Below are 72,089 nucleotides of genomic sequence, written 5' to 3' on the forward strand. Positions count from 1 at the left end.
ACCTGTAAATAAATCTAAAGGGGTTTTGGTAAACTGGAAGGAAGGAGGTGGGGCAAGGTACACCTACACAGCCCCTCAGACACCTGCCAAAGAATATGAAGGTTTTTGGTAATCTGGAAGGAAGGTGGTGAGGCAAGGCACACCAACACAGCCCCTCAGCCACCTGTAAATAAATCTAAAGGGGTTTTGGCAAACTGGAAGGAAGGAGGTGGGGCAAGGTACACCTACACAGCCCCTCAGACACCTGCCAAAGAATATGAAGGTTTTTGGTAATCTGGAAGGAAGGTGGTGAGGCAAGGCACACCAACACAGCCCCTCAGCCACCTGCAAATAAATCTAAAGGGGTTTTGGTAAACTGGAAGGAAGGAGGTGGGGCAAGGTACACCTACACAGCCCCTCAGACACCTGCCAAAGAATATGAAGGGATTTGGTAATCTGGAAGGAAGGTGGTGGGGCAAGGCACACCAACACAGCCCCTCAGCCACCTGTAAATAAATCTAAAGGGGTTTTGGTAAACTGGAAGGAAGGTGGTGAGGCAAGGCACACCTACACAGCCCCTCAGCCACCTGTAAATAAATCTAAAGGGGTTTTGGCAAACTGGGAGGAAGGAGGTGGGGCAAGGTACACCTACACAGCCCCTAAGACACCTGCCAAAGAATATGAAGGGTTTTGGTAAACTGGAAGGAAGGAGGTGGGGCAAGGCACACGTACATAGCTCCTCAGACACCTACCAATAAATATGATGGGTTTTGGCAAACTGGAAGGAAGGAGGTGAGGCAAGGCACACCTACACAGCCCCTCAGACACCTGTCAATGAATTTGGAGGGGTGAGGTAAACTGCAAGAAAGGAGGTGAGGTGAGGCACACGAACAATGCTTTCAGTTACTTGCCATTTTTTTCTCTTAATGTTCTTAGCCAAGTTCACTGGTTGAAACCGTTCTTAATAAAATAATGACTGGATTTAGATTTAAAACCTTTTAAAAAATGGCAGGTTTTGGATTGACCTTTAATCAAATAATGAAAACATTAACCTTGTTGTTTGCAGCCGCTTCAGTCAAAGTATCTTCTGCAGAACTCATTGGAATATCACAGCCAGGGTAACTGCCCCAAGTACCTGCAGCCTTGTCTCCCGCCTCCGGTTCACCTTGGTAATTCCTGCAGCAGATAGGCTCTCTGCAGCCTGTGCTCTTCGCCTCTGCTGCATACTTTAAGTCGACATGGGTATCAGTCACATGAACTATCTCTATTGTATCCTGGGCTTGATTGGCGTCTCGATATCGTCTTGACGTCTGGAGTTGAAAACATCAAACAGATTAACATCCTATAGAGCTGTTGAGATACACTTTTTTGATGTAGGCACAAAATGTATAGGTTCGAACACTAGATAGGTACACTACCTATCTCAGGTACATTTGGATATCTAGAGGCTGAATCCTTGTCCAAGCAAAAAAAAGTTTGAACCATCAGGAGCAAGTATGTGAATAAATTAATAGATTTTAACAGTTTGTGCTTTTATTAGTGACCACCTGTTGCTTTAGTAGGACCTAATAGCCCAATCAAATTACGGATAGGGATGGGTCTAGTTTTAAATCTTCGACTTAACTCAGAGCGAGAGCACCTGCGCCTGCAGGAATTTTCTTCAGGAAAAGCAATCCATTTACATTTTTCCAGAGGTTGTGAAAAAATCCCTCTCTACAAATAAGTTAATTTAAAATGTTTAAAAAAAGGAATATTGCATGTCTTAAAGCAGAAAGTTAAATAAACATTGTCTTTTACCTGCTACGATTTGTTTAAAACCTTACGGAGCATAGAAATTGTTAATTAGTCTAGTTTTTCTCATTGGATAATGACCCCTACTAGCGCCCATGGCTCATAATCAAATCAAATCGTTGACCTTTAAAATGGAAAACTAGCATTGCAGCATAATTAAAGCTAAAGGGGATTTCATTTTTTTAAATGCCATCATCACATGAGTCAAGACCCTGATCCATTATTCTATAAGTAGTTGTTTGCTTCAAATAAAATTCTGAATACATTTAAACTTACTGAATTGTTCGGTTGGGTAGTCCGTTCATTCTTTCCAGGGATATTAAGCGACCACTCCACAACTGGGCTTTCCACACAGTATTGCTCAAAAATTGTTCCACAGATTTGATATGAGTTCAAATCAGGCTTCCTCTTTTGTATTTCAATAAATACTGGCTGTACATACATGGTACATCAAAAACTATATTTAACTAAACATAACAAAGTTGTAGGTACAGACCAGGCAAAATGAGGCGCACCCAGACAGCTTAGCCTTATTTTGCATTTAGCTTTTAAAACTACAAAGCGTGATTTTTTCAGCATATTATTAAATCTTTTTCAACTTGATGCCATTTGATAGGAAATGTTAAATGCTAAATAAAAGAATTTATGCATTTTTTTATCATCAAATTTTTAGTAATTTAAATTACGGAAAGTAAAATACCCCCGCCGCAGCAAACCTGCAGACTAAGCGAATTTCCATTAACCTGATTGGATTTACACTAAAATGCCTCTATAAAAATAGCACATTTATTTCCTAAATGTGAAAGACACCTAGGTTAACGTCTTTCTGTATTTATGGCGTTTTTAATAAATTAACTTCAAGAAAACTGTAAGCTTAACTAAATAATTAATACCCCGCCGCAGCAAATCTGCAGACTAAGCGAATTTCCATTTGCCTGATTAAACCTAAAATGCCTCCTTAAAAATATCACATTTATTCTCTATTTAAATAGAATAAGTTTAACGAGTACTTAGGTTTGCTGCAACAGGGAGGATAAAAAAGATTTTTTTATAAATTGATAATAGTTTAGTAAGAAATAAAAGTATTTTCCAAAATCGATCAAAATATGTTCATAAACAAGCAAACTACAACAGTTGACTTATTCTCCATAAGAATAACATGGGAATTTCAAAATTACAAATTTTTTGAATTTTCTCCGTAACAAATAGGCGCATAATAACGCTTCAATATACTAAATTATTTGTTTTTTTAAGCTCTACAAAATGGTTTAAAAAGAAATTGTGAAATTTTGTGTTTTTAGGGTCAAAAATGGGAAAAACCTATTTTTACCCCATAAAATCCCCCATAAACCCCCGTTCCCATAGTCGGATCATGCTGGTTCGCGAACTCATTCCAAGTTTATCCCGCCTTACACCTTCAAACCAAATTTTATCAAAATCGGACAAAAATTACTCAAGTTATCGTGCGGATGGACACATATATATATATATCTCTATATATAGATATATAAAAATTTGACCGAATGGTGTTTTTGGCCTCTGGGGACATCAAAATGAAAAAGTAAATCGGTCCCGGGCTTAGGTCTTACCATGAGACCTACGGTAATAGCTACTTCCCTATAGGGAAATTCGCTAAAATTAAGAAACCTCTTATAACACTACGCTTATACTGTTACTCACAAGACGGTAAATATACAAAAGATGGTAAGTGGTGATCGATTTCGATTGGACACTCCAATCCATCTTGTTATTTACTTTCCGTAAATTTAATAACACGTACAATGCTGATCAAGAAGTTATTTAATTTAGTTATCAAATTGAAATTACCCCTTATTTTATAGGATAAGAAATCTACAGATTTATTTACCTATTTTCTTGTAGGATCTATTGTTATACTGGTATGTATATGAAACTTAAATTGTTACAGTACTTTTATTTAATTTTGATCCATGACACATATTCTTGAATTTGTTGTAACTACTTACATGGCACCCTCTATAAAAACCGTTTTCAAATAGTTATTTGTTTCGCTCTGATAAAAACCGAGTATCCTCAAATTAAAAGTGGCTTCTGTGACCGTAGGTATTATTAGATACACTGCATATTGGTTGTAGTTGTAAGCCATGTTCCAAAATGCGCACTCAAGTAAAGAAAAGAAATTAGTAGAAACTAAGACTTTGTTACATCAAGTTGCATTTGGAACCCAATAAAGTTTAACTGCTAGTTAACTACTCTAGCCTACATGATTGTAACTCCACCTACCACATTAAGGTCCACAACTCCTTGACATACAGACTCAGTAAACAAAGATGTACACAGTTTGACAAGTAAAGCCCGTGATACTTGGTCGGGCACCTTGAGTTTGTAAGCTGAGAGGAAGAAGTCAAATACAGCTCGGCAAGTAGTACACAAAGACTCTTCTCCAAATGGAATACTGTGAATATCTACGTTTTCCAGATTTGCTTCCCTTGCAGTAGAAGACATATCTTTGAAAGCCTTCATGGCAGCACTAAACTGTGGCTGAACTGGGAAATTTAAAGTTGAAATGTATTTACTTGTGTACGGTAGTCAAAACGTATATACCTAATAGTAATATTAATTTATTTTCATACGAATTTAAAGTTTTTTAATATAAGTGAAAGTGTAATCATAAACATAGCAATCAGAAAAACAAAATTTAAAAGAATTATCATATGGTAAAAATATAAAACAGTATAACACATGACAAAAGTATGTTGTATTTTTTAACTGACTACGTTCTTTTAACTCTTTTTTTCCCTGAAAACCATTAAAATTTCACTCTTTGGACTCTTACACAGATTATTCAATTCACTAAATCATTTGTAAAATTTTTTAATGTTTCACCAATTATAAGAATTAATAATCTAAATTATTGCAAACAAGTTTTAAGTAAACTCCCAAGGTAATTACATGTAACCCCTTGTAAAATCTGTAAATATGTAAACCTAACCTAATATAAATGCACTGTAAAAAGTTACTATATTGTATCATAGACAAATAGAATAAATATAGACTGTCAAAGGAAGCTTTCGGCGCCCAATGCTAGGAGTGCCGTGTAGTTACGGCACACACCCCTGCAGGCAAAGAGTGCAGGAGCCATATGCTACCAGCAGACGCTGCAGCGGTGTGCGTCGTAACTACACGACACTCCTAGCGCTGAGCGCCAGAACATATGCTAACCGCAGCACTGCTACCAGTCTATATTCATTCTATTTGTCTATGATTGTATGTAGTAAAAGAATGGTGGTCCTTTCTTTGAAAATTCTACAACAGTAAATCACTACTTACTTACATTCAATGCTTTCGAATGAGACATTTTAATCGATATATATTGAACTTATATTTCAACCCATAATATATCGTACGTTCTCTACAGAACTAAAATCCGTTACAGTAGAACCCCTCATATCCGGCCACCACGGGACCAAGCCCCTGGCCGGATAGCGATTTGGCCGGATAAACCAACCTACTATGAAAATGAAAATGATTCATACCTATAATAATATTTAATCAATACATGCTGTCAAAAGTATCATTTAAGTCTATTCTAGGATTATTTTTTGAACAATTAACATGATTTACAAATTAAAAAAAAATATTTGTAGGCTAAAGTTGTTAAGGAATGAACGTACGAGTATTAAGATTTCAGGTAACAAAAACTATTAAATGATGGAGGTAAAAGTTACATTAAATCAGCCTTGAAGATTTTTAGGACCTTAAAAGTAAATACAATTCTACTCAACTTTCTTATCCATTTTGTGAAATAAAAATACAAAGATTAATTTCCTAACCCGGGGCCCCAACTGTTTAGAGGTTAGGCCTAGTTCAACTGAGTTTAGTGACACAGTAAAATGCATTAAAGAAACAGATAAATAGTTTAGCTCAAACAAGTCGCAAAGACTAGTGCTTGCATCTAAACGTCTGTAAGCTTTGAGAAAAACATTTTGATATTGGCTTCCTGGAAGTGGCCGGATAAACAGAGGACCGGAAAAACCAAGGCCGGATATCAGGGGTTCTACTGTAAAAGTCAACAATTTTTTTATCTAACGTCTAAAAAAGTTTCATAGTTTAGCATAGAATTTAAATAGAATAAAACATAAATAAAATAATAGTCGCAGAAATACTTACCCATAGAAGGTATATTAGGAATTAAATTCTGAGCCTCAGTAAAAGAGATGTAGCTAAATACAAGTATAGTTGAAAGTTGCATCTCAAGGTAAAGGAATACTGACACCCACTAAAATGAGTTAAATTAACACAGTTACATATAACACCTACTTAACCTAGCAACAAGTCTCATCAGTTATCAGGGTTATATGCATAAAGCATTATCACATAGGAAGTTGAAAGAACAAGTCAGGTGTCAACCAAAAGTTCCTCATGCAAATTTGGTCCATAAATTGTATTTCATCTGCATATTATGGTGTAACATTTAAACTACACTGTCTGTACTATCGCCAAAATTGCCAACAGAGATATTTTGCAAATGACAGAATGGGGAATAAATTTAGACAACGGTTGTCAGCCAGCTCCACTGTATTTATAAGACGTACACAATCTATGCAAAATGCAAAAGTTTAATTACACTCATTCATACATATCTTCAGCACAATAGACTTACTTACTGTATACAGATTCCTCGGGACAGAGGCCAGATTTCCAGTTAAACCAAAGTCCTCTAAAACTTGTTAAATTAGGAACATCTAATGCACGCCTATAGAAAACTCAATAGAAAACTACCAAAAATAGTTTACTTAAATTTGGGAGAGCATTGTATTTAGAAACATGCTCACTGGTGTCAAATCTTACAGTACCGCCCACTTCCTGGCGATCCAGTCCAGTTAAACCTATATGCTGATAAAACTTTACCGGTTAAAGAGATGTCCAGATAAGAGGGGTCTACTGTAGAAAGCATATTTAGGGGTCTGCAGGCAGACTTTTTTGACTTTGGGTAGGGTAAAAAATGTTGGCCCTCAGGTGTTGCCGGCATCAAGTTTTACGCAAACATCTTGGAAGTTGAGTTGAACTTAATGCCGGAATACTTGAAGCAGCAGTCAACATAAAACCTACCAACCATCTCCAATATCTCCACTACAACAGCTCACACCCAAAGAACACCAAATGGTCAACACCCTACAGGCTATCAGAGACAGGAGATAATAATAATAAAAGATAGGTGGAATAAATGGGCTAATAATATGAAATGAAATGCCTCTTTGTGAGACACTCTGTATAGTTTTGGAAATTGTATTTTATCATATCCCTATGACCCTATTTAAACTTAAAATATTTGTCTAATGATGAATGTCACACAAAATAGCATCTTTGTTGAAACAAGCAAAGAGTAGGCAAACTGCAAAATTAAACCCTAAAAAAAGTGTAAAATTTCAACTTTGTGAATCAAATTATTAAATGGCTTTTAGTGCTATAAGTTGTTCAATGCATAGGAAGACCTCCTCATCTGAAAGAGCTATTATTTTTAGTTTTCTAGTTAGGTGGTAAGTGAACTCACAGGGCAGGCTAGGCCCAAAAGTACCAAAATATGACATAACCAGTAACCACACAGCCATTGGTGGTTGGCGCAAGATAGAAGTCCTGAGCTATAACCACAGGGCTGACCACAATTTAGCAGATAATAACTAATAACTAACTGAAGTCAAGGTGGATAAATTAATAAAATACAACAGCTGTCAAACGTAATTGTATTTGTTACTCGTACACCTCTGTCATTTCTGCATCATCAATGGTCAGGTCATCCAGCATCTCTTCCAGGGTGATATCTGGGACAGATGGGTCCACAAGGTCGTCAGAGTCCACAGCCAGAGGCGGAGGCACCCTCAGCTTGGCTGGGTCCTTGTAGATGTTAACCTGCTGCCGGGTAGACGGGTCTTCTTCCAACTCTGCCAAAAACTCCTCGTACTCCCTGCAAACATTGTTGAATCAGTGTGCAATCAAGAGATGAACGACGTAAATGTAGGTCAGAACTGTAAATCACTTAATTACTATGATGGGGTGCAACTGACAACATATTTTGGTAAATATGTATTTTCGGGTCTGCACCCGATAAAAATCTTGAAATTCAACACTAATTTCGAAAATGTCATTCTTTTTTTGAGGAAAATGACAAAAACCCTAAAAAAATAAGAGAATGATAAAGAACTTTTTATTTTTTAAATAAAAAACACGTCATCTGGGTACTCAGGTTAACCAGTATAACGAGCAGATCACAAATATTTACAAAAATGAGCGGCGCAATTTCAGAATACCCCGAAAACGGGGCTAAAAGCCATAAGTGAATGGCAAGATTTGAACCTATATCTAGAGGACACTAGTCCCACGCTATAGCCAAACAAGGTAAAGGGTTTATTGTATTCATATGATTTACAATTAATTCATATAAAACAAGTTCATGTTTCAATCTCCAACTACTCACTTATCCTCAGTGTAGGGATGAGCCTCTTCCTCTATGGGAAGATGTTTGAGTTGCCACTTTCTTTTGCGCTTGCGAGCCGCTCTATCGGCATAAAGCTTCTTGACCAAGATCACATCGGGAATGTTATCGGTCTTCAACTTGTTAAAGTTGGTATCATTGATGTTTGCCTCTCCAATGGCATAACTGTAAACGCATAACCCAAACAATCATAAACTTTATTTTTACAAACTTCTAGTTATTTGTACCATAATGTTCGATTTGCATTTGGAAAAACAATAAGTCTCGTTGAAAACTGTGTGTTGTGTTTGTGTACCTGGCGAGTCCTGAATAACAGATAACAAAAGTGAGTGGAACCCTTATACTGGGGTGGAACTCATTAATTTATGAGATTCTCACTACATCTGTAGGGTAAAAGAGAGAATTTAATGTCAAATAGTTCCAAAGAATTTGTCTTGACTAACTTGTTGCACATATTGAATGGTAAAATGGAGTAACCTTCTTGCTTGTTGTTGTGCTGAGAACATTTTTTTAGTTTGCATTAATGATCGATTTGGTATATGAAATGTAGGTTCAGAACCAAAAGTACGATTTCAGTTTTAATTTATCAAAATAGAGTCTTTGAACTTTCCATTGTTACCAAAATTGGTAATTGATCAACTACTCTTACCCCATCACAGAGTCTCCAGGTTTGAGGATATGTCCGAGATGGGTGCGAGTAAATATCGTCTCATCGGATCCAATATCAGCTGCTTTGACAACCCAGGCGTCCGCCAATGTGTGCTGAAAGCCAGGTCATGAAAATAAGTTAAGCTCCACGTCTAACAAATTATGATACACTTTCGCTCCCGAGCTATTAAGGAATTAATTTACACACAGCCCAAGGCTGTTTCACAGTACTTGACACTCGCTACCATGTGTATATATTTTATCCCCACATAATAGCTTACGTAACAGTTCAATAGTGGAATTTTCTATTGTGAAACAGTACTTTAAAACAAAATCCCTACCGATCGGGCGATCATGTCATTCTGTGTCAAGTCATTATGCCGTTGACAATCAGTCGCCGACTGCTTTGAGTTGACCTTTTCTGTTGTGACAGCTATAAAAATAGATTAGGGCAACTACCTCTTGCTTATTTCTACACTGTAGAAATATTTGTATTACTGTAGAATCTACAGAAATTCAAATTATCCAACATTTTATGTAAACTTTAAACACAAGTTACATTTTAACAAATATTTATTTTTTACAATTTTAAACCAAACTCAACTGAAACTGCCGAGTTAAAAGATAAGCTCAATTTTCTAAGCCGTACTCGACTTGAACTCAAAATCTCGAGTACTCGCACATCTCTAATTATAGTTGTTATTTACAATCCCAACACTTAGTTTTATCCAGGCCCGTTTGTATCATATTAACACACCATTAAATATCCTGTACCCCCCATGAGGTAATTTTAGCGAATTTCCCATATAAGCTATTACCGTAGTACTCATAGTAAGACCTGGACCCGGGACCGATTTACTTTTTCATTTTGAGGTCCCTAGAGGCCAAAAAACCATCCGTTCAAATTCATATATTACTAGTGTACCTGTTGCTCGAATTCGAGCAATTGCATTACATGTGACTCAAAGATTATGGAAATACTCACAATCTATACAATAGTTAGATATAATCAAAATTTTTTGTAAATATCTTATCTTTTTTCAAAAAGCTGATCTTGTTTTTTTAGTGTTTTCTAAAAATTTTTCCCTCTCATAGTCTCATTAGGTTGTCTAAGATAACGATTATAAATGAAAAAAAAAACATTATTTCTATTTCTTCTACTTGGTTGTGTTCTATGACTTTTCTATGTTTCCATTGTTTGCAAATCGGTTATTTCAATGATTGCTCAAGAAATGTAGAACAGTGTTAATTCAGTTTTATTTTTAGCCTATATCAAATTGTCCAGGATTTCTCACTCTTTTCCATTCTATACACCAACCCAAGTTTCGTCTACAGATGCAATATGCCAACGAATATCACCTACGTACAATCTCTAAGAAGTGGTAAAAAAGGCAGAAACCAACCCATACAATAGTGATATAAGTTAACTCCAAAAGAAAAGAGTTACTGTGATAATAGGATTTTCCACTGATTTGGTAATAGAACATTATATTGCAAATCATGACACGATGCAGAAGAAAATCCATTTTAAAATCAGAAAAACCCATTGCAAATACTGTACTTCATTTTGACAAATTCAATAAATCACAATTTAAATATTAACAGCTGTTTCATTAAAAAGTAGTGTAGAATCATGCATATGGTCGTAATGTAAACAAATCTGGAGGCAACTTTAAAGGCTTCTGGGGCAGAGCTCCAAGGGAATTGACCTCGTTCCTCTTTTGATGGCTCATCTGCAGACCAAGACCTTTCTTTAGATACCCCTACAGAGTTTCTACGCCCAGCCGTTCTCTCAAATTAGCTGTGACAAAAACCCCGTTTTCCTCCATAAGAATAACATGGGATGGGAATTCAAAGGCCACTGGGGCAGAGCCCCAAGGGAATTCACCATGTTTATCTTTCGATGGCTCATCTACAGACCAAGACCTTTCTTTAGACACCTCTACCGAGTTTCTACGCCCAGCGGTTCTCTCAAAATAGCTGTGACAAAGAAAAACAGTTTCAAATTAATATATAGATATATTTATATATATGTGTCCGTTAGCGTGATAACTCAAGCAAAAATGATCCGAAATTGATGAAATTTAGTACGTGTAAACCTACATTTATTCAAACAAGTTTGCGAACCAGCATGATTGGACTATGGGAACGGGGGTTTTATGAGGTAAAAATAGGTTTTTCCCATTATTGACCCTAAAAACACAAAATGTCTTTCCAAACCATTTTGTAGAGATAAAAAAAAAATAGTATATTGAAGCGTTATTATGCACCTAATGGCTACGGATAAAATATAAAAAAAATGTAAATTTAAAATTCCCATGTTATTCTTATGGAGAATAAGTCAACTGTTGTAGGTGTAGAGTCAATGGCTGTAGTTTGCTTGTTTATGAACATATTTTGATCACATTTGGAAAATACATTAATTTAAACTATTAACATTTTACAACAAAAACACTTTTTTACCCTCCCTGTTGCAGCAAACCTAAACTCATTAAACAGATTCTATTTAAATATGGAATAATTGTGCTATTTTTAAGGAGACATTTTAGTATAAATCCAATCAGGCAAATGGAAATTCACTTACTCTGCAGGTTTGTATATCCCTTCTAAATATCACTTTATCACTTTTCTAAATATCCACTTCCAATGAGACATTTGTACACTTTTGGGATGTGTTAATTTAGCAGGCTATATTGAAATGATATGCCAGATTTCAGCTCATTCGTGTTTGATTCACAGACTTATTTTAGGTTGAAAATTAATCACGACTTTCAAAACAAATTGGTTATTGTATTTCAACCAAATTACTAATTCACCAATACCTTGTTAGAAGTAGCTCCCATTCCAGGGAAGACCCTTCTGTCTCTCTCCCTAATCACTTCAATGTCCATGACTATGTACTCTGTCAGATGACGGGTTTCACAAATGTTGTTGAACGGATTCCTCCAGTAACTTGTGTTGTCGATTTCCGCAACTGCCGAGGTAAAAATATAGATCAGTCTTCATAAAATCACTTTCACATTTAAATAACGACTATTAATAGTTACATCTAAGACATTTCCAGACAACAAAGGAGATTTCAAGGTACTCACTTTGGCCAGTGGATGGGTCGATGAGATGCACATGAGCCGTGTACTTGTATATAAGACACAGAGGGCTGATCCCTCCTAGCTGGTTACACAAGGATTTGCTCAGACAGACCAGACTGTTGCGGGTCACTGGCACGATCTCCACACTAACAACAACAACCAAACTTAGTGGTAAATAATCATTCAATCACATAACACGACCCTCTACGCATTGAGGTGGGTTTATGTAACTATTGGAGGCTTTGATGGGGTATGAGTTTGGGGTGCAGAGTTTCAGCTTATATTAGTACAACTTAGTCAATGATCCTTTGACAGCTCGTTTTGATGGATTGTTTAGTGTTTACAGTTTATATGAGGCTGGACTTGGAATGGCTTAGCATGTATTTAGTTTTGTTAAAGGAAGAGTTTCTTTATGCTAAGACAAATTCAGTATTTCAATTATCAATTATCAATTATTTGAGATGAGGACACCACTATGTGCGTATTTTAACCCAAATATGAGTTGAGGATGAGTGTAGGATGAGTGGTGCGATCTTGTAGTCTTGTTAGTAGGGATGGACGAGATTGGATTTTTAGTTCGAGATGAGACGAGACAAGATTTTTTATTTCTCATAAAATTTCGAGACGAGATCGAGACGGGATTTCCCTTCTCATACGCAACGGGAAATGCACGTTCAAAATTTTTACCTGATTTTGTAACATTGTTAGATGACTGTTTAAATACAAAAATAATGTAATAGGCAAGAATATTTACAATCTTTTATTAAAAAACATCAGCATAACATTTTTTTATTAATCACGCCTAACTTATTAAAAATGCCTACGATTAGGAAACATAGTGATATCAGTTAGGATAGAGTTCAACTTATCCTAAAATAAAATAAATCATAAAATAAAAGCAATATTAATTTTTATAAAATAGTTACTTGTTTTGACTTTTTATAGTAATAAAACACTCCTCACACTGCTTACACTTAACAAAACTTCTCAAATGTTATTAAAGTAATATTATTAAAATAATTAAAGTAATATTTACATTTAAAGAATTACTTAAATAAGAACGCCTTCGCAAAGGAAACGCAACTACAACACGCTCCTGTATTGCGGGTATTGCATTGACTTTCTGCAGGCGTTTTTAATTTTTTTTTTTTTTTTTTTTTTTTTTTTTTTTATTCTTGTCTCGATAAAAATCTCGGCCAAAAAGAAATCTCGTCTCGTGTAACGAGATTTAAAATTTCGAGACTTGACCATCCCTACTTGTTAGTGACTAAGGCCGACATGTTCCTTAGTCACAGCTGTTAATTAATAGCCCATACAGCTAATGGCAACTAAGGGACCTACAGTTTATAGTGGAATCCAAACCACATTTTTTCCTTTTAATTTACGAATTGGTCTAATTATCAGGATAGTACTGCGGATAGTCATAGTACTCACTAGTGCGGACGTTAATCCACACCAGGGAGCATCGCATCCACAGTGCATCCCTATAAATATCCACAATTATAAATGGCATTCACTGGAATACAGTACGACAAGATCATGAATCTTCTAAAAAACAAATTTATTCGTAAGTGAACTTCTTTTCCTAAGATTGTTAAATTGAGGAATATTTTGCAACAAACATGAAGGTAGCTGAGAGCTTATAGTGTTAACTTATGTTTTCGATTCTGAACAAGTTCAGTAGCTTTTTCATTATCAAAACTGGTCCCAGCCGACCGTAGTCATTGAGCTTTTGTTTTAATCTAAGTATTACCTGTAAGTAAACTTGTAGTTGTATATGTTGCTGTGCATATCATGGGATTGGAGCTTTTTGCTTGTTTCAGTTCGACAAGGTAGAACAGCAGTTAGGAAAGACACCATTTTACGAGCATGTTGTTCCGTGGCGAAAAAGAAGTCCAGTCCATCTGAGAAAGAAAATTACAATAAATTTTCATCCATAGATGAAATTAAGAACGTAAGTGAATTTGAGTTACCATTCATGTATTTGATACAATCAAAGTTCCTACAAAAACAAAAAGTTAACAGAAATAGCAAAACGCTTTAATCCTATCTGCCAGAGCATGAAGCAAATAGGGAATAGGGATTAACTGATAATTTTGTTGGAAAAAATTATAACGTTAAACAATTACAGTCTAGGAGCACAATATCCTTTTTTAAATGCTTTAAAAACATCAAAAGATAAAAAAATTTGTATGATGTTAAAAATATTTTACAGCAAGGTTGACAAAATCTGTCTAAAAAGACATAATATAACCTTCAAAATTAATTTCAATGAAAATAATTGAATTAAAATTAGTTTAGTTAAACATAAAACAACTCACCATGTTGGGGTTTGATTCCCAAGGTATGTTCGTGAGCCTTGTGTTTAAGAATCAACTGTTCCAAATAATAGAATGTTGTTTTGGAACTGGCTTTTTGGCGAACTTGTACCTGTGATGGAAAATCCATTTCATTATTGCCACCAAAAAAATACACTATAGTCCACAAGTCAAAAATACCCCCGCCGCAGCAAACCTGCAGACTAAGCGAATTTCAACTTGTCTGATTACATTTTTACTCAAATATTTCCATAAATAAGACATACTATTTATTCCCTATTTAAATAACATTAAATTTAACAAGTGCTTAGGTTTGCTGCTACGGGGAAGGTAAAAAGTGTTTTTTGACCATACGTGAATAGTATGGGATGAAATAAATAAATTTGCCAAATTTTATCAATATATATCCATAAACAAGTAAACTACAACAATTTTTATTTTCTCCATAAGAATAACATGGGAATTTTAAATTAAACTATTTTTGAATTTTCTCCGTGACCGTTAGGCATACAACAGCGCTTCAATATACTAAATTATTTCTTTTTTTAAGCTCTACAAAACGGTTTAGAAATAAATTGCAAAATTTTTTGTTTTTAGGGTAAAAAATGGGAAAAACACATTTTTACCCCATAAAACCCCCCATAAACCCCTGTTCCCATGGTCCGATTATGCTGGATCGCGAACTCGTTCGAATAAACGTAGGTTTACACGTTTGTACCAAATTTCATCAAAATCGTATCATTTTTGCTCGAGTTATCGCGCTAACGGACACATATATATATATGTATATAAATATATATATAAATATATATATATATATATGAATTTGAATGGATGGTGTTTTTGGCCTCTAGGGACCTCAAAATGAAAAAGTAAATCGGTCCCGCGTCCAGGTCTTACCATGAGTACTACGGTAATAGCTTATTCCCTATATGGGAAATTCGCTAAAAGACAATTTAAAACAAGTTTTGACATCTTTCTTTTTCATATCTACTATTTGTGCTGGGCCAATAGGCTTTTTCTCATTTTAGCGTACATTTTAAATTTGAGTTTTACTCTTTCGTTATAGGCCTAATAGTAGAGGAAAAAAGTTCATTGCAAATTGTTTTATTTGATTGAAATAGTTAAAATTTTAATGAAGTGGCAGTAAACAAATTGTAATGATTTAACAACCTTTAACACCAAACACAAAACATACAAAAACTGTGAGGGAGTTTATGTAATACATATTTATCTCCAAGCAATGAATGAACGTACCAAACATCGCCAGAAGTCCTGGGCTTCAGAGCGATGGCAGTCATTGCACATCTGATGGTTTACAGTGAACTCTACAATGAACACCTGCTGCAGGATTGTTGCTCCCATCACCTACAACACAAACACTACATAGACCAAGACCATCTCCAACAGCCTTAAAGATCTGCGTTACCGTAAGCCTCTGTAATTCTAATTCAGGACAAAAAATACACACCTGATCAACACCGTTATTGATGTTCTCATGATGGGTTTATTAGTCTCCGTTCTCTCAACCTCTCTACACTTAAAATTGGGACCTCAATAATCCAAATTTTATTTATTCTAACCTCTATGAATCAAACTCACTATATTTCAACTTTTCATAGTTCAAAATATACTGTCTTTCCTCTGAAATTCAAAATAGCGAGGTTCTACTGTAGACAATAGACAAGATTGGGTCATGGAAATATTACGTAGCACACTTATACAGCTGATCATAATGTAAATAAACAAATATGTTCTTCAAAAATAAGGATAACATGGGAACTTTAGTTTGCAAATCTACACACCCAGACAAACATTTTGGTAGGTAGGTATATAATATGTGGGGCTAAATCTTAAAACAAAAAAGCCTTATTGTTCACAAAGTTTCATGTAGCGTATTAATAATATAGAAGATAGATTTAATGCCTCAACATTATTAGTTTTCAAATTTTCATATTATTCTTTTAAACTTTAGCTTTTTTTATAATCTCATAGATTTTCTATGGCAAAATTTGTTACCAAACAGCTGTTTGGCATTTACTTACCATAGCTTTTACTTCAATTTTATGTTATGTGACCTATAATCTTAAATTAAATTAGTTGTATGTTTTAATTGGGATAAATTATTTTTGTTGGTTTATTATATTATTAGTAACAATCTCGCTTGTTTGTATCAACTTTGCTTAGATTATAAACAGGTTACATTAATAAGGTAAAATTATGCTTAACCTGTTACTAGTCTACTACGATCGAGTTACGTAACGCAAGCAAGGTGGGAAGTGGGGGGGAGGGGGGTTGCTCAAGTGGTACAGTGCGTTACATGTTGGAGGGGGGGTTTAAAATGACAAAAAAAGTGTGTTACGTAATGGTAAAATGTGGCCCTAAGTAGAAAAAAAAAAAAAATTGGTTTATCAACTGAAGAACCTACTGTATTTAATAGATGGATGGTAGTTACTTAATTCAACCATTTCTCCGTTGTTTGATAAGTAACAAATTGATGCTATTTTATGTAGCCTACATTTAATATTTAAATAATAAATACCGGTATTGCTTGATTTGACAAAAGTTTACATGTGAAATAACAATAATTGTTACTATTGTTGTGTCATGACACTACGGCTCACCTCGCCCTGTACTGTCAACTTGAGTTTGACTCTACGGGAGTGCGGCTCCGTCCACACAAATCCAGCGTCCACCAACTTGACTCTGTTGAGACCCTTGACCTTGCCAAGACACAAGGACAACATCTCCCGCGACTCCAGAGCACATTGCACCCACTCATTGGGTGGCTTCAAGTATCTGTACAGTCAAGTCACAAAACATGAGGGAATCAGCAAATATATACATTTTGTCAATAAAGACCCACTGATCCGATCCGCCTAATGAGAAAAACCATTTAAGGTGAGCAGGACTTAAAAAATAAATAGCGTGCGTAACTAACATAGTTATTGCACATTTAACCTTCGATCGTCACATAATTTAGTTTTAATTGAAATGTACAGTATAATTATAAACAATTTACTACCTTTAATTATTGATGGTCAGATGCTTAATACCTACTAAAAAACAATATATAACAAGACTCTGCCTAAAAACAGGGTTTGGACCTAGTCTGTTTTGATTAAGATATTAATGTAATTATAAAAACCCGACAACAAATTTAAAACCAACTTTGCTTCTGCAATGTTGTTTTCTTTAGTTTATTATGAAATGGAGAACTGAATGGTACAGTGCAATGTTTGTCTCAGTCCCCTGATTCCATGAAACTTATTCAGTCTAGTTTAACTGAAACTATATTTTAACTATATTAACTTGTATTAGCTAGGCCTACGCCAACATTACAGGTATTTAAACCACTTTAATTGTAACTTGTTTTGGCTAACAAAAATCCGGACTGGGAATTATTTTTAAGTGCCTGCGTCTCTAGAAAAAACCAAACTAGGCCTATTCTTACTATTTTACTCGAGGTTTACACTTTTTGAACGGAAAATTTTAGGTGGTGTCTGTGTGTGTGTTTGTATGAGCTAATCTCAAAAACTACTGGTCGGATCGGGCTGAAATTTGGCATGATGATAGCTCACATTCCCGATTAACATACAGGCATATTTTTATCCCAAAAATCCTTCGGGGCTCCGCCCCAGTGGCTCTGGAGTTTCCCATGTTAACCTTATGAGAAATTAATGGAATTAATGAATCTTAACAGCTGTTTCAATTAAACAAGTTGGTTCTGTTCTATGATGTTCAATAGCATTAAAAGTTACAAGGATTACCAACAGGGTGCAGCACTAGCACTATTATTTCTTTTACATTTATGACAACAGCAAAAGGTGAGTGAGCGTAGCGAACGAACTTCAACCTGGAGGCGAGTGAGCGTAGCGAACGAGCTAACCTGAAGGCAAGTGAGCGTAGCGAACGAGCTAACCTGAAGGAAAGTGAGCGCAGCGAACGAGCTCCAACCTAAAGGTGAGTGAGCGTAGCGAACGAACTTCAAAAAGAACCGAAATTTCTTAAACCATGTCCTCACTCATAACTGCTATAAGCATTTGATACTTATATGCCAACCCCGTACGAAGGACGGGTACTCTGCTAGTTTTATATAAATCAATTCATAATCTGTTATTAAATTTTATTTCCTATTAGAGAATTATTTAAAGATCCAAATATTGTCGCTGAGGTACGGAGTAGAAGAATGATAAGCAGTAGGCCTACATATTTTAAGAAAAGAAGACAACTATATTAATGATGGTTAATAATATTCATATGATTTGTCTATACAAAAGATAAAATTCAAGAGCTGGTTTGATGAACATGTCAAATGACTGATCAAATGTAAGCAAAGAAAAGTAAATAGACTTTGAACAATGAATACAACATATGATTTATGTACGAATGGCAGGCAGTAGATAGTATACAGAGAACCTTTAACATGATGTATGGAGGCAGTAGATAGTATACAGAGAACTTTTAACATGATTTATGAAGGCAGTAGATAGTATACAGAGAACTTTTAACATGATGTATGGAGGCAGTAGATAGTATACAGAGAACTTTTAACATGATTTATGAAGGCAGTAGATAGTATACAGAGAACTTTTAACATGATTTATGAAGGCAGTAGATAGTATACAGAGAACTTTTAACATGATGTATGGAGGCAGTAGATAGTATACAGAGAACTTTTAACATGATGTATGGAGGCAGTAGATAGTATACAGAGAACTTTTAACATGATGTATGGAGGCAGTAGATAGTATACAGAGAACTTTTAACATGATGTATGGAGGCAGTAGATAGTATACAGAGAACCTTTAACATGATGTATGGAGGCAGTAGATAGTATACAGAGAACTTTTAACATGATGTATGGAGGCAGTAGATAGTATACAGAGAACTTTTAACATGATGTATGGAGGCAGTATATAGTATACAGAGAACTTTTAACATGATGTATGGAGGCAGTAGATAGTATACAGAGAACTTTTAATATGATGTATGGAGGCAGTAGATAGTATACAGAGAACTTTTAACATGATGTATGGAGGCAGTAGATAGTATACAGAGAACTTTTAACATGATGTATGGAGGCAGTAGACAGTATACAGAGAACTTTTAACATGATGTATGGAGGCAGTAGATAGTATACAGAGAACTTTTAACATGATGTATGGAGGCAGTAGATAGTATACAGAGAACTTTTAACATGATGTATGGAGGCAGTAGATAGTATACAGAGAACTTTTAATATGATGTATGGAGGCAGTAGATAGTATACAGAGAACTTTTAATATGATGTATGGAGGCAGTAGATAGTATACAGAGAACTTTTAACATGATGTATGGAGGCAGTAGATAGTATACAGAGAACCTTTAACATGATGTATGGAGGCAGTAGATAGTATACGGAGAACCTTTAACATGATGTATGGAGGCAGTAGATAGTATACAGAGAACTTTTAACATGATGTATGGAGGCAGTAGATAGTATACAGAGAACCTTTAACATGATTTATGAAGGCAGTAGATAGTATACAGAGAACTTTTAACATGATGTATGGAGGCAGTAGATAGTATACAGAGAACCTTTAACATGATGTATGGAGGCAGTAGATAGTATACAGAGAACTTTTAACATGATGTATGGAGGCAGTAGATAGTATACAGAGAACCTTTAACATGATGTATGGAGGCAGTAGATAGTATACAGAGAACTTTTAACATGATGAATGGAGGCAGTAGATAGTATACAGAGAACCTTTAACATGATGTATGGAGGCAGTAGATAGTATAGGTACAGAGAACTTTTAACATGATTTATGAAGGCAGTGTGTTAGGGGAGGCATTGCTTAACCGATTTTAACCATTCACGTCTCATTGCAAAGAGCGTGTCGCTTAGATTTGCAATCAAGGCTTACATTTTTGAAAAAAGACCGTTGGGCTCTGCCTCAGTACACAGGGGCGGACTGGCCCGCCGGCCCACCGGCCGGTGGGCCGATACGCCTTCTCAACATTCCAATATTTGCGCCCTCGTTAAGGGAAAAATTCATAAAAAAATTAAAAAAAATGAGACGAGATGTGTTTTTAGAGAGCAAGAGGAAAAACTTAGAGTAAAAGTTTCAGCAGTGAATAGCAAAACATAAAGTCGGGTGTGAGACCTGAATAGGCACTGTCGTCAAGCGAGAGCAAAGCAGCTCTTCTCTCTCGTACGTGTAGGCCTACTCCGAGTGGAAGGCACTTTACTCTGTGGTCTGAGGTACTTAAAAACAGCTGTCCTCTTCCCGCGTCATTTTACGCCGAACCCCAAAAAAACTGCACTGCGACTGCATCCGACATCGGTCGGTGTCACGATGTCGTCTGTGGTAAACAACTAGTGAAGATAATTTAATATTATTCATATTTGTTATAATATTTAATTATTGCTCACACTATAACTATTTCACTTTAAGTCACATTTAATTTTTATCAATGTCAACTCAACTCTCTTGTAAAATGGCGTTTGCCGTGCATGTAATAAATAAATAAAGAGTGTGAGCTGCCAATTAAAATTCGTCTCTCTTTAGTGAGTGTCTGATTTGTGTATCTGTGTCGAAAGCTTCAATTTATTTTTATATTATTTACCTACACAGAAAACATGAACGAAAGCAGTATTGTAGAATCACTACTTTTACAAAATTTAAATTAGATTTAGTGACAGTGTATATTTTGTTAACTTAACCATTACACAGTAAAGATTAAACAGTAAACAGTATTTTAATACCGTATGTGGCTACCGCCTATTAATTAATTATTTCAATATGCACTATGGCACTAATTTTGTCAACTTTCCTTTTTAGTTACAGATAGCCAGCTCAAAATACCTTTGTAGTTCTCTCTAGGCTATTTCGTTTGTAGAAATAGGTTAGGTAGGCCTACTTTAGGGTTACAGTTTTGACTTAATGTAATGCTAAAAAAGTTTAAGTCAATAAATTGGTTTTGTTCAATGTTCACAGTGAAAGCATATTGTTTGTGTTAAAATAATTTCATAGAAATCTAAAATATATAACTTCTGTTATTTACAGTGCCAAAAAATACAACAGTTGCAAGTTCAGGTTGTAAACAGGAAGCAAATGATTTATATTGTATGCATGCAGCCAAGTCATGCAAGGGAAAATAAAGAAAATACACAAATATAATACGAAAGAACCTAAGAAAATCATTTGTATTTTTATTTTTGTTAGGATATTTACTGTCAGAATAGCACCAAGTCGTGTGGGTAAATAGTCTAAATTTTGTAAACCAAACATTGACCAATAGTGTCAGTTATCAGATTTCTGATTTCCCACTGTTAATGCCTCTAGATTGCCTAAAAATGCGAGTTTACAGGTATAATTTTTTTTAAATTTCCCGGGAGAGGACCCCCGGACCCCCCTCTGTACAGGGGGGTATTCCATACCCCCCAGACCCCCCGGTTGGCGCCTTCGGGCTGGTCAAGGTTTACGCCCTAATAGAGTACCCAGTCCGCCCCTGTCAGTACATTAGGATATTTGCTAGAATATTTTATGAAAAGTGTTGATTTTAGTATTTATTTTGACATCAAACATTTTACAAAAGTTCACACGAATGCATGTTTGGCAAAATTCTTACAAAGAGAAATTGGCAAAACTCTTGTAACAAGGATTTGAATTTTTAGACAGAATATTGAACCAAACTAAAAAAAAAACCTAATAACTTCAATCATGTGCATCATGTGCGTTGAAACAAATGCTCACTAATAAATCAACCAAACAAAAAGCTGATAATAAATTACATACAATATGAAGATAAGTTATCTCCATAGGCCTACAGTGTTAAATTTATACTTCTGTCTCTACTCATTAGGCCTACAGTAGCCTGGTACTCGTGTAGCTTGAATTAACATAAAGATAAGCCAACTCAACTATGCACTGGATCATAAGAAATTGTGTTTCAGCAGTGTTACAATTCATTGCAGCACTTGTTGTCGCTCTGGGTGTATCTAAGTTCTTGGACTACATTCCTCATGACTTTGACTAGTGATGCTTAAAAACATTCATACACAAATAATAGGCTAAGTTAAATGTTAAGATTATTCTCAAATTGATAAATTATGATTAAGATTGAGGACGGAACGTTTTTGTAGGTTATTTAAAAAAATAGCATGCTCCGTATATTCTTTACTGACATAAGAATATTAGAAAGTAAATACTTTTTAAGAATAGGCCTAATTAATTATTTCATAACTTATGATTTGATCATCCATAATATTATGAATGCAGGCCTAACATGGCAGTTTTGCTATATTATTTGAAATATATGTTCTCTTTTCAAATCATAAAACCTACATTCTTCTCTAATGCAATTGTGATTTGTTAATATGAATTATGAATAAAAAATATTTTTTGTTTATTCACTATGAATTGTCAAGTAAATTGTTATTTGAATAAAAGTGTGCATTAATCACTTAATATTTCCTCATTTCCTGGAAATTTTTCTTCTTGCCGTACATGATTAAGATACACACAATTAAAATAGCGTTTTTTTTTCAGTTTCATAGGTCTATGTACCCCCCCAAATTAATTAATGATATATAGAAAAAGTTTACTTTGATGAGCCACAATAACTCTAAATTTCAACAAAAGTTCAGAGATAATGCCAGGAGAAATCATGTAGTATATTTAATGCCTCCTTAGTTACCAAATAATAATACAGTGTGTGATTACCTAGACTTGACATGGTTTTAATGACAATGACATTAACTTAAATTAATTACTAAAATCAAGTGTAATTAAAAATGTTCAACTAATATTGTCAATTATTTAGGCCTACCTCTCACAACCTCGACAAAAGTATAAAGTTGCTTGTTTAGGGATGTCCGCAGTTATGTCGACTTGAGAACGAAGACAAGCTGCGCACATGTACGCAGGGTTGGGCTCGATAACATCCCCGCAACCACAACATAGTCTACACAGAACATTTTGAAATATTAAATCATGTTTGCAAAATGTATTTTTGAGTAGCCTACTTTTAATACTAACAGTTTTTTATCTTTAGTAGTTGCCTTACTATGAAAAGACCTCACTAGTTACCTGCCTGAAGTAAAATTATTAGGCTTCATAATCGACCCCAAACTCACCTGGGAAAAACATACCATGAAAGTGTGCACCAAGCTATCGAGGACATTGCATCTCTTTAGGAAGCTCAAACCTATGCTGACAAAGCAATACCTACTGACTGTCTACTTTCCTTTATTCCACAGCCATCTCAGCTATGGGTTGGAGGTTTGGGGCCATGCAGCTGACTGTAAGGATATACTTTTGTAACAAAAGAAGGTAGTCAGACTTATTTCGTCCGCTGACTACCACGAACATTGCTGACCTCTTTTTAGTAAACTCAATATCCTTACAGTAAACAGCCAGTACATTCTAATCACCCTAAACAACGTAAGGACCAATACCTCTAGTCTTGCATTGAGAGCACAATAGAAGGTCAAAATCCAACCTTGATTGATATCCCTTTCTGCAGACTAAAAAAAAGGGCAGCTTTCCTATGTTGGCAATTAGGATGTACAACTGACTGCCACTGTACTTTAAAAACCTTGACGCCTCAGTTTTCAAAAACGAACTGAGGGAGTGGCTACTGGCAAGGCCCTTGTACTCCCTAGATGAGTTTATAAAGTTTGCGTCCAGCCTGCCGCCAAACTTGTAAATATGTATATAAATATTATTTTTATTTTTGACTGAAGTCTATCCAGCAAGAGCAGGTCAACAACGTCAAGGGAGTAAGTAAGAAGTAAGTAAGTTGTTTTTATCGGGTGGTTAAGTTCAATTCAATTCAACAGATAACATTTATTAATAATAACATAAAACATACCGGTACTTCAAAACTAGCTTATATATGTGTATGACAAAGAGTAAATATAGGCCTAATAAAGAATAATCTGATAACATTAGAAGAAATTCCACACAATTTGAGTAGGTACCCTACCCACAACATTGGTTTTGAGCAAAAAAATATTTTACTGGGAAAACGGGACGTTTCCGCAAAAAAACGACAATTATTTTTGAAATCAGCGTGAAATTTCGACCATTAAAAAAAAAAATTTTAATTTCGCGTGAGGTACGGAGGTCGATATAATTACCGAGTACTTTAATGGGTACTTTGTTACTATCCAGAGACCACTTAATTTTAGAGGAATTATTTTACCGGAGACCAAAAATAACTACCGTAGTTAAAAAGTTGAACATTATTTAATTGACTTACCCTACTGTCAAAATTTGACATGATTACGATTAGCGGCCTTTGAGTTCTGCCTCCCAGAAGGCAGCGATGTCGGCAAGGATTGAGATGAATGCGTCCCCGTCCATAGCTGCCACATGTACTCCACCACGTATAGCGCGCTGCAGCGGTTTATGTTAGGTTAAGGGTTATCATAAATATGTTTAAAGGGCTCTCCTCGTTTCATTATGAATCGAACGATACTGGATGAGTCATCACTCAGCACAAGGCGCGGTGACGGTGATGCCACGGTCCGGTCAACGGCCTGACTTTGACCTACTTGGAGGGTATTTGGGGGGCGTAAAATGACTAATATTGTACCTAACTTATCCTTCGGTTCATAACGAATCAAGGAAAGTCTAAACATATTAATGATAACTGCCGCAGTGGGTGTAAGGGTGGTCTGCGGATAATACCAAAGTAGGCCTTCCATTTCCTGACTTGCTTGACTCGACTCAACCTTGACCGATCACCTCCAAGGTGGTTTCTCGGAGTAGACCCGAGGTTAATTCCAGTGATCCAGATTCGACACTCGAGTTGGCTGACTCGTTATATAAGCCAATGGAGTGTTAGTTTCCCCCAATATATAATGATATAAATAAGGCCTATATGTGGTTTTGAATCTACAACCTAAGAAAATAACTTATAGCCTAAGTTCATAACAAATAACTTACACAGTGGTGTTCGAGGTTTCGGTAGGAGCGATGTACTCCATAGTTATTCTTAGGGAAATAATTTAGATGATGAAACAACACTAAATGTCAACTTATAAACTTAGGAAAATCATAATATAAATTGATCCCTTCAATTATGTCTCTGAATTACACTTCACTACCTCAATGACAAAGTTGAGGCTAACCTAAAAGAACATGAGGATGAGCGATGAGATGAGAGGAAGAGGAAGAATAAAAGATGACGCACGTCATCATGTGTTCCATCACAACAACAGCTGATTTGCTGTTTTCCCTCAGCTGTGTAGAGTAGAGACCAGGTCCACCAAAACGGCACACGGAAGATTTCTCAGGTGCTGTTTGACGTCACTAAAGCCTGGTTTACACGGGTCGAGTACGGTGGGCGAGTCAGTGTACGAGTTGCCACTCGCTCTCTAACTCGCATGGTGTAGACATGCAGGCGAGTCGAGCAACGGGCGAGTTGATAAAAAGAGGTCAGTTGAGAGCGAGTCGAGTGATTTAGTTGAAAACCGAGTTGCTCGGCCCAGTAGCTACCCCCACCACCACGATTTGCCCGCGAAACATCTGTTTAGTGCTATCAAGTGAGTCCGGCGGGTGGGTTTCATAATATCGACAACCGTAGAAATTGATCGAAACTGAATTATTCCCAGTTTGTCGACACTGGAATATTCCCACTTAACCGACATCCCAAATAACCGACGTCGCAAATGATCGACACCACAAATTGTCGACATCCCATATTGTCGACAATGAAATAGTTTCACTATGTCGACACTGAAATAGTCCGGTCGCAATGAGGGGAGGACTCGTAGTAGGACGATGACGTCATTAATTAGTTCAAATTTGTTCCACGGGCAGCACTCTAGTCAGGCAGCCGACACCTTATGACGTCATCAACTTTACTTTTTTTTAGGCTTGGCTTGATGTTTTGTTGATGTTTATACATCGATCGGTGCAGCAGAAGACAAGAGTTGCAGTTGAGTATTTTTATTATTATTGCAAGATTTCTGTTACTACTGACACTTACTTGTTATTTACTACTTATTTATCAGTTAGGCATAGTTCATAGTTTGAATTGGCATTACTTACAACAGTATTATTATTGCAAGATTTCTGTTACTAAGTTACTGACACTAACTTGTTATTTGCTACTTATTTATCAGTTAGGCATAGTGTTCATAGTTTGAATTGGCATTTGAAGGCATTACAACAGTAAGTTATTTAGAACTTTCAGCCTCATGAAGGTCTCATCACCTAAACAAGGTATTGCTGGAGCTGCCTGCTTTTTGCTGTCTTGTAATGCGGAGCCGATTCTAACAGTAGCGAAATTGTTAAAACTTTGTATTGTATTTTCGGAAATAAAGACAGTGCTTTATACAAACTGTCTTGAAGATAGGCAAATACTTACTTAGGCCTATTAAGTTACAACTTAGGTTTTAATCGTAGGCCTAACTGACGGATGTGGTTCAGATTTTATGAAATGCAAGTGGCTCGTCAAATGTTCTTTTATAAAATAAATTACCAGGGCCTAAAATTAAGAGTAGGCTCCGCAAAGTATATACACATTTAAATTGTTTCAGGTAACATATAGGGCACGAACACTTGTCGGTAAGTTAGCATAAAACAGTTTGATCGCAAGGGATGGATGAAGGATGAATAAATTGTATGACTAAGCCGATAGCGAGTTTGATCCAGGAAGCTCTGCGGGTGTCAGTATAAACTGGCTGTAGAACGACAAAGTTACTGAAGTGGCTCATCCAACTATGTCTTAGTTAATGAATTAAAAATGGCTAGCCTACATGCATGTTTGGTTACATTAAGTCAAAGCATTATCTTGATCAATTTTAAGACTAAGTTAACTCACCGTTCACCTCTTTGAGACAAATGATATATGTTAACCCGATGAACTTGACCACCATTTTACCTAAAATTTATATGCCTCGACAAAAAAAAATCGATAACTTATGTTTAACTTACACTAAGTTATTATTGTCTTGTTACAGATTCCTTGAAGGTGGCTCAACAAAATGCAAGGCATCAAAAGTAACATCTGATCAGTACGGTTCAAGAAGAAACGAGTGTTGAATTCTGATCTTTGTTTTAAATCAAGATTACCTTATTTGGTAAGAACAGTTAATATATTATTTTGTAATCATATCCATGTGTGCATTAATGTCAATAGTGATAAGTCAACGGTAGTCTCTTGCTGGATCCCTTTTGGCTTAGCCAATCAAATACGAGATCACTGCAATGGTCAGAGCCGCTATCAATTTTTGCTGAAGCATCTGACAGTCGAGGCTTTCCTATAGTTTTATGTACCAACATGTATTTGGGAAAAATTAAATCATGTTTATTCCAGCTAGAGAAGATTTAATTTACCATTTTAATAAAATTGTAGGCTATTGCAAAGCTATCCTCTTAATGTTTCTTCAGGTAGTCACTCATCACATTCAAAAATATGTAGGCTGCCTATAGACTATAGAGGATCAAAGTAAATGTTTACCTAAATTTGTTAATGCCAACAACTTTTTTAGATTTATTTTTGATTTTATGATCTTAATCATAATTCAACCCATCACTAACAAATTTGTGTTATTTTTATGTTTAGACTCATGCATCTTCGGCTAAAGCGACAGACCCTGAGTTAGAGGCAGTTAATCAAAGACTGGCTCGGACAAGCCAAATTCAAGAGGTCTGAGCCAAATACAAGGTAAGTCTTAGTAGTGGTAAGTGAGTAGGCTTAAAGCCTGGTTTACACGGGTAGAGTTGTGGGTAGAGTAGAGTTTCTAGTATAGTAACTCTACCCGTGTATAAAGCCTGGTTTACACGGGTAGAGTTGTGGGTAGAGTAGAGTTTCTAGTATAGTAACTCTACCCGTGTAAACACCCACTAGCGCCTAGTAGCTTGTATAGTAGATAGTAGGTGGTAGAGTAGAGTTACTAGCAACATGTGGCATAGTAGCTCTACTCTACTTCCCCCACCACTAGCAAATTGTCACTCTCCTGCACACTATACTTGTGTAAATGAGATCCGCGGCAGTAGAGTAGAGTTTCTGGTAGAGTGACACTATCCTGTAACTGGTTTATAACACTTATTTTGGGAATGGAGGTGGAACAAACAGTTCACAAACTATCATCAACACTCTACTATGTGTGAACAGTCGCTTGCTTAAAATCGGTAGAGTGGACAAGAAAGTAGCTCTACTATAAACTCTACACTACCAACAACTCTACCCGTGTAAACCAGGCTTTAGTACAGTAGAACTTAGCTTATTCGAATTTCAGAGGAAAGAAAATACCGTATATTTCGAACTATGGGAAGTTTAAAATGTAAAGAGTTTGATTTATAGAGGTCAGAAAAATAAAATTTGAATTGTGGAGGTCCCAGTTTTAAGTGTGGAGTTTGAGAGAATGGAGACTAATGAACACATCTTGGGGGACGGATTGTCAGTTCATGTTTCAACAAAGATATTTTTTGTCTTACGGTAATGCAGTTCGAATTGTAGAGGTTGACTTCGAATTTTGGAAGTAACAGTTTTAATTATGGCAACAAAATTCAAATTGTAGAGGCTGTATTAAGCTTAAAACTACTTTGTACTATCGGTATATTATTTTTTTTAATTTTAGAGGCTTTGTGAGGGGAACAGACAAACATTTCTAATTATATAGGTTTTCGAATTAGCGAGGTTCTACTGTATAGGTACAGTTTATGACTTGGCATAGTGAAAAATATAACACTTAAGTTCCAGAACATAAAAAATTGACGATGAATGTTTTTTACAGAGTGAAAATTATTTCAAGTGTTGCAGTCAGAAGAGATGTGTCTATTCTGTTTCTTCCTCTCTAATATAGTTATTTGTGCAACTAGTGAGAAAAGGGAGCAATTGACTCACTCGAGAGAAATACTTACTCACGAGCCGTAGGCAAGTGTGGAATGGTTTCTTGAGTGAGGCAATTGCACTTTGCACTCGAGTTGTACATTATATTTTTCCTACAGTTACCATAAAACAAATAAATGGTAAAGAAACGTGACATATTTTTACACAGAAGTGAACTTTTAATATTACATTTAATGATACAACAGCTGACCAGCTGATTTACAGCCAGTGCTGCCAACGTATATTGCGCGCATACGACCTTGTCTGCATGTTACACGCTCACTATTTCGTGCCTTCACGTTGCAAATCTGGAGTGATTGAGACAAAGTAATTAGAGTGAGACAATGTTAACATTGTCTCACTGATGAGCGAATTGGCCACTTTGCTTTCTAAAATCAGTGAGAGAACATGCACATTGTTAGGTAACTGTAGGAAAAATATTTTGCCAACAGCCGATCAATGTTAACAATGTCTCACTGATGAGCGAATTGGCCACTTTGCTTTCTAAAATCAGTGAGAGAACATGCACATTGTTAGGTAACTGTAGGAAAAATATTTTGCCAACAGCCGATCAATTTGTCAATGTTTTAAATCTATGCCAGTCTACAGACCAAAAATATTGTTACAACAATGTACATTGCCATATTGTACTATAGTTTTTCAATTTTTTTTAGGAACAAATGGGACAATATTCCTGGTACTGGAGCCAAGCAACACCCAACACTTGGAAACAAAGACCAAGAATAGTTATTTTTAATTTAACAATTTATTATTTTACTTTACAAAATTAACACCTAAATTTTAAAAGCTAGCTTTGGAAAATAAATATGTGTGTTTTATAAATAAAACTATATTTCAACAACTCTTTTGTTTCAATTGATTAATATTTACAATTTGTCCAAGGTAGGCCTATATTGCTATTTTTGGTTTAAGTAGTGAGAAAATATTAGTCTTAAGATATATTTATGTGACCCTATCAAGCATATCGAATGTATTAAGAGAATTAACTATCACTGTAGGTGGCACGATCAGACCTAGACCCGGGACTGATATACTTTTTCATTTTGATGTCCTTAGAGGCCAAAAAAACTATTCATTCAAATTGTTATATATATATAACAACTATATATGTGTCCGTGAACGTGATAACTCAAGTCATTTTGTCTGGTTTTGATGAAATTTGGCTTGAAGGTGTAGGGCAGGATAAACTTGAATGAGTTCCCGAACCAGCACGATCAGACTATGGGAACAGGGTGTTATGGGGTTTTTCTAATTTTTGACCCTCAAAACATAAAAATTCCCAATTCTTCTCTAAACCATTTTGAATAGCTTAAAAATATAAAAATAATTTAGTACATTAAAGTGTTTGTACAATTATTGGTAACGGAGAAAAAAAAAAATTCAAAATTTCCTTTTTAATCTTTTGGAGGATACTGTAAGTAGCCTAAACTGTTTTACGTAGTTTGATTGCTTAATGCTTATGGATATATTTTGAGAAGAATCTGGCAAAATAGCAGGAATCCAATTGATAAACATTTTAATAGGTCATCTTAACATTTAAAGCGGTTGTTATATAATATCAATAATCACTGGTATGAGAAGTACATCAGTGAGAAGTACCCGATCTCTATCACCTATGGCGAAGCCTAAGATTATTCACTATGGGGAGTGGGTCACCGGAAGACTGTCCCCCGGACAACTACCCCCCCCCCCCCCAAGCAGGTTCCTACGTCATGTTGACATCAGAGATCGGGAGGGGGGAGAGTTTTCCAGTCACGGAAACACAAGTTTCGTTGTCAAACTGTTCTAATATCAAACGGATTACCCAAATTAAAAATTACTATTACATAGCATCATATTTTGCTAAGGGGTGGATAGCATTCCAGTCGCGAACACGGCTCCCATATTGGTAAGTTGGCAGATTTCGCGACGTCTTGTTTCACCGGGGGAGCCTGCATTTCCTGGTGAGTTATGAAACGACCTAAGCTTTAAATTAACTTTTTTTTAAAAGTCTAATTGCCTGGGCCAAATGTAACACAGAGAAGCCTTTGCTCAATACTTTGAGGATGTGTTCAAATCAAATGCAGAAGTAAACAACGAGGAAGAGATATTTGAGTATTTGTAGTCTCCATTACAACTTGACTTCTCATTGCAGAAGTAAATATCATCGTAGGTGAAATCAATCATCGTCAACGATCTTCATTCTGACAAGGCTCCTGGTTACAACCTCATAACTGGCAAAATATTTATAGAGCTTCCACAAAAAGGAATTAAGTTTTTACCATGTTATTTAATACAATGTTAAGACAGGAATATGTACCAGCTCATTTCAAAAGGGTACAATCAATTGTCATCCCAAATCCTGGGAAGCCTCTTTGAACAGGTAAAATCATACCGACCTAAGTCTTTTACCAGTAATTCCCAAGGTATTTGAACTGGGTTCCCACAAAAATATCTTAAGTGACGTGAGTGTATTAACAGAATTCCCTGACAGAATTCTGTTAATTTCCCTGACCACAGCACATTTTAGGTACTGTGAGTTCTCAATATTTAGGTATAAGCTTTGACTATTATCCAATAGACAATGGTATAAGGTAAGTATTTATCGTTTAAAAAACTACTTATTTTTATTTAATACGGCCTCCGCCATTACACCTAATTTTAGTGAATTTTCCAAATGGGGAATAAGCTGTTACCGCAGGTCTCTTGATAAGACCTAGACCACCAACCGATTTACTTTTTTGTTTTGACAAATTTGTTTATTTCATATTAAGCGTTCAAGATTTGAATAAAAAACACTCATTTTATTTTCTGTAGCAACACACCAACCTATTGTAGTGCAGAGTGTGGGAACCCTTTGTGTCAGTTAGATTCAGGCCCACTTTATAAACGGGCAGACTGCGCATATGCCCAGGGGCACCGGAGGTTTAGGGGTGCCCCCCAACCACCGCCCGCCCGCACTAGGAAAAAAGGGGGCGCTGCTTTTGGGTTTGACCAGAATTTCACTGACCCTTAACGCTGCCCTGGTTAGACTAATGTATCGGCAATCCTAAAATGCTATGGGAAGGGAGGGAAGAGGGAATTAGGTCCACGAGGTAGGAAGGGGAAAAGGAAGTAGTGAAGGCTAGCAGTGCAGAGTGGGAACCGTTTGTGGCAGTTACATTAAGGTCATGGAAGGAAGGGAGAAGGTCCACGACGTAGGAAGTGGTGAAGGAAGTAGTAAAGGTGCTGAGTGTGGGAACCGTTTGTGGCATTAAGATTAATGAATCGGCTATCCTAAAATGCCATGGGAAGGAAGGGAAACAGGTCCACGACGTAGGAAGAGCTGAAGGAAGTAGTAAAGGCTAGCAGTGCAGTGTGTGGGAACATTTGTATTTTGTATTATATCCATAAACATTTTTTTATATTTATTGTTTCATTAAAAACCATGAAACATGATTGCTACACTCAACTGGTTTTCACTGCTATAAAAGCAAACCTAGTTTTCAAGTCGAGGCTTGCTTTTTATTAGAACATTAGATGCTAACTTACAGTATTTCTACAGACTATATCTGGCATCTTAGTTTCAGATCAATTCTGACCAAGTAGGCAAGGTTTTTAGATTTATCTATCGACTGATTTGTTAACAACTCAAATGAATAAGCTAGGCCTAAGTTAGATAGCCTTAATTCAAAGGCTTCGAGCTTGTTTTTTAATGTTAACCTAGTTTTTTTATTTTACTGGTTACAGCCAAGTAGTTATCAAAATTAATTGGGATAGCTCTAAGTGTAACCAACTAAAGTTACTGACTGGATGTTATTGAAATGAAATCGTTAGGCCCTAAGTTATGCATACATCATTTAAAATTTAAGGGTGTTTTGTCACAGTGTCATATCTTCACTAATGTAAATGTCCCACACCCACAGTTAAAATAGTTTTAAGGCCTAACTTACTTGAGTTTAAGAGCTAACTTAACTTATTAAATTAATTTACATCGATAAATTATGTTCACTTAATTACTCTCAAGAGTTAAACTGACGTTCTAACATCCACTTAACTTAATTAATCAAACTGTAGGCCTAATTATTACAAAAAACCTTATTGCAAGTAAATTAATGCTTCTTAACCTAACCTAACTCAACAGTTGACAAATCAAGTAGCAAACGAATTTGATTACGCCTGCTCTCCTTAGTTATAACTTTTCAATAATAACTAATAATCATTGAAGTGTAAGTGGACGAAGACTTTATATTAAGAGATGAAGTTAGGCCATGCTTTGGCCATTGTACCATAACCTATTTTTGGTGGATTAATAATAATTGGTACTGATGAATGTTGTTTTAACGAAGAACTGACAAGGTAATTAAACCTTATAAATATTTTGAGATGTCTAAAGGAAAATCTACTACTAAGTGTGGGGTCTGTCGTAAGGCGGTAGTCGAAAATTCATATGCCCTAGGCTGTGATTTTGGCTGTAACCTGTGGTATCACATTGAGTGCGTAGGTATAAGCATTGAAGAGCATGATAGGCTAGTAGAAGAGAAAGAAAACTGGTACTGTGATAAATGTAGTTTAAAAAATGACAAAATTTTGCTAAACCAAGAAATTAAATCTCTAACCTCAACCATAACTCTGCTGCAAGAAGAAATTCAAGAATATAAGGCCTTGTATGATAATGTTAGGAAACAAAATGTTAACCTTAGTGAAATCTGTCTTGCGAAAGAGGAGGAAATTATCAAACTTAAGAAGGAGTTGGACACTGTTTCATCATGTGCGGAAATTGGCGTGATGAATATAAGCACTAGGCCTAGCCTAAATAGTCAATCACCAATTAATATTTCAGACTTTCCTCCACTACAACTTAAGAATAAGTATGCTAGTCTGGCGGGCAAGTCTGGTGAAGGTGTGGATGAAACTTTGGCAGACACGAGCTTGATTAACTCCGGGGAGCGGAGAAGAGCGAGAAGAGGCAGTATGAGACGCAGAAGTGAGAGCAGAACCCAAACTCCAAAACCCAAACCTTTGAATGATTGTTCTACACCTCAACCACCATCTAACCTAACTTTACCTCCCTCTCACAATAGTTTTGACTTAAACCCATCCAACACACAAACTGACAACAGGAATTGCACCCAAGCAAGTAGGCCTAAACCTAGTCCTAACACAGCAAGGAGGAAGATTTTGATTGTTTCGGATAGCCATGGCAAAGATTTAGCTAGCTATCTAACTGTTCTGACTCAGAATAAATTTAACATCTTCTCTCTGTGTAGACCTGGTGCTAAACTGGTGGATGTTATAGACGGACTAAACAAGCAGGTTGAGGGTATGTGTAGTGAAGACACCGTTATAATTATTGGAGGCAGTAACGACATCTTCCAGGGGCTGTCTTCAATTATCTCGAGCAAAGTGAGGCAAAGACTTAAGTGTCTCAAGAATCTCAATGGGCCTAAAGTAATAATGATGAAGCTGCCACCTAGGCACGATGATCCACGACTCAACTGGACAATCCAAGAGTGTAATAAAGGACTTGAGGCTAACAATGTAACTAAAGACTTCAATTTTATATCTGTAGGTAACTTTAACAGAAGGCTCTTTACAAATCATGGGCAACACCTAAACAAATCAGGTAAATTTTTATTGAGTAAGCAGATATTGTCTTGTTTAATAAAACTAAATAATAAGAGTAGGCCTAATGTAACTTCGAATGAACTGTCTTTTTTAGAGAGGACTTAGAAACTCAGGGGTTTGCATTGCCCAATAGGATGCCTATAGGAGAAGCTATAACTAATAATAACAGTAGTAATGTTTTAAATTCATCAATATCTATGTTGCAAGTAAATCTGCAAAGTATTAGAAATAAACTGTTGGAGCTTGAACTTTTCTGTGGTGATCATAATATAAATGTAGTATGCGTTTCTGAGCATTGGCTAACTGTAGATGAAATAGATTTTTATGTCCCTAGTGGATTTGTACCTGCAAGTTTTTTCTGTAGAATGGTATCTAGAAATGGCGGAAGTGGTATATTCATTAAAGAAGGGATTAATTTTAAAGTAATTGATTTAGATGTTTTTTGTAAAGAAGTAGACTGTGAATTTAGTTGTGTAAGATTAGTGGAGAGTAATATTATTGTGTTGAGTTTGTATAGGTCCCCACTGGGCAACGTAGAAACATTCCTGGAAAACTTTGAATTGGTTCTGACAAAATTAAATAGTCTAGGAGCTTATATCACAGTTTGTGGTGATTTCAATATTGAATTGGGAAACCCAACTGACAGAAAGTCACAGCTTTTTCTTAACCTTATTAGGTCTCTAAATTTAATCTGTACTTTTAGCAAACCTACACACATAAATTCTTGCATTGACAATATTTTGGTTAATTTTTCAAATGAACAGTATAAAGTGTGCTCTATTGATGGTAATTTCTCCATCCATAGTGCTCAAATTATAAATATAGAGTCAAAGAAAAACAAAAATATTGATAAAACTGATAAAAATCTTGTTAACAAGGTATTCTTCAGGAAACAAACTGAAGAGAATATTAAAGCTTTTAAAGAGCAATTGTGTAATAACCAGTGGGGCATGCTTGACAATTATGTTGCAGGCAGAATTGGTGTTGAAACTTTATTTGATGATTTTTTTAAGCAGTATGTAACACTTTGGCACTCTTGTTCACCTTTGATGCATAAGAGGAATGACAAAAACAGAAGTTCTTTAAAGAAAGTTAAATGGTTTTCTGAAGAATTAGTAAGGGAAAGAGAGTTGATGTTGAGTTTGTTCAGTATCTATAAGAACTATAGAAGTTGTAACTCTGACTTAATGCATAATGCCTATATAGCTTACACATCCTGTAAAAAGAGGTATAGAAATAATTTAAGATTGGCTAAAAGGCAAGCCTGTGAACGTTATATAGAGGCTGCTCCAAACAAGTGCAAAGCAGCCTGGGATATAGTTAAGCAGGAGCAATATGCAATTGGCACACACCAAACAACACTAGATCCTGAACAGCTCAATCAATTTTTCATGGAATCTGTTACAACACTATCAAATAACATTCCAGCTACCAACACAAGTGTCTCAGAGTTACTGGGTAATGGTTTAACAGCAGTTGAGCCTTTCAGTTGGCAAGATACCACTCCAGAAGAAATTTGCAGTATAGTTTCAACTTTTTCAAATTCTCGTAGCATGGATTACTATTGGTTATCTAATTATGTCATCAAAAAAACCATTCATATCATCAAAGAACCCCTGGCCTTCATTTTTAACATTTGCATGCAACATGGGTACTTCTCAGACCTCCTAAAAATTTCCAAAGTTATTCCGATTTTTAAAAAAGGTGACAAGTCTTCTCCAGAAAATTATAGACCCGTATCAATTGTTCCCATCTTCTCAAAAATTTTTGAATCTCTTATGCATAGGCAGCTTTCTTCTCATTTTGATAGACTTGACCTATTATCTGACTCTCAGCATGGCTTCCGCAGAGGAAGATCAACTACATCGGCTGTCATGGAGATTGTTGATTATTCTTTAGATGCATTTGAGAACAAAGAATCAGTTGCTGTGTCATTGCTAGATCTGAGCAAAGCATTTGATTGTGTACCTTTCAATACCTTACTAGACAAACTAAAATTTTATGGAGTTGAGGAGAAATCACTTAAAGTAGTTCGGTCTTACTTGACAGGTAGGAAACAATATGTCTGTGTTCAGGGTACTAATTCCAATGTTGTGGACATCAAATTGGGCGTGCCCCAAGGATCTGTTCTTGGACCTTTCTTTTTTATAATTGCCATTAATGATCTTCCAAAGAATCTTAAATCTAGGTCAGTAATATATGCTGATGACACATCAATTTTTGCCAAAAATTCAGACAAAATAGAACTTTTCAGTGAAATCAGTGAAGCCCAGGGAGATGCTCTAAATTGGTTCTTCACAAATAAACTTCTCTGCAACCAAAGTAAAACCCAAAACATTATTCTTAGCACCTCCTTAAATCTGGACCTACAAACAGTAAAGCTATTAGGTATTCATATTGATTCCAAGCTGTCTTGGCATGCTCACATAAACAACCTTTGTAAAAAGATTTCACGGGTCAGCTATCTTTTTTGGAAGCTGAGGGATTCTGTGTCAGATGAATACCTCAGAATGACTTACTTTGGTTTATTTCAATCTCATTTATCTTATGGACTGGTTCTCTGGGGACATGCAACGGCCGTATCAGATGTGCTTCTGATTCAGAAAAAAGTTCTTAGAATCATGTGCAGAGCTAATAGATTGGACCACTGTCGACCTTTATTCAGACAAATGAAAATTTTAACAGTAACTAACTTATACATTCTACATATTCTGATTTACACTAAAACTAATCTTCACCTTTTCCTCACCAGGCAAGATATACACCTACACGAAACCCGAAACAGGACAAAACTCAACATTCCACAGCACAGATTGGCAAAATTCGGCAAATCACACAAGGCAAATTGTATCAAATTTTTCAACAAACTACATGAATCAGCAAGGACCACCACACCAAAAATCTTCAAAAATAAGGTAACTGCTTGGCTCTTAGACAATCCATTTTATAATATTTATGAATTTTTAAATACATGTGTAGAAATTAGTTTCTAGCTGTAGGTAGATCTTTATGACAACCTGTTTTAATTTAATGTAACTATGACAATGCCTATCTCATGTATATGATCAATGGCAAATAAACCATTTCATTTCATTTCATTTCATTTCATTTCATTTCATTTCATTTCATTTCATTTCATTTCTCTCCGCTCGCGAGTCGCGAGAAACGGTGACGTCATCATCTTCATCCCGGGTCCGTCTGGCGCGCCACTTGTGGAGCAAATTTGAACTAATTAATGACGTCATCGTCCTACTACGAGTCCTCCCCCCATCGCGACCGGAAATAGTCCCAGTATATCGACAAGCTCCCGTTCTTTGGAGCTACTCTTGAAAAGGAGTTGTTCTAATTCATCGTTCAGTTCCTCAACTCACAAGTCGCAATATTTGATTCCGGGCGTATTCCGATTCCGAATTCCGACGGACATCTTCAAGCTGACCATTTAAGTTATTTATTGACTAAAAACTTTTAAGTATATTGTAAATATTTATCTTTTTTATTTCTTTCCTTGTTTACAATAAAATAGATGACTCGAGTGTTACAAACAATAGTTTTTGTTTTTAAGGAATAATGTGAAATAAGTTAATTTTTATAGGGTAAATAACTTAATCAACATGATAACTTAATAACATTAGTCCTACCATACACTAACTTAGGTAAGTCACCAACAAGAACCTACAGCTTATTCGTAGGCTAATTCTGGATCATCAAGCAACATTGTAGCAAATGTTTGGATAGGCACTATCCCTAGGCTATTAGGATTGTCTCTTTTTCCCACTGACCCAGTGTCAACTTTAAGAATTTGTTTAAGTTATGTAAAAATATTTGGCTGCACTTTAGTTTATGTCCTACATTCATTCAAATGAAATATATTAATACATAGACTATTTAATATTTTCAATATTTTATTCCGTTAGTTAGGTTAGGTTTTACCCTAACATTAACCAAAATTGATATAGGCCTAAGTTTATTGAATGAAATAATCAATATGACTGGGACAGGTGGCGTTGTCCTGTAATCCAGAGAGCTACTAGGAGGTCACGAATTGTGGATATTTATAGGCTTGCACTGTGGATGCGATACTCCCTGGTGTGGATTAACGTCCGCACGAGTGAGTACTACGACTATCCGCAGTACTATCCTGATAATTAGACCAATTCGTATATACCAAGGCAATAATGTGGTTCAGATTCCACTATAAACTGTAGGTCCCTTAGTTGCCATTAGCTGTATGGGCTATTAATTAACAGCTGTGTCTAAGGAATGTCAGCCTTAGTCACTAACGAGACTACAAGATCGCGCCACTCATCCTGATCCTACACTCATTTCCATTCATACTTGGCTTAAAATACGGTACCTACTTTGTATGGTCGCCAAGTAATAAGAAAGAAAGTTTAGAGAAATATATTCATTGGAATGAGTGTAGGACGTAAAATTATGTGCTGTCAAATATTCTAGAGCTGTTTGTATTTGGTGTAAGACTAGACTTGGATTATATAACTTAATTCATTGCTCATGACATCAATGTTAATTTTATAGATGATCCTGCAGCAAAGGCTGTAATTTGACCTGAACCCAAATTGGTCTCTATTTTAAATATTGTCTTGAACCAATAAGTTAAGAGGACTAACCTTTCTGGACGACATTGCCATCGACATCACTGCAGATGAGAGAGAAAGAGAGACCAGAGTTGTGGACCCTGGAGGCAATTACCATACTGCCGATAATGTTACTTGGTCTAACCATAACTTAAGTGAGGTGAGTCAACATTCTTTCCCCTTTGTGATAGATTCTAGGCTATGTTTGTTAACTAAGTTATTCAAAGTTCAAATCGGTACTTTGGTAAGTATTATCCGGAGGCTACAGATAGGCTATACAGCGCTTTGCGGCGGTTATGTTAGGTTGGGTTATCATAAATGAAAGGAACATTTTTATGTCCTAGGCCTACTGTCCATATTTGGGTGGGTTCCATATTATCGACAACCATAGAAACTGATCCAAACTGAATCATTTGCATTTAGTGTTGAACAGAGTTTGAACAACTAATTATTTATATGTTTTATGTTAACTTTAGGGAAAATATAATGTGTAACACAAGTGCAAACTGCCTTTGCTGCACTCGAGAAACTTTCCACACTCGCCTACGGCTTGTGCATAAACATTTCTCTTATGTGTAGCAAAGTCCCACTTCGCCCACTAAGTTACCTACACAAATAAACTATTATTAATAGTTTTTTGTGGAACATAAGGATAATTAATTAATCTTTATGCAAATTTATAGTTTTTTATAAAAATTTAAAACTAGGCCCCTACTTAAAATGTATTTGGATACATCTCGAAACATGTTGTTTGGAAATGTCTTAATTAGGCTAGAGCTTGCATTTTTGCAAATTGGGAAATAACAAATAATTAATGTTTAACACGTTCGCTACCGAGCGAGGCACATATGCGTTGGTCCGGTCACTCCTACAGACCAAAAGGAATGATCATGATGTTGCTTACAGACCAAGTGATATAGGAATAACATTGCCAACAGACCAAAAGAGAAATATCGTTTAAATGGACGAATTGACTTCATATTAACCTTAAGTGAATTAGTAAGCAATAAATATTGTTTTTATTTATCGTTTTGAGCAAATTTGAAAACGCTGCATGTATGCGTCGGTCAGTCTATTTAATGAAATCTATATAATTAATACGCTACATGAAACTTTGTCGGTTGAACTCCTCCGCCATTTCTTAACTGATTTTATCCATTGATGTCTCATTGGAAAGAGCGTGTCGCGTATATTTGCAAACTGGCCTTACATTTTTGAAAAAGTCCCTTGGGCTCTGCCCCAGGGGCTTTGAAAGTTCCCATGTTATCCTTATGAAGAACATAATTGTTTACATTTTGATCAGCTGTATAATTTAATTGCTGTTATTTATTTATTTACTATTTGAGTTTGTGTAAACATAACCCCCAAGATGGATCGTGTTAGTATGGTTCTATCTTAAATTTGTGTATTTATCGTTGTTTTGTGTCGCTATGACGGATCGTGTTAGCACGATTGTAACTTAAATTTGTGCATTTATCGTTGTTCGTTGTTTTGTGTAGCTATAATTTGTTTATTTGTTTTTTCTTTTAAATGCCTTCGACGCGACGACAACGAAACATAGACAGGAGGCGTAATCGTGATAACGACCGCAGCTACTTATATCCAATTCCAATCCACAGTGGTGCGTAATAGGCTTAAATCATCACAGTCAGCACCTGACCTTGGACAATCTCTACTATTAGGCTACAAATGGGCCCTAACACTATCCCAAAACGACTTTTCGTTCCCAATTGGCCCTCTATCAATGACCTGTGTTGCCTGTACAGCGAGGCATTTTGAGAAGGAGAAAACCGGCCGGAATGCTTTAGGTTTATCAATAACGAAGATAAACATGGTCTGAGTTACACACCGGTAATCTTTGAGTTGACTCTTTTAAACTCATTGTAAATATGACTGTTATTCGTTTTTAAATAACTCCTGTAATACATTGCAATTGCTCGAATTCGAGCAACATGTACACTAGTCTAGATAAAAAGATTACCTACATTTTCGTTTCAATAGACCAGGCGACACACGTTTAAGCGTCGTTGTTTTTAAATTGTTGTAAATTTGGTTGTTTCAAGCTTTTACACAAACAAATAAAGAAACTCCACCACTCGCCAAAACTGCAAAGGTTATAACGTTTACATCTGTTCTGAGATGTCGCGGAATGCACAATGTAAACAACAATGTTGCCAACTGTTGTGTGACGTAACCAATCGTCAAATCCACAGACCAAGCGATGCACATTTGCGGCAGATATCCCTCTAGACCGATACGATAAAATCAGGGCTTTAAAATAGACCGTTGCTAAGAAATACGCTGATTAATAACATTGAACTAGTCTATTTCAATGTGATCAGCTGACGCAAATATGCGTCGGTGGTCTCGTGAGAAACGAGTCTACGCACAATTGCGTCGCTGGTCTATGCGAACGTAAATTCCATATAATTGTGGTAGCGAACAAGTTAAACCAATTTATTTTGTCTAAACCAAATTATTGTTACAAATTCTAATATTTGTACTAACTTGACCCAGATTTGCTCAAACATTTTCCTATTAGCTGTACCTATTTTAATATCGCAAATAGGCTATAGAAAGGAGTGTACACACTTATTATTATTTTTTATTATTTTATTATTTTAGTATTATTTTTTGGACTAAAATTATTTGTATAGGCCTAACACTATTTTTTGCAATATTTCTGTACAGAACTGAAGCCTACCAGTAAAATGGGGGCGTTGTAATTAATATCCTCCGACATTGGAGAATACAGGGGAGAGGTGTCAGAGGAAGAGGAGATGGAGGATGGGGCGAAGTAAAGACTAAGATTGAAGAGAACTAACTAATGGTAAGTTTTGCCATTTACTTATAAATCCAGGGCCGTGTCCATTGCCCCCAAGCCTATGTCGCATAACCCTCCTGAATTACTAGTATTTAACCAGCATTTTAACTCGAGAGGCGCTCAAAAATTTGCTTTTGTTTTTTAGGAAATGTAGGCTATATTTTTTGACACCATAATTATAATTGTTCTGAATATGTCATAGTTTTTACATTTGGTAAGTACTGAAACAACAATAATTTTAAGACAAATGGAAAAGCCCCTGTCAACAGAAGCAGTTGAAACAAGTATAAAAATTCTCATACATCAATAAGGTATTTAGTACAAGCGTGGTTCAATAAGACCTTAGAAGAATATAGTATAACACAATTTTGCTATAATCTCCTTTTATTTAGCTCTATACACTTATCTTAAAGTTTCTCCAACCTCGTTCAAATTATGTCCAAATAAATAGTACCCTACAAACTTGAAAAGCCTTCAAAATACTCTTCTGTTTCAGTGATGACCAGCTCCATGGCAACTAAAAATGTCTGCACGTAGGCCTTGAAGCACCCCTATCCCCACCACCTTCCGCCAGTCACTCGCCCGACAGGGCAGCAAAGAAAACTGTCAGATAATTTTGCCACACTCTGTACATTATATTTTGTCCTATACAAAATGGGTTATATGGGTCGGCACTTATATATTGATCCAAACGATTACTGCAATTGTGGCAAAATTAAACGATATTGTCCTCGGTAATGACCAAATCGTGATTGCAGGGTCATCATCTTCATCTCCCAAGGTCGCCAGTGGTTAAAATTGTGGGCATCCTCGGAGCAATCGTGAACATCTTTCGCGGTTGCGAGGCCTGATTATCGTCACCCGCGATCGCTGGTAGTCGTAAATTTCGATCACGCAATCTTTGCAGACGCTTTCGGCTATCATGAGAATACAAGAAAAACTTGGCTTATTGTACCCCTAATTCTAACAGATTGTGGGAAAATTAATTTTCCAAGAGAAAAAGCATTCTTTTGAGGCCCCAAGTGAGTCCCCTTCCCAGGCCGAAGCCCTTGGCAATGGCAGTGTCCACTGTTAGGGGAATACGGCCCTGATTTGGAGGCCTATGTTGGTGTGGGGCCTAGTGCAAACCGTCCCCCCCCCCCTCAGTACGCCACTGAGTAGCCTACATTAAATAATGATAGAAGTATGCATAAAAAGACTCTTTGTTCAGAATACTGTTTTTAATATTAATTTTTGTTCTGTTATATCCAGGCCTGATGACAGGGTGGATGGCGATGGAGGTTGGGGGAGAGGAGGCTGAAGAAGTGGAGACAAATCAGTTTGGATCCATTATGTTGATTAGTTTAACATTTATTTTGAACATCAGTATTTACATTTTTTCTCATTTAGATTATTAAATTAAGATAATTTTATTGTTTTTATGAAGATGTTTTCTTACATTTTTAATATTTGTTTGTACTTCTGCCTGGTAAAAAAAATTCTGTTTATTATGTTTGTTAAAATGATTACTTTCACTAACTGACCTTGTCTTGGGTAACAAAAGATATGTCTTGATATTTAACTAGCAGGGTGCCTGTTCTATGGGCGGGGATTGTATAAGTCAGTAGAAACCTTCTTATATTTCGATACTTGGTAAATTAAATCATTTCCAACTTTATATAGTATAGATCGCTATTCCTGTATTGATGTACTGAAATGAATAAAATTATATGAAATGAAATGTTGTTTATTTATATATGTTGATGACACACTATTAAAAAGGCATAACAATATTCTAAAGTTTATAACAGCTAATGTTTGTGTTTTTATTAATGATTTATTGTGACTTTTGAGTGATTGAAGGATTTGTGATTTGGTTTTAAGGAGATTGATGTACCTTATTTTTTTAAATCTATATATCTATCTATATATTAATAGGCAAGCATGTTTCTTTAAAACCTTTTTTCTCAGCTTGTGTGCATCGTGGGGTAAATCTGCGCATACCGTTAGAAAGCAATTTTCCTGTAGGTGTGCAGAATCCCTTTATAAATTTAAATAGGCTCAAAGATAAGCACAAAAAATGAGATTGAAAATTTGAAAAAATTAACATGGATTTTATGCGTTGCCATGCTGGTGACGAAATAACAACGAAATATAAACAGAAAATCAAAACAAATGGAAGAAACTCCAATCACATGTTTTATTTACAGTGTGGGGTGAAAATAGAGAAGTGAGTACATTACATATTTTTGGTCGAGTTTCGACCACTGGACGACCTCTCGTACTTATTTAATACGCAAGCAGATTTTTTGTGACAATTACTCCTCCGAAACTACTGAACTGATTGCCATGTCTTTGGTGTCATTGGAAAGAGCGTATCATGAAGTTGTGCAGGAAACTTTATTAGGGAAATAATTAGAGAGTGAGGCCCTGGGGCCCTTTAAAGTTTTGTATTTCTCCATAAGATTAACATGGGAAACAAAGATTGTTATGAAACTCCAGCTGTTGTCAGAAATGCTGTTCTGCTATTTATTTAATTTAATTTGTTTACAAGGAGAATTGTTTCTTAGTGCCATGTGGTCAATAAGTTATACTTTTGCATATATTTTAAATGATATACACTATATAAAATTATGGTACTGTAATATAATAAGAGATATTCACTTAAATAATCAATAAGTACGATTGAGCCTTTGCCTATATGTTTCCTGGTAAGTGTGTTGTATTTTCCAGTATATTATAGTATCTTAAAGTAAAACCAAATTATTCTTTTCTGCATTCTTACCCCGTAGCGAAGCACGGGCAGAGCAACTAGTATTTATTAAATACGCAAGCAGGTTTTTTGTGACAATTACTTCTCCGAAATTACTGAACCGATTGACATGTTTTTGGTGTCATTGGAAAGAGCATAACGTGAAGTTGTGCAAGAAACTTTCTTTTTAGGGAAATAATTAGAGAGTGAGGACCTGGGGCCCTTTAAAGTTTCGTATTTCTCCATAAGATTAACATGGGAAACAAACATTGTTATGAAACTCCAAATGTTGAAATTTAAAGTGAGAAGAAGAACATGTATGTTAATTGTAAAATTGTGACAGAGAGGTTATGCAGAAAATCAGGTATAGTTCGGCCGCTTAGAAAACGACCTGCGCGCTAATGCTAAACCAATGCTGGAGGAGGTCGTTTTCTAAGCGGCCGACCTATAGTTAATGGTTATTTGGTGCTATTAAAATAAAGACTGAAATTTGTAAATGTTGTACTGGCGACAATGGGTGATACCACGCAAACTACATTATCATTGACAAAGACCAACATGGAGAACCTATTGCGACTGTAAGTGGGAAACATTTCTACAACACTAAAAGTCCATGGTGGAAGGAAAAAACATAGGTGTGCTATTCCCGTCATATTCTGACGTCACTTGTATTGCAAACACCTGATTGTAAAGATCAAATCTGTAACCGTTTCTGTTCTAATATCGGTGATAACAGTTACAGTAATTCCTTTTACCTACGACCTTTTTTAAAGTAGCCGTTTCAGTAAAGTCCTTTAATACGTCAACAGCTGATCTTGTGTCTTTGTTTTTGTGTCAAATACTGTGTGGATAAAGATTACATAAAAATTTTTAGAGCCAGTGGGGGGATTCCTTAGAGAGTTATTTTAACGCCATATAGTTGTTAGCACTCACCGATATATGGTCTTTATCACCATGCAAAATTTGAAAATGATTACTTCAGCCGTCTTGGAGGAGATTGCGTATTACGAAATGCATAAGAGTCGACGTATAAGAGCTTCGCTCAATGAGTTATACGATTTTAGATTTTTTTAACATAGGGTAGGTAAGGTGTTTACATATTTCCAGCACAAAGAACCATTTTGAACAATATTTTTGAAGATTTTCAGTGTTTGTTCTTGTGTCTGATTAACATGGATATGGATGTCACTGAAATAGCCACCCTGGAAAATATACCACACAAACTGACCTTGTGAAAATAGGGTTAGGAAAGTAAAAAACTGTCATTGTTAGTGTCAGCCCAGTTTTCTGGCAAGTCAAACTAGCCTATAACTGAATAAGTTACACACACTTACCATGGTTGGAATATGCAGGCAACCTTGTGTTTGCATTGAACAGTATGACAGAACAAAAACCAATAACTTTGTGGTAATGCAAACATCATCTATACAGTAATGAGAATTAAGAATCAAAGATTCATAATTATAATTAATAATTAATAATTCAGTAATAGAGTAAACAAACAAACAATAAATCTTCATAAATACAATTAGAGTTTTGTCTGCAAATTGCTCAGAATTATATATTAAAAAGTTTTTTATTAGCTCGCTTGTTTCTTGTCTGGTACAAATTTTGGGGGTAGCGGATTTCTACCCCCGGATATTTACCCCCATGAAAAAACGCCTACGTCATTTTGACGTCACGAGGGGCGGGGCCCATACACGGTCGAGAAACAGCCCGTGACTGGAAATTTACCCCCAATATTAAACAATCAACATGTAATTGTTTGATTATAAAGTGATTTGCCATGGCACGGAAATCTACCACCGGACATCTACCCCTAGAAATCCACCCCCGGACATTTACCCCCGGATATCTACCCCCAGACATTTACCCCCAGATATCTACCCCCGGATATCTACCGCCGGAAATCTACCCCCAGTGGTTAAAAATGACACCTAAATCAGTTACAGCTTAATGAATCGGGAAGATAGATGACATTAAACAAGACAACGACATATCACATGCTTAATAGAGGGTAATTATTAAACGAAGAGCCATTGATTATTTTTATAAACCAATTACTAAAATCAACTACAACAATGAATATTGGCCGATACGTAGTGTAGCACGGGGGTAGAATTCCGGGGTCGGACTTTTATGATTTGACCACTGGGGGTACATTTCTGGGGGTAGATTTCTGGGGGTAGATGTCCGGGGGTAGATGTCTGGGGGTAAATGTCTGGGGGTAGATGTCCGGGGGTAGATGTCCGGGGGTAGATGTCTGGGGGTATATGTCCGGGGGTAGATGTCTGGGTGTAGATTTCCGGGGGTAAAGTTCCGGTGTCAGGTTTATTAGCATTTTGATTAATTTCAACTGTTAAGTAAACCGTGAAATGCGAGTTGATTGAATAAATAATAATTTATCCATCCTAAAAGTTCGCGGCCGGAAATTTACCCCCATACATGTGACGTCAAAGTGACGTAGGCGTTTTTTCATGGGAGTAAATATCCGGGGGTAGGAATCCGGCGACCCAAATTTTGCAATCAATTTTATACTAAGTTCCCGATGAGCTAGAGACTTGAAATTTGAAACATAGCTCCCAAATGGATGACAATGCAATATTATATCATTTAATTTTCACATTTCCCTTGGCTACGCCCCATGGCTTTCCAAATTTTCCATGTTTACATTTTGAAAGAATGTAAATATATCAATTAATTTAAGTCATCTGTAAATTTTTTTTATACTAAATAATATAATTAACAATTTTGATATGGAAAAATAATAAAACATTTGCTATTTAAATTAATAAATAACTGGTACTCCAGCCCCATCTTCAAACTCTCTAAAAGGGTCCTCCACTTCTTCCTTGTCCTCCTTAGACCCATGCTGCTGGCCCTTAACGTCGTCGCACAAAAAGGTTTCTTCCATTTTTCTGTTAGGCGTTCTGCCATTGCTCTTAAGGGCACGAGACGCTCTCAAAGGTCGCATTTCCCCCATAAGAATTACATTGAAAACAAATTTAAATAATACCCCCGCCGCAGCAAACCTGCAGACTAAGCGAATTTCCATTTGCTTGATTGGATTTACACTAAAATGTCTCCTTAAAAATATCACATTTATTCCCTATTTAAATAGAATCAGTTTAACACATGCTTAGGTTTGCTGCAACAGGGAGGGTAAAAGTGTTTTTTTACGTAAAATGTTAATAGTTAGTAAGAAATAAAAACATTTTCCAAATTTGGGCAAAATATGTTAATAAACAAGCAAACTACAACAGTTTACTTATTCTCCATAAGAATAACATGAGAATTTTAAATTTACAATTTTTTGGAATTTTCTCCGTAACCATTTGGCGCATTATAACGCTTCAATATACTAAATTATTTGTTTTTTTAAGCTCTACAAAATTGTTTGGAAAGAAATTGCAAAATTTTATGTTTTTTGGGTCAAAAATGGGAAAACCCCATTTTTACCCCATAAAAGCCCCCATAAACTCCCGTTCCTATGGTCCGATCATGCTGGTTCGCGAACTCGTTCGAATAAACGTAGGTTTACACGTTTGTACCAAATTTCATCAAAATCGGATAATTTTTGCTCGAGTTATCGCGCTAACGGACACATATATATATATATAAAAATAAATATATAAATATAAATATATATATATATATATATATATGAATTTGAACGGATGGTGTTTTTGGCCTCTAGGGACCTCCAAACGAAAAAAAAAATCGGTCCCAGGTCCAGGTCTTACCATGAGTACTACGGTAATAGCTTATTCCCTATATGGGGAATTCGCTAAAACAAAAACAGCTGTACATAAAAATAAACTCACCAGCTTTTTTGGAGTAAGGAGTAAGTATTTATGTTTGTAATATGTATGAGGTTATAAACAAATCCAAACAGTTAATCAGTTTTGTTGGAAGAACAGAAAATGTCTTGAATTTAAAGGAGAAATATTGAAGACAGGAGGAGGAGACAATTAATAGGAAATCTTATACTTATGAGAAGAGTAGAGGAGAGGCCTGGGGCCCATTTCATAATAAACTACAAGTTACAAGTTACAACTTGTAACTTGTAATTTCCATTTGATTTGCATTGGGCGATCAGCTGATTTACTAATAATATTAGTTTGTACTTTATTATGAAATGGGCCCCAGGTCTCACAGTAAGGAATCCAGGTATGCAATCACTTGGGGAGATCAATCATTTTTACCAGTTATGCTAAGCAACTTATTTTGGAAGTAAATAAAAAACCATGAAGAATATACACATCGTGTTGTCACAGTGGTAAATTAAACCTCTACCTAAAGTCAGATCAAAGAAATACATGCAAGAAATGTTTACTGGTATCAGCTTCAAGTCGGGAAACATTTGTAGAAAACACTAAAAAATAAGGCTGGGTCCTAAAAATGCTAAAATATTTTTACAAGAAACGTTTATTTATAATTTCAAAGCAGTATGAAATAGCGTGAGTATTTCAATTAGTTACCTTAGCATTTAGTCGGGTCTTTTAAACTCATCGAAAATTATGACTGTTATTACTGTAGTTTTAAAATAACTCCTGCATAATACCGGTACTTGACAATTGCTCGATTTCGAGCAACAGGTACACTAGTTCCTGTTGAAATTACTGTTCAAAAGTTAATGAAACTTTTGAGATTTTACCTATTAAATAGGCCTACCACTATCATCGCTTACCTATGATAAAGGTTGTTGACAAGCTAATGGGAGAAAGTATGTGTCAGATTGCCGATACCGTTTATTTTGCATTTATGAAAACAGCTAATTTGAACTAAGCAGCCAAAAAAAAAACTGTGATACGCAATGAGAAATGTCAAAGTAGGATTGTGTTATCTTTACGTTTCTAATTTCATGAATAATTTGTGATATTTTGTGATTTTTTATAATTTTTTTCTCTATTGTTTAGGTGAAGTGGTAGAACATAATGGCTATGTTTATGTAAACTGTAAATTTAAAGAAGCAAATTTTATCAAACTGTGTCCTTCCCCATTGCATACACAAAGCTTGAGTATAACTCTTGAGTATATATGTCTATACTCCTTTTATCCATGGTATAACTACAATAAGCATTTTATACTTATATGCCAACCCCATAAGAAGGACGGGTACTCTGCTAGTAGATTGGTATATTTATAGTTAGTAGGTAGGCCATACATTCAATCTAATAATACATAATTATATGAAAAGAAACTCAAATAAACCTTAGATTTCCTACATGCCTCTGTCTTAATCTGATATAGACGCTTGAAATAGATTTAACATCCAAACACATTAAAAACTGGAAAATAAATTATAAATATGTGGAGATTATAAATACTTAAGATTTAAAACGAAAAACGTTGGGTGCATGCAATTGATAATAATACATTAGTTCAATAGGTGAAGGTAATTGCAAATTTGTGTATTTTTACATTTCATACATTAAAGAAGCCGAAACAACTCAAACAAGTCTTATCTCAATTGCTGTCTATCTCTCCAGCAGTATGTACAATGCCCGAGCGGAAATGCCGGAAATGCCATTGATATCATAAAGGCTCTTCCAACGATGTGAGCCTCCCAACGGCTACAGTTGCGGTCAACCTAGTACTGTATTTTTATGATTCAAATTGTCTAGGTAGGTCAATGCGGAACTTTGGCACGTTATTAAAATAATACTTGTACTGTAATAATCATTTCAAATATGTATAAATAACAAATCAAAAATTATTTTATAGTTTACTTTACTTCAAACAGAGACATATATTAATAACGAAATTAATTATTGGTTTTCAACCGAAATATTAATTTAGGCCTAAACAACCTTAGGACGTTGACCCCCCCCCCTTTCGAGGGTGCGTTTTAACTGCGAGGCGCAGTTCGTATAAGGACCGTTTCCCGACTGTACAACAGAAAACATATACTAACTGGGGCCCATTTGATAATGAAGTACATAATAGTATTAGTAAATCAGCTGATCGCCCAATGCAAATCTAATGGGAATTACAAGTTGTTGTAATAGTCTAAGCAAACTAAACAAACTTACATAGGGATCGTTAAAAAAATTGCAAGAAAACGTTTTATGGTTTTATTTTGTAGAGTTGGGTTTGCAGAATGACATATTAAAAGTTGCCAAAAATCGGTGCACGAGAAAACCACTAAAATCAGACCTTAAAATGGCGGCTATTTCCAACATTGGACAAATTAAAAAAACATATTTCACATGCATTTGTTATGCACATTTTTCGAGATAATGACTTGGGACCACCGCCTGTATTTATTGGGTGATTAGTATTTCATTTTGATAGGGAACATGTTTTTGGCCGCCATCTTGGATCCGCCATATTGGGCATAGATATTTTTTTTTCAATGTTATGATAGTGTTGTGACACATCATTACCAACTACATATTTACACTGATTTCAATGCCGAAATCCGTTTTTAAATATCTTTATTCATTTAGAAGATATATTCAAACGAAAACTCTCCACCATACATTTCTTATGGACGTTTTGTAGTTTGATAATTTTTTTAAAACTATTTTTCTTATATCTCCAGTTCTTATTGACGCTTGTAGTTCGTTCTAGGCTTAAAATATTCAGTAATGTAAGGGCTTTCGTTTGAACTCTTGATCATTAAAATCAGACGAGTTAAAGACCAGCTACGAACCTCAGAACAATATTAAATTTAACTTTTTAGAAATATATTTTTATTAAAAGATTTATAACTCGGGTTGTTAATACGTCACAAAGTTATTTCTGGTCTCAAATTACTCAGTAAATGTTTGTCTTTAATTTTATCGATCATTAAACAATATCTGACAATTTTAAAATGAGTCATGGACCATATAATAATATAATATTAAAATAATAATTTAACATTAAAATGTATTTTATATTGAAATTTGTCTTTAGTTAAAGACGTATATCCCCAATTCTAAATAACTCCCAAAACTCTTTATAGTCTTAAATAATTCGCCAAAATATTGACTTTTATTTTAGCTATGGATTACTTTCCGGGAGTTATAAGGGTTTGGGATACATGTCCTTAACTAAAGACAAATTTCAAAACAAATACATTTTAATGTTAAATTAAGAACCATGACTCATTTTAAAATTGTCAGATTTTGTTTAGTGATTAATAAAATCAAAGCTAAACATTCACTGAGTAATTTGAGACCAGAAAGAACTTGGTGACGTATTAACAACCCGAGTTATAAATCTTTTAATAAAAATATATTTCGAAAAAGTTAAATTTAATATTGTTCTGAGGTACGTAGCTGGTCTTTAACTCGTCTGATTTTAATGATCAAGAGCTCAAATGAAAGCCCTTACATTACTGAATATTTTAAGCCTAGAACGAACTACAAGCGTCAATAAGAACTGGAGATATAAGAAAAATAACTTTAAAACAATTATCAAACTACGAAACGTCCATAAGAAATGTATGGTGGAGAGTTTTCGTTTGAATATATCTTCTAAATGAATAAAGATATTTAAAAACGGATTTCGGCATTGAAATCAACGTAAAAATGTAGTTGGTAATGATGTGTCACAACACTATCATTACGTTGAAAAAACTTATCTATGTCCCATATGGCGGATCCAAGATGGCGGCCAAAAACATGTTCCCTATCAAAATGAAGTACTAACCACCCAATAAATACAGGCGGTGGTCCCAAGTCAATATCTCGAAAAATGTGCATAACAAATGCATGTGAAATATGTTTTTTTAGTTTATTCAATGTCGGAAAAAGCCGCCATTTTCAATTATGATTTTAGTGGTTTTCTCGTGCACTGATTTTTGGCAACTTTTAGTATGTCATTCTGCAAACCCAACTCTACAAAATAAAACCATAAAACGTTTTCTTGCAATTTTTTTAAGGTCATATCCTATATTTCTCCGACTATAACTTGTAATTTGTAGTTTATTATGAAATGGGCTACGCAGGATTAAATCCTGTACGCAGGATGAGCATGTATTGTATATGTGACGACGTCTTAACTTGACAGGAGACAGGACTAGTGAGTGGTGAGAATAAAAACTACACCCAAGTCCAAGTCTATATATGACTGTTATTCATTGGCACAGAAGTACGATATGAACTGACGCGACGTGACAAAGGAAAAATCAAACTTACACTGTAACGGATATACCTCCCTTTGGAGTTAGAAAGTGTCTTCCCAACAAACAGATATTTTTTCAAATAAAATCATAGATTAATCTGCATTACACTGAAATCACGGAAGTGTTTGAAAAGAAAAGATTCGCCAATACAATTTTAATACTATTTAAACGTTCTTCCAAAGGAAGAGATACCAGATAGCTTAATAACAACTCCGATGACGTAATGTATGGGAAATAATTTATTGAATGATCAACCATAATTGATATCTTACTCAATTAATATCATTATTGTTTTTACACTTACTAATCTTTAAACAATGCTAAATGCTCGAAATATGTATAATTTCACTCAATTTTTCGCAGTTAAGTTAGATAAATTTAGCGTAAGCTTGAAAGTAACCGTCGATTTCGATGGGTTTCACCTAGTTTATAATATTAGTAAGATATACTATATTTAATTATTAATGTCCTTGCCGTACCAGTTTAATTCAGACTTAGAGGGGTTTCCTTTGCAAATCATCATAAAGTTAAGTCCATGTTTCCTACAAAATAGTAGCACTTCGTCTAACATTCTTGTTCATTGTTTGTGGAAATCTTCATATTGGTGCTGTAGGTGTTCCTCATTATATAGGTTGATGACGATAGTACTGTACTTTTTTATCTCTGTTTCTTCTACTTGGTGGCGTTCTATGATTTTGCTATGTTTCCATGGTTAACAAATCGGTTCTTTCAATGATTTCTCAAGAAATGCAGTACTATGTCAGTTCATTTTTCTTATTTGGCAAAATAAATAAAATTGTCCAGGCTTTCTCAAATTTTTACATTGTAATATTTACGAATGTAAATTTAGGCTAAATAGTAAATATTTAATTTCAACAAAATCAGTAAATGTACCCAATGCGTTTCATTGAATTGAAAACTAAATAACAGCAATTAAAATATACAGCTGATCAAAATGTAACAATTATGTTCTTCATAAGGATAACATGGGATCTTTAACAGCCACTTGGGCAGAGCCCAAGAGACTTTTTCAAAAATGTAAGGCCAGTTTGCAAATCTACGCGACACGCACTTTCCAATGAGACGTCAAAGGGTAAAATCAGTTAAGAAATGGCGGAGGAGTTCAACCGACAAAGTTTCATGTAGCGTATTAATTATATGGCGTTTGAAGTGCTAGCTTAGCAGATTCGGATCGATATAATAGAGATTGATGATATATACCCATGAGTTCACAGTGTGTAAAAATGTAAGGCCAGTTTGCAAATCTACGTGACACGCTCTTTCCAATGAGACGTCAATGGATAAAATCGGTTAAGAAATGGTGGCGACAAAGTTTCATTTAGCGTATTAATTATATAGATTTTAAATCCATTTTGTGCTTATTTTTGAACCTATTTTAATTTATAAATACATTCTTTTTTTAAGCTCTACAAAACGGTTTAAAAATAAACGAGGTGTTAGCCCGTCCTACGTACGGGAATTCTGTAGTCAGTTAAAACCATGTACAATTCAGATCAGCTAGTTTACACATATAAAGACAAAGTTTCTTGCAGTTTTAATGTGAAAAATCATCTTGTAAACAAATGTTGTGTGACCAAATATGTTTTTATTCCATCATAGGCCTATACGATATGCATTTTAAATCCGATAATTTTACAATGAAACAGCAATTCTGCAATTTTTACGATGTGAAAAACGTTGAAGTGAGATTTGTAGCCGATTCGCACAGACGCACACTGATTATAAGTAGCACAGTAGAGAGAGTAATAGTCATAATTGAGAAGTGTATATACCTAGTCAACGATACCACCTTCCATAGCATACCTGCCTCTTCCATAATTATTATCGGCTGCACTTTACTTGACAAAAGCTGAATGTTTACAGCTGTTATGTTAAGCAAATTATTTTATGCCAAAAGCTAGTTTAGAATCTTAGCGTCGGCTGCTAGACTTTTTAAAAATTAAAACTTAATTTCTAAAAAACTGGGACCCTAAACTAAAATTATGGCTTCGACATTCCCTAGTTCTCAAAATTATCTTTCTTTCAACACAAAAATCATGAAAATCCGTCGAGTGGTTGATTCAAAATCGTGAAATAAAAAAACATAGTTTCGTTTTAATATTATAGATAGATTGCAAACTTTTTGTTTTAGGGGAAAAAATTGAAAACCCCCATTTTTACCCCATAAAACCCCCCATAAACCCCTGTTCCCATGGTCGGATTATGCTGGTTCGCGAACTCGATCGAATAAACGTAGGTTTACACGTTTTTACCAAATTTCATCTACATGGGATCATTTTTGCTCGAGTTATCGCGCTAACGGCTACATATATACAGGGTTATCAACTCAAGGAGGCCACCATTGGGATATCGGAAACGGTAAGAATTAGTGAAAACTTTAAATGGGGGACATTCCTTTATTTTTTGTGGCAGTTCAAAATATGAGTTTATATTTTGAAAATGGCGGCCAACTTTGAAATTTCTCATGGAACACCCTTTCATGTTTTCGGATAAAACATGCAATTTAAAAACTTTTTTACTCTTGAAATTTTTTCGATAAACCCACTCGTTTAGGAGTTACAGCCTATGGAAAAGAGACTTCCGGTGTACATTTTACATCATGTAGCTCAAACAAGTAGGCTTATAGCGAGAATGCGAAGAGTAAATAAGTCAAATAAGTCTTAAAATTGCATCCACATTCCAAAAAGACCATAAAATTAGTTAAAAATATTAATTCCAAAATAGCGACAACCTTGAAAAGTGGAAAGCTGTGCATTTTATGGTCTTTATGGAATGTGGATGCAATTTGTTATTCTGTGTTCGCTGGTATTAACAGGAAAAAGTTGGATCAACAATTAAAATTGTCAACTGATCAGCTGATTAGTTGACGTTCGAAGAATTCCAATTTTACTTCTTTTCTCTCAATCCTTGAACCTCATTGGTCCGTTGCCTGTGTTGTTATGAGAAAAACTATGCTGTTGTGAAATGAAACTGCTGTTATGAAAGTAAAGAGCTGTTAAGTGAAACCATAGACTAACCAACACAAGTAGACTTCTCATCCCATTGTAAATTTTGAAGCACGTTTTTCATGTCTAGTTCATGTACGTGACACAAAGGTGCTAGTGTCGATGAAACTTTGTTTCCATTATTTTAGGGTTAATTTCTTGATTTGTGCTTTACTGTTTGGTTATATAACTATAGGACGAGTTATTGTTTATGATTAATCGTATTATTTGGTTAAACGAGGTTTTAATTGGCTGTAATAACGGGAAACAAATTGTAAACAAAACACGACCTCTACATAAACCGTACATGAACTAACAATAAAATTGTATTCAGCTGTTCCATAAGGATGAGAAATCTACTAAGGGAGTATGTTTTATCTATGGTGAAACCTTTCAATTCTAAGAACTGAACTGAAATGGCTACTTTAAAAAACTGTCGTATTTAAAACGGTAGTAGGTAAAAACATTTTGGTGAATGTTCCATATAGGTAATACCATAGAATAACCAACACAAGTAGACTTCTCATCCCATTGTAAATTTTGAAGCACGTTTTTCGTGTCTAGTTCATTTACGTGACACAAAGGCGCTAGTGTCGATGAAACTTTGTTTCCATTATTTTAGAGTTAATTTCTTGATTTGTGCTTTACTGTTTGGTTATATAACTAGGGGACAAGTTATTGTTTATGATTAGATCGTATTATTTGGTTAAACGAGGTTTTAAATGGCTGTAATAACGTGAAACAAATTGTAAACAAAACACGACCTCTACATAAACCGTACAGAACTAACAATAAAATTGTCTTCAGCTGTTCCATAAGGATGAGAAATCTACTAGGGGAGTATGTTTTATCCATGGTAATACGCTATTAATTAGCGAAAAAATCTCTCATGGCAAAAATAATACGATCCTGATGAAATTTGTACAAACGTGTCGTGTAAACCTACAACGAATGAGTCCGCGAACCAACACAATTGGAATACGCGAAAATGAGTTTATGAGGGTAATAAGAATAAGGTAAAGATTTTTAAATGGGCATAATGAGTGAATTTCCAAACAAAATTTAAAATGTTAACCAATTGTAAATAGCTTATGTATGGCATGCAGAAGGAATTTTGTATATATTTTATGTATTTCTGCAATTGACGTAACCAATATGCATAACTTATGTAAATCTGGTTAAATAAATCACTTATGACTTTAGAGTAAAATACCCCCGCCGCAGCAAACCTGCATAATAAGCGAATTTCCATTTGCCTAACTGGATTTACACTAAAATGTCTCCTTTAAAATATCACGTAAACTATCGCACGTAACTCGTCCAAAATGTGTGTACCGGACTCGTATGGTAATCCCGTACTCGACTTCGTCACGCACGGGAACGACCACACTCGTCCGGTAAACCAAGGCCCCACTAGAAAAAAAACCCACTAGAAAAAAACAGGCCATGCTGCAGCACGGGCAGCGCAACACTACGTCACAGTGGTGGATAGTTGTACTAAACTCTTACCATTAAAATCTTACAAACAGCCAGCTTGTTTATTTACCTAAAACACATGGGAATGGTAATGGCAATGAATTTATCAATGAAATCTATCCACTAGTGTGACGTCATGGATCCTGCAGCATGGCCTGGGTAAACACACTTATTTTCAGGACTAGTAACGTAATATACTATTACCGTGTACTTAGTCAGCTGTTGAAATAAACAGCTAATTTCAGCGGCCTATTTTATTTTCAGAAAAAAAAATCGAATTTATGTTCTGTCCTAAATAAATTGTGCCGCACGAAAATCCCGTACTCGGCTACGCCCTCGATAAAACACCTTACCGCTTACCGGGCTAGTAACGTAATACAGTAGGCATATACTATTATTTTCTTTATACCTACTGCATTTAGATAAGGTGTTTAAGTTTCTTAAGCAGCCATTCACAGTTTACAGGTGGTTCTGATGTGTGTTTCTAAATACTGCAACAACTCTATGATTTATTTTAAATACCCCCCGCAGCAAACCTGCAGAATAAACGAATTTCCATTTGCTTGATTGGATTTACATTATCTCCTTAAAATATCAAAAAATTATTCCCTATTTCAATATTGCATTAGTTTAACAAGTACTTAGGTATGTTGTAACAGGGAGGGTTTTAAAGGGTTTTTTTGTAATATTATTACATATAGGTAGTTTAGTATGAAATAAATGCATTTTCAAATTTTGATCAAAAGATGTTCATAAACAAGCTAACTACAACAGTTTACTTATTCTCCATAAGAATAACATAGGTTGTTCAAAGGTTTATTGCGGACATTTTCCATCACAAATGTAAAAAACAATACACAACGTTTCATAGGGATTTTAGGGATTTTAATAACAATAACATAGGGATTTTAAATTTAAAACTGTTTGAGTTTTCTCCGTAACCATTAGGCAACTGTTTGAGTTTTCTCCGTAACCATTAGGCGCATAATAATGCTTCAATATACTAAATAATTTGTTTTTAAGCTCTACAAAATAGTTTAGAAAGAAATTATTGCAAAATTTTATGACGTCATTGCTTTTAATGGATCGCCATATTGGCAATGGAAAGGTTAACAAAAGAATCAAAGCATCTGCAGAGGCAAATTAACGCAGTTTTTTTTTTCATTTCCTCATTTCCGGTGTAAGTTGCTGATACAAATGTACTACAACTCATTTAATATTTCAAAGTGTAACAATGAACAACGTAAAATTGTTATTTGGGTTAATCTTTTTTAACACTAAGCTAGCAAGTTAAATGAAAAAAAAAACTATGTACTATATCATTATAATTTCAAATATATGTATGATTGAAAAAACTTGGATGGATACCATAATCATCCTCTGTCAAAGTTTGGCCTAGGTAGCACGTTTTAACTACCTTCTTACACGAAAAAAAACAGTCAATAAATCATAATACAAGTGCGACAAATGTCAAATTATTTTAAGCCTTCAAACGGCAGAACACATATTATATACACAAGATAGTTGAGATAGCATTGACAAATTTGAAGGAGAAGGAGACTGCAAGCGCCGTGAATAGAAGTCGTTCGGAGTTTAAAAAAGAACGACTCTCATTATACTCAACCGATCTGTTCAGCAAGAACTGTTCACCTTCAATTTGAATCTCCCGCTCTTTGTCGATCTGTTTTGCTTGTCGACATTTTGCGTGTCGATAAAGTGGGAAAATTTACACAACCGTCCCACATAACAGACATCCCACATAACCGACATCCCACTTTACAGACATCCCATATTACCGACACTGTCGACATTTTGAGTTGTCGACAAAGTGGGACTATTTCAGTGTCGATCTTTTGGGATGTCGATAAACTGGGACCCCACGGCCATGAGGGGTCTCACCCAATATCTTCGGGGACCTCTTGAACAGTGGCGGTCCAGGAAGGATCGCGGATGCCAGTCATATACTTTTGCATATCTGTGCATAAAGTGTATTTGAATTGATAATTTAATTGATTGTTTCAGTCGTTTAAGAGGAGTATTTGTGAAACAAAAGCAGGATAGCCAGAGGAGTGTAGTAAGAGCTCCGTTCGCTGAGCTCAATCAATGATTCTAATGACTCCCCTGGCAACCCGGTCGATATAGTTTTTGACACTCTCAGGATGTTATGACTCATTTATTATAGAAACAAAAAACAAATCTGTCGGTACTGAGGGTAGCCTAAGAAAATAATTACACTTTTATAAGTTTATCAATACTGTACCTGCATCCATGTGGATGGATGTGTAAAACTTTTGAACAAGTTATGCCATGCCATTATACTCTTTGGAAAAGAAAAGTGTCATATTTAGATTATTTATATATTACATATTTGTCTTATTTCAGATCGAGACGTCATCCTTTGATTGACCCAAGAAAACCCACATTTATGAAGCCTTAAAATACCTCCCGAGGTGGTGTCTGTCTGTCTGTCTATCAGGGCCGCTGTCGGCGCTGTCACGGCTAATATACTAAACCCATACAGCCAAATCAAAATTAAGCACAAAAGATGGTCCACACATCGACACATCTAAGAACGTCATAGGCCTATTCACTTCCTTGAGTTCCTCTCGGGCTAAGCGGCCGGCCGTGGCTAAGCCCCTTGGGCCTTAAGATGTCCAAAGTTTTGATGTGAGGTTTTCAAAAGTAAATATTTTACTAAGGGAGTATGTTTTATCTATGATATTTATTAGTCTCCATGGAAGCATTAGAAAATCCACAATGTTTACCTTTGCGTTGACATTTCAATATAAAAAATCAGCACTCCTAAACTCTTATTTCACAATTTCAGACAGCTTTTCCAAACAATTGAAATAAAATAAAATATTTTACTGAACTATGTGGTAGGTTGATTAATTCTATTACTATTTCAATGATTATGGAAATAAAAAAATGCCATAACCGTTTCAAAATTCCACCCAGCATTGTGAAGATACTTATCAGCTTTATCCCTTCTAATTCACTGTAACAGACATTTCTACATTTCTATATACATCAAATCAAAGCAAATCATTGTATTGGGCCAAATTAACAATTATACAGTTTGCATTAGCCAGGTCAATACAAATATACTATACTATACATCAATTACTGTACTAATATTTTCTAATATTTACAATAATAATTACAAATTAGAGCTTTCAAAACATTTCAGGAATTCTTGGACGCTATAACAGGTTATACTTAGCAATTTATGTTTTAATTGTTTTTTGAATTTTGAAAGGCTTGGTTCCAACTTAAGGGATAATGGAACCCAGACAGCACACTTTCTCCTCAGGACATCCCACGGATATTGCGACAGGATATGCAAGATATCCCATAGTGGTCCTATGGTCAACTTGGGATATCACAGGATATCCACAGGAATGCGTAATGTCCCCGCCCGGGGATGTCCTACGGATAAGCTCACACGCATATCCGTGGGACATCCGAGGTCATCCCAGGGTAGTCCTCAGGACATTCTCAGGACATATGGGACTACTATGGGATGTCCCTGCGATAAAGTGTGGTCTGGGCCTGAACATAAAAAACACAAAATAATATAGATTTAGTATGAAAAGCTTAATTATAAGTTTAGTAAATTGATTAAATAGTTAATAAACACAAATTTTGAAGAAAAAAACGAGAAAAAAGTTTTTGGCCCAGATGGGTTTCGAACCTGGTACCTTCGCCTTGTGAGCCTCTTACCTTACCTCCTGAGCTATCTGCGCTTGTTGATTATGGGTGTTTTCAAGTGGTTAAAGAGTAGCCGACAGTTGCAATGGTCGCAATACTTAAAATATTTTTGATACTACAGTATAGGCTATATATGATTCTGTTAATCTGTTTAGGCCTCAAGTAGTTGAATTGTTTTTCTGGTAGTTGGAGAGGATACTGGTATTTGAATATAGATTATTTAATCACCATTAGATTAGCACTGTAATAATTGATTGTTATATGATTAAAATTAGTTTTTTGTTGTTTTATTAATTTAAAGTTAGAATTAAATTCACATTTCACACAACTATGATAGAACTCTAGTTTTCCTGAACTCAGTGGTAGTAATATGTCAGTAAAGTAAAGTCAACCCTTGCTAGCCATAGTATTAACAAGACATATTTTCAATCTGGGAAACCTTAAGCTTTTAAAATAAATTATAAAACCTCAACATCTTAATGCGTGGGAATCTTATTTTTAGAAAAAAAAACAGACCAAAATTATTTGTTAAATAATGAAGACGGCCCAATTATAAATTCGGAATTACTGAAAATAATTACATCAAGAACAACACTGTAACATATCCAAAATTCAAAAGATTAATTTTTCTAATATAATTTTTTATTTTTCCAATATCCTTTAAATGATCTGTTTTAACTTTGTTTAAAATTAATTTATTAAGTAAATATTTACTTTCTGTACTAGTGTAAACACAGCCTGAAGATGGAAACCAAGTTTCTGAAAGCACTAGTGAAAAAAACAAATTATTATATATTGGCCTTGTTGAACATTTAAATTTAGATATACTGTACATTTCATCAGTGGTAGTATTTTTTTCTTCAGTTTGTTACCGGGACATTACAGGATATCCAGTGGATTTTTTACATGTCCCGGGATGTCATGGGACATTCTGCGATATCCTATGGCATTCGTACATATCCCGGGACTTTACAGGATATTCTGAGGTTAACTTACAAATCCCGGGACATTACGGAATATTGTAGGATATCCTGTGGATTTCGTACTCGTCCCGGGATTTTGCGGGATATCCTGAGGATAGCGCACATATCCCGAGACATTCTCAGGACATATGGGACTACTATGGGATGTCCCTGGGATAAAGTGTGCTGTCTGGGAAGTGAGTTGAGAAGCGTTATGCCAATGTACAATGTGTGTTTTTTGAAAAAAAGAAGTTTTGTGTTTAGGAATTGGCCAGTTAAATGAATTGCGCAATGTGTATTGATTTTTAGTAGAGAAGTCAAATTCAGAAAAGTTTTGTTTCAAAAAGGTCAAAGTTTCTAGAATGTATATGAAGGGAAAAGTCAAGATTTTTGAATTGAAAAAGTACTCTCTGCAGGATTGACGCTTACGCAAGGAGAAAATAGTTCTCACAGCCATCTTTTGGATTTTGAAAATAAATTTGGTTTGTTTGCTCTCAAATCCCCAAATTGCAACAGCATATGCCAGATGAGAATAAATGAGACCATAATAAGCCGTCAGCAGCACATTGAGATTTTCATTGTTTCTGAGATTGCGTAAAACAAAAATTCCAGAACTGAGTTTACTTGAAATGTGTTTGGCATGGCTGCAAAAACTAATTCTCTCGTCCAAGATCAACCCTAAACAACATTTGCAGTTGGGTGGACCTCAGTCTCGTCCAGGAGGAGACTAAACCCAACATCTTGTCTCTTATTTAAATGAAAATTTATAAGCTGAGTTTTTTCAGTGTTAATTTTTAGTAAGTTGTCGTCAAACCATTGAATTAAATTATTTGCTCCAGAAAAAGATAATTGTTCCAGATTGTACAAAGTGGAGCTAGATATGAAAAGGGAGGTATCGTCAGCAAAGTGATAATGTTGAGGATGTGGTGCAGGAGGGGATGTTGTTGATGAAAAGGAGGAAAAGGACAGGCCCCAGAACGGAGCCCTGTGGTACACCTCTCACAATGTATTTCTCAGCAGAGGAATAGGATCTCATGCAACCAGCCTCATCTATTGCCCTTATTTCAGCAAATTGGCTCCTGCCGCAAAGATGCGCTTCAACCCAGTCTAGAGCCAGTCCTCTCACCCCCACTTCATACATTCTATTAAGCAGCAAACCATGATTAACCATATCAAAGGCTTTACTTAAATCGAAGAAGATACCAGCCGAATAATTATCTTTGTCTAGTTCTCGTATCGCCTCAGTTATAAAGTTATACATTGCTGATGTGATGGATTTACCTTATAAGAATCCTTGTTGGTTTTTGAAAATTATTTTGTTTTTCTAGAAAATTCCACATCTTGTTCAGCATGATCTTTTCAAATACCTTAGAAAAGGCAGATACAACGGTTATTGGCCTGTAACTACTGCAAAGTTTAGGGTCCCCTTTTTTGAATATTGGTCTTATTACACAGACACCTTAAGTGCTTCGGGAAATGAACCATTTAAAAATGAAACGTTAACTAAGTGGCATAATGGCTTTGCTATGCAAGCTGCAACCTTTTTTAATAAGAAGGGTGATATCTCATCAACACCAGCCGATTTCTTGTTTTTTAAGCTTTTGATCGCATCTAAGATCTCCTCCTCAGTTGTTGGATATAGAAACATGGAGCTGGGGTTAATCATGTGTGAATTTGGAGAGTTATTGGGGGGGAGATTAAAATTTTTCTCTATGTCTGCAAAGTATGTATTTAGCTTGTTGGACACTTCTTTGGGGTCACTGATCGGCTCATGGTCTTCATTCTCAAAGAATTATTTCGGAGGGTTTCATATTAGATGACTGTCTACTCTGGTTTATTATATACCATATTGCTTTAGCTTTGTTATTGGACTTCTCTATTCTTTGAAGTGTTGCCTCAGACTTTTTCTCTCTTATTAATCGTCTATACTGGATTTTCATTTTTCTGTAATTTTGACTCAAATAATGGGAGGATTCAAGACGTTTTGTCATGTTATATAAAACGAGTAGCTGTTCCTTGACTTTTGTTATTTCATTTGAATGGACTTTTTTTCGAGGTTTATTCTTATTTATTTTCTTTATTTTAATTGGGAAAGAGTTTTTGAACAAGTGGTTATTTTTTTATAAAAAATCTCCAAACTTTGTTTGCAAATCTGCTGCATTATATATTTCATCCCAAGTTTCCTTAGATAGATGATACGATTCTATATTTGAGTTTGAAAAAAGTCTCTCATATTTATATAGGGCTTTTGGGGTTTGAATGATGTTATTAAAATGAAAAGTTGCAGTTTGGGCACTGTGGTCAGAGAGTCCTGATATGATAACTGAGCTATCAACACTCTTATTATCAGTAAACACATGATCAATGAGACTGCGAGATCCATGTGCTTCTCTAGTAATGACGTTATAATATTTTGCAAGTCAAAGGATGCCATGTAGGTAATGAGTTTTTGCGCCGGAACTGTATCACAAGCTAAATTAATATTGAGGTCTCCCATGACAACAACTGTACTGTGTCGGTTCATATTCAGACATTCTCTGTTATTCTGTATAAGAAATCGTAATACAGTGTAATACATGATATTACATAAGAACATTTAGAACTCAGCTAACTCTATGGAGTTTTTTTTCTTTTCCAGATAATTAATTTTGCGGACTTGTCAATGAAGTGTCAACTGTCAATTTGACAGCCCAAATCAACGATCTGCTTGTTCAAAATGGCGTCGTTGAAGTATACTCATGCCGTTGTAAGTCGTATACCAAATTCGTTTAAATCTAAGGATATTAATTTTGAAGAAGCAAAGCGACAGCACGAAAATTATGTGCGGTTACTTCGGAATATCGGATTGGACGTCATAGAACTCCCACCTGACGAATCTTTACCAGAGTGTGTGTTTGTTGAGGACACTGCAGTTGTTTGTAATGGTATTGCATTGATTACAAGACCTGGAAATCCTGCCAGATTAAAAGAGGTATGATTACTTACTGTTGTTCACTTAGAAATAAAAGTCTGACATTCATGCCCATAAACAATCTTTTCTTCCCACATACCTATTGATCTAAATCCCAAGTGTTATTTTAGGTTAAAAATAAAGATTCAATTCGCTTGACTAGGCCTAAATATTTTGAAAATAATTTACATTTCTTCCATGGTTGTACTCAGCTTACTTCCGGACACGGAAAGTAAGTAAGTAAGTAGATGTTTTGCCCCTTTTTTTGTAATTTACCTCTAATATTAAGGCAGAATTTTGATTCAGGCCCAAGTTACAATCCCATTGGTAGGTTAAGTGATTGTTGTTTATAAGGCCACGCCACACCAAGCATGAACTTTAAAAAAATCGTTCAACAAATGACACAAGTCACACAGCACTACAGCGGCGTGCTGTAGTGTCCACCACGACGGCATGCTGGGTCATTTTTTTAGACTACCTGGGTAGTTTTGTCTTGCACATGCACAGAGAAGAGCCTCGAACATTAATTTGTGCATTAAGTTAGGCCTAAGTAATAAGAATAGATTTAAAATAAGTTAGGCCTACTGATTTTCATGTTTACTCATCTACATCTCTATCAGTAAGTTAAGTTAGGGCCTAGTAATATTAACAAAAATAAGTGCACAAGACAGACAGACAGACAGAAAATCTTTAACCCTCCCAGTGTTACTTGACGAAAATTCGACAAGCAGCACACTTTGTGTAGTGTTACTTGTCGATTTTTCGACACGCAGACATCGTTTACGGCGAAGGCTCTATGACTGACTGAATCGGATTGAACTGGATCGAGTTAGGTATCGTTCTTTCCGTAATATTCTAAGCTTTCTCCAGAGGTCTGTCTCAGCGCTGTACGTTCTCTGAGCCGATCGTAATTGTAGCAGACAGCTGACGTGCGTGTATTTGTAAACAGCTAGATTACTCGGACCGATGACTGATGTGTTTTATTACGTTTATCATTGTTTTAGTGTTAAAAATCAAAAGTAGTGATATACGTGTTGCATTATAAGAAGATTTAAGTGGTTTTGAAGTGCTGGTTGATGATCCTGAAGAAGTAAGTAGTGATATTGATGTAAATTATCAGCCAGATTCCTAGCTATGGTTAGGCTATGCATTCTTAGCTAAACGCTATGTACTGAAATCTGTTTTTTGCCCATAACTTATTTATTTGCAAATCTACTTCCTTATATTATTATATATTTGTAATCCTCATAAAATTTAGAACAAAGTGGCTATTTTCAAATATTTATAGGCCTATAATTTATACAATTTCATTGAGCGCGAACTTATTTTTTTTTTGAAAATTTTCAAAATAATATTTTTTTTTACCTAAAATTTTTTTTTTTTTTTTAATGTTCCTTATGTTTTATATATAATATTGAAGCCCATGATTTTCCAAACAAAATGGTATATAGAACATTAGAATTAACATTGTTTTAAGCTTCTCAGATCCGTTTTAATAAAACCTTGCAAATGCGCCAAAAATAGGTGGACATTAAGGCCTAAAGTATGGACACTTGGAGGGTTAATCAAAATCTTAGAGATTTGAAAGGCATCAATACAATGTTAATACAAATACCCCCGTCGCAGCAAACCAGCTTACTAAGCGAATTTCCATTTACCCGGCTTGATTTCTACTAAACTATTCCCTATAAATTTTCAGATTTATTTCCTATTTAAATAACATTAATTTTAGTGAGTAGTTAGGTTTGCTGCTACGGGGAAGATGTTGAGGTGTGTTTTTTTCAATTGAAATATTGATAGCTTAGTATAAAATAAGCCAAATTGCCAAATTTGATTAAAATATATCCATAAACAAGCAAACTAGAACAGTTTATTTATTCTCCATAAGAATAACATGGGAATTTTAAATTTACAATTTTTTTAATTTTCTCCGTAGTCAATGAACATTCAAAAAAACTTCAATAGCCTATACTAAATTATTTGTTTTTTTAAGCTCTTAAAAATGGTCTAGAGAGAAATTTAGAAATTTAAAGTTTTTAGGGTCAAAAATGAGAAAAACCCATTTTTGCCCTATAAAACCCCCCATAAACCCCTGATCCCATGGTCCGATTATGCTGGTTCGCGAACTCGTTCGAATAAATGTAGGTTTACACGTTTATACCAAATTTCATCAAAATCGGATCAATTTTGCTCGAGTTATCGCGCTAACGGGCACATATATACCTATATATGAATTTGAACGGATGGTGTTTTTGGCCTCTGGGGACCTCAAAACGAAAAAGTAAATCGGTCCCGGGTCTAGGTCTTACCATGAGACCTACGGTAACAGCTTAAATTCCCTATATGGGAAATTCGCTAAAATGAGATAAATTGTCAAATACAATCAAAATTCTGCCAGTTCATAAATTCTCTTATGCTGTAGAATGGCATCTTGCAGAACTGTAAGAGTTCCATCTTACAGATACACAAGATCGATTAAGTAGCGCCCTACCTATACTTAGATTAATGTAACTTAGGCTTAGGTAATTATTGTGACTAGGGTGACCAAGAGTAGCCTACCATAGTAACTTAATTTATATATCATTATAAACTATTTAGAGTTTTACCTGAAAACAATGACCGGTGCAAAAATGTTTCTGCTGTCACAAAAACTGAATACAGTAACTTAAACTACGATCGTTTTAATTTCATTTTAATGTTATATTAGGAACATTGAATCTGCACACTGTAAAATTGAAGTTAATAGCCGAAGTCACATTTATTGATTGATTAGGCTATAACTTATGTCATTTTAAAGTAAATAAGTTAAATTCCCTACCCTCACAACCCACACTTAAGTTTACACAGGTAACATAACTTACCGGTACGTTAATTTAAGTAGGCTATATGAAATATCTGATTAAAATGTAATGTAGAACCCAGGTTAACCAAAATAAAGGGGGGGGGGGGGAGAGTCGTTGCGGATAACAAATTTGTCGGTTAACCCATCACATGCTAAAAATAGCCTACGGTATGTATTACGAGCGGTGAGTTGGAAAAATGAATATAAAACAACTAGCTGTTGCCCCGGTTGACTTCATAAGTATTAATAAAACTATTGATCGGTTAAGCTGAAATTAAAAAAAAACAGGATACAGTAATACAAGCAAATAATCACACCAGATTTTAATAAATTGAAAGAATAGGCCTAACATAAAAATAAGAACAGCTGAGGTTTTTTTAAACTAGTTATATGGAAAGTTTCCTTTGGAAAGGAATTACGACCTTAAAGGGAAATTTATGAAATAATGGATAGTTTGCGCAAGGTTTCTCGTCATGACGAACATTTTAAGTACAGTATATAGTTTATAGGGGTGTGTCTTGTAGGCCCTAGTTTTCTCAAAAGTTCATGGGTATTTTGGGCTTTATATGGATGTCTGTATAGTACAGTATTTTATTTCAGCTACAACAGAAATGTTACAAAGGGCTAGAAAATACTTTAAACTATAAATCCATTTTAACTAAAGCATTTTACATTACGTATTACCATTGACTATATATACCTACTGTAGGTATATAGTCAATGGTATTACTTATACTTTAGCCCTGTAACCGGGGTTCTACTGTAACATTAATAAGCACCTCAAGGTCGGACATATTTAATCTGGGTCTTAACTGGATTTTAAAAAATGAAGAAGGAATTCATTTCGTTGTTCTCTTCACTTAACCGAGTGGCTTAGATTAGGTTTTGACCATGTAACCGTTATGTCCCATTATGATAATAGTGTGGTGGCAGTTTTAATTAAATGAATAAACAACAAATTGACACTATTCTATCCTAACATAACCCAACTAAACTTCTCGAACCGCATAAGTTGTTTTATAAGTTGAAAAAGGCATGTGAGGTAGGTAGGTAGGTTTTTGTGGATTTGTGACTGTAGGCTATTACCTAAGTCCTTTGAAGGTGGGTTAGATTAGGGAAGTTAAAGTTTAGATTATAATGAATCGATTTGTAGATTTATGTTATCTCCAGACTGTTTTTGAACTTTGTAAAAAGTGCTAAAAACTTGATAAATAACAATTTGAAAAATGCATGCCCATTTTTTAAATTATTATTTATTGTGTTTGTTTTTATTATCCTTAAAACAATCCTTTGTTAGGCCTATATCATTATTGTCTTTTACCCAGTCATATATAGCCTATAGTAATCGGTAACAAATATAATCAAGGTTAGAAATATATTCATAAAACTAAGTTATCTGAGCATTCCTCAAGACGTTATTTTAATAGAAAATAGATCGGAAATATTTTAGTTAAAATCTCTTCAGTCAATGTTTAAATTCACTTAGTCTGCAAGTTTTGTGCAACTGTGGGGTAGTAATGTTTTCTGTGTTTTTCCCTATCCTAGCAACATATTTATATTAAACATTATAGATTAGTCCAACTAAACCATCTTTTACTCCATTCCACACTCATTCTTCGGTTTAAATACGCACATGAGTGGTGTCCCCAATCCCTATCCCAAATCATAATTATAATGATAAAAGTAGGCTATATAATGATAATAGCTGTCATTTTTACAGGTAGAAACTATAAGAGCAGTCCTAAAAAAAGAATTAGACCTTCCCATTGTTGAGATCAGTGATGAAAATGCCAAGCTAGACGGTGGTGATGTGTTGTTTACAGGTAGGTTTGTTTTTAATTTTGTCAAACTGTGTCCTCCCCCATATCAAACACAAACCTTGAGTATAACAACTTCAATAAGCATTTTATACTTATATGCCAACCCTGTACGTAGGAACGGAACTCTGCTAGTATAAAATATATATAAAATAGTCACTCAATTAATTCTTAGGCCTACCTATTTCAAACCACTAACTTACTACTACTAACTTTAGTATAAAAAAATATCCCTTTGACGACATGCTATCGACTCTGAAGCAGTCTGCTTTATTTTTTATAGACTTCTGTACGTTCCTTTATTAGAAGGTCGATTGGTGGCGTTCCAGCAAGAACTAAAGCTGCACAGTCCGAGACAATACGATACTTACTTTACCTACGATACCTACTTTACAGCACGATCACTTTTCGCTGAGATTCTTGCAAAGTGAGATTGTGCCACGTGCACTCCTGTCGGCTGCTTTAGTAATATTGGGGTGGTGGTAAATTTTAATTCACCATCTTTGGCAGCGATTTCATTTGACCGGCATTCCGAAAATCAACATTCTACTCTAGAGGGAGCCTACTTAAAATAGGGCACCATTATAAAATCATAGTGTTTTAAAATTAAATTTTATTAAATTAGTACCGGTTGTCTTTATTCCAATACTGTATGGTTGGTCTATAGAAGCCATAATCTATAGTAACTAACATGACAAAAAGTAGGAAACATTTCTAAGTATTTTTTTTATTAAAAAAAAAAAATACTTAGATATGTTTCCTACTTTAAAATACGCCTAAAATATTATTACGCCTTTAAAATATTATTTCATGTTTAAATATTTCAGTATGACTTTGGTAGCAAATTTATCCTAATGTGAGTTAATTAGTAACATATTCAAAGGTTTAAAAGAGAGTTAAAGTTAAAGTGAGGAGGAGACTGATATTTTTCTGCTGACCACATAATACATATTAAAAGTGTAAAAATCTTGGTCAAAATCTTGCATACTAGGTTGTCATAAACTAGAAAATTATCAAAATTATATTGTGTTGTATCAATTTCTTGCATTAAAGGAAGCAAATTTAAATGATCACAACATAATTATTGTTGTCAATGGTTCATACGAAGTGACAGGGTAAACCACAGTGAATCTGAACAGAAACGGTCCGTTTGATTGAGGCAATTGAGTAAGAGTGGAGTCGAATGAGTCAAAGGCCCACGACACCCAATTGTGACATCAGCTTCCTGTCATCAGGTGCCTGCTGCATCACAATCACAGATCAACGGGAACAATCTTCAATCTGATGTAACATCTGTTGTTTTACACACAATCTACTATTACTTCTCTTTTTGGGTCCGCGGAATTGGCTAACTCTGGAACTCGCTAACCCCATGTTAAATGTCCTATCTTAAAATTTGGTCGATGAGAGGAACTCGCTAACTTGTTCGGTTTCGGAATTGGCTAACTCCGGAACCCGCTAACCCGCTCTAGAGCCGGGTTAGTGACTTCCGTACTAGGACAGAATTCGCTAACTCGGTCCCTCGGCGGAACTCGCTAACTTCCAATCAGAAGCGTCGCGCGCCGGCCAATAGGAGCAAAGCACGAAGATTGTTGGCCAGTGTTGCCGAAAGTGTAGAACCTACGATCCTATCGGTACCATAATATCGTATCCAATGAATAATTCGCAGTAAAAGCAATGGGGTTGATGTTAAATAAAAGTATATTGAGAAGTAGGCTATGTTTATTATTATTGTTATGATTATTATTAGCGTGTAAAATGCGTTATTATATTCTAATTTAATTGTTGTTTATTCGTTTGTAAAAAGATAGTTCGTTCGGTTCTTTTGTTGATGAAATATTTATTTTCATAGGCCGTAATTTGCTCCTTTTTCAAATAAATAGCATTAAATATATGAAATGCTGTAAATAAAATTATCAAGTTCGTATTTGGTAGACCGGGTTTGTAGACGTGAATGATTTTCCTTGATAGGCTATAATATGACTATTTAAAGGTCTATTTTATGTCTGTCGTGCGGGTTATGATTTTTATTAATTCGAATAACTTATCATTTTGTTTCAATGTTCTTATATTCATTAATCTGGCACTCCCCTCATGAAGCAGAACAAGACAGTCCGTTCTGTTTACACCCACAGTTGCACAATGGGTCATAAAAAAAGAATGGACCATTTTCAATAATCACTCTAGGGTTGGCAGTATAGGCCTATCAGATACTGTACGGTAGTAGGTTTTCACCAAGAAGGACATTATTCTCAGACGTTTGAACAAATATGTGAAAAAAACTATTATAGGAAACAGTAAACATGAATACTATAGTA

General features: G+C 35.3%; 4 protein-coding genes and 2 long non-coding RNA genes across 7 annotated transcripts in view; 4 read left to right on the forward strand and 2 right to left on the reverse strand.

Annotated features, from left to right (window-relative positions):
• The window catches only part of LOC128989412 (sphingomyelin phosphodiesterase-like), an 11,032-nt gene extending 6,760 nt beyond the window's left edge, over window positions 1-4,272 (reverse strand). The window contains exons 1-3 of the mRNA XM_054411303.1: window positions 4,033-4,272; window positions 2,047-2,202; window positions 1,032-1,289 (exon numbers count right to left, since the gene is read on the reverse strand). Of these exons, the coding sequence (XP_054267278.1) occupies window positions 1,032-1,289; window positions 2,047-2,202; window positions 4,033-4,272 (654 nt within the window). The remainder of the gene's footprint in view (window positions 1-1,031; window positions 1,290-2,046; window positions 2,203-4,032) is intronic.
• A 3,207-nt stretch (window positions 4,273-7,479) lies between these two features.
• LOC128988976 (60S ribosomal export protein NMD3) lies at window positions 7,480-25,453 on the reverse strand. Its single transcript, XM_054410799.1, has 11 exons — window positions 25,241-25,453; window positions 23,118-23,252; window positions 16,922-17,096; window positions 15,555-15,665; window positions 14,301-14,409; window positions 13,733-13,883; window positions 11,983-12,125; window positions 11,713-11,864; window positions 8,892-9,004; window positions 8,225-8,407; window positions 7,480-7,714 (listed from the first exon to the last, which is right to left on the reverse strand). Exons 1-11 carry the CDS (start codon window positions 25,279-25,281, stop codon window positions 7,501-7,503), a joined length of 1,527 nt encoding a protein of 508 aa, XP_054266774.1. The 5' UTR covers window positions 25,282-25,453; the 3' UTR covers window positions 7,480-7,500.
• Window positions 25,454-26,139: 686 nt separating this feature from the next.
• On the forward strand, window positions 26,140-29,978 carry LOC128989964 (uncharacterized). Its single transcript, XR_008490474.1, has 4 exons — window positions 26,140-26,234; window positions 27,262-27,381; window positions 27,867-27,968; window positions 29,810-29,978. It is a non-coding gene; the product is annotated as an uncharacterized LOC128989964 (long non-coding RNA).
• Window positions 29,979-33,517: 3,539 nt separating this feature from the next.
• On the forward strand, window positions 33,518-37,661 carry LOC128989413 (uncharacterized). Its single transcript, XM_054411304.1, has 2 exons — window positions 33,518-34,740; window positions 37,495-37,661. Exons 1-2 carry the CDS (start codon window positions 33,903-33,905, stop codon window positions 37,659-37,661), a joined length of 1,005 nt encoding a protein of 334 aa, XP_054267279.1. The 5' UTR covers window positions 33,518-33,902.
• A 515-nt stretch (window positions 37,662-38,176) lies between these two features.
• LOC128990023 (uncharacterized) lies at window positions 38,177-43,855 on the forward strand. 2 transcript variants are annotated; one of them, XR_008490481.1, is made up of 4 exons: window positions 38,179-38,395; window positions 39,279-39,497; window positions 42,029-42,167; window positions 43,413-43,855. It is a non-coding gene; the product is annotated as an uncharacterized LOC128990023 (long non-coding RNA). The 2 variants fall into 2 exon arrangements; XR_008490480.1 differs by lacking the exon at window positions 43,413-43,855 and having other exon boundaries at window positions 38,177-38,395; window positions 42,029-42,651.
• A 21,007-nt stretch (window positions 43,856-64,862) lies between these two features.
• LOC128990174 (N(G),N(G)-dimethylarginine dimethylaminohydrolase 1-like) overlaps window positions 64,863-72,089 on the forward strand; it is a 23,855-nt gene continuing 16,628 nt past the window's right edge. Inside the window, 2 exon segments of the mRNA XM_054412456.1 lie at window positions 64,863-65,133; window positions 69,675-69,777. Of these exon segments, the coding sequence (XP_054268431.1) occupies window positions 64,879-65,133; window positions 69,675-69,777 (358 nt within the window). The 5' untranslated portion in view covers window positions 64,863-64,878.

This window comes from Macrosteles quadrilineatus, unplaced genomic scaffold (assembly GCF_028750875.1).
Source record: "Macrosteles quadrilineatus isolate MER2022 unplaced genomic scaffold, UCM_ALF_1.0 Scaffold_3__2_contigs__length_128488019, whole genome shotgun sequence".
Lineage (NCBI taxonomy): Eukaryota > Metazoa > Arthropoda > Insecta > Hemiptera > Cicadellidae > Macrosteles > Macrosteles quadrilineatus.

Excerpts from the sequence above, each read along its gene's own strand:
- LOC128988976 (XM_054410799.1), bottom strand. The coding sequence starts at position 25,281 with ATGGAGTACATCGCTCCTACCGAAACCTCGAACACCACTGT. Across the intron at positions 17,097-23,117 it reads TTTTGTCGAGGTTGTGAGAG|ATACTTGAAGCCACCCAATG; the intron begins GTAGGCCTAAAT and ends TTGACTGTACAG. Across the intron at positions 7,715-8,224 it reads CATCCCTACACTGAGGATAA|GGAGTACGAGGAGTTTTTGG; the intron begins GTGAGTAGTTGG and ends CAATGTTTGCAG.
- LOC128989413 (XM_054411304.1), top strand. The coding sequence starts at position 33,903 with ATGAATATAAGCACTAGGCCTAGCCTAAATAGTCAATCACCAATTAAT. Across the intron at positions 34,741-37,494 it reads GCAACACCTAAACAAATCAG|GCAAGATATACACCTACACG; the intron begins GTAAATTTTTAT and ends TTTCCTCACCAG.